The sequence below is a fragment of the Rosa chinensis genome, chromosome 4, assembly GCF_002994745.2.
Source record: "Rosa chinensis cultivar Old Blush chromosome 4, RchiOBHm-V2, whole genome shotgun sequence".
Classification (NCBI taxonomy): domain Eukaryota; kingdom Viridiplantae; phylum Streptophyta; class Magnoliopsida; order Rosales; family Rosaceae; genus Rosa; species Rosa chinensis.
In genome coordinates this window covers 30392302-30464390 of record NC_037091.1, presented here as the reverse complement: position 1 = coordinate 30464390, position 72089 = coordinate 30392302, and the positions used below count along the sequence as shown (strand labels likewise).

At 43.4% G+C, this 72089-nt stretch overlaps 1 long non-coding RNA gene and 1 pseudogene across 1 annotated transcript; one reads left to right on the top strand and one right to left on the bottom strand.

Annotated features, from left to right (window-relative positions):
• Window positions 1-31678: 31678 nt before the first annotated feature.
• LOC112200966 lies at window positions 31679-33615 on the top strand. Its single transcript, XR_002936534.2, has 3 exons — window positions 31679-31849; window positions 32144-32213; window positions 33414-33615. It is a non-coding gene; the product is annotated as an uncharacterized LOC112200966 (long non-coding RNA).
• A 3462-nt stretch (window positions 33616-37077) lies between these two features.
• Window positions 37078-69696, bottom strand: LOC112199098 (annotated as a pseudogene).
• Between the last annotated feature and the right edge of the window lie 2393 nt (window positions 69697-72089).

The window sequence follows — 72089 nt, the reverse complement described above, 5'->3', positions numbered from 1 at the left end:
TTGATCCCGAACCGCACAGACAATCCGAAATTGAAGTGTAGAGAATTCTCGATTTTTAGAACGTAGTAAACTCTATGCCTGATGCATTTTCTGATATCGCTAAAGTGATAAGAACACATATACCTGCTGCAGACGTGCCTGCAAGGATTGATGTCCCTAAAAATCATGGACATGGCGCCACCCCTAGGGGTATTGGGCATGGCGCTGCCACCACTAATAGTGATGGCAATGTGGCTCAGGCCGGGCTCCCAGCAAGAAAACGTGGGAGGCCCAAAGGTTCGATGGATTCTCGCCCGAGAAAGAAAGCGAGTTTGGCACAGAAAGATCCATTAATCATCGACATAAATAACCCGTCTCATGAAGATATTCCGGATTATGGTTAGGTCCAAGAGACATCATTGGGGGACGCTCAAATGTTAGAACAAATTCCAGGAAATAAGGAGATCTCCATGAATTACACTAGTGTACATGAGATGTTGAATCGAGATTCTATTACCCTTGATGATGTGTTTGCATATTCTATTGCACAAGGAATTAAAGAACACGATGATATCGAACCTCGCTCCGTTGAAGAGCAGACTGGCCTAAATGGAAAGATACGATCTAGGTTGAATTGGATTCACTAATAAAGAGACAGGTATTTGGGCCTATAATGCTGACACCCCCAAGTATAAAGTCTGCTGGCCATCAATGGATCTTTGTTAGAAAGCATAATGAGAAAAATGAGGTTGTTAGATACAAAGCCCGCCTTGTGGCGCAAGCTTTCTCACGACGCCTTGGAATCGACTACGAGGAGACATATTCTCCAGTAATGGACATTATAATGTTCCGCTACATTGTCAGTTTGGTAGTTTCCTAAAAACTTAACATGCAGCTTATGGATGTGGTCACAGCATATCTCTATGGGGATCTAAATTCATATATATATATATATATATATATATATATATATGAAGGTTCCAGATGGACTCCAATTACCCAAGTCAAGTGGCTCTAAACCACGGAGCACGTTTTCAATAAGATTGAGATGCTCACTATATGGATTGAAACAATCTGGACGGATGTGGTATAACCGTCTAAGTAACTACTTGATTGGGAAAGTATATGAGAACAATGAAATATGCCCATGCGTGTTTATAAAAAGGAGAAGTTTTGGATTTGCAATTGTAGCAATTTATGTCGATGACATGAACCTAATTGGAATTCTAGATGAGTTAAAGGAAACTGCTAAGTACTTGAAATCCGAATTTGAGATGAAAGATCTTGGGAAAACACGGTTTTGCCTCAGACTAGAACTCGAGCACCGTAGTGATGGCATTATGATCCATCAATCAGCATATACTCAAAAATATTAAGGCGCTTTAATGAAGATAAAGCAAAGCCTGTGAGTACTCCCATGATTGGATGTAGTCTTGAGCCTGAAAAAGATCCGTTTCGTCCAAGGGATGAGGACGAAGACTTATTAGAGGCTGAATTGCCCTATCTAAGTGCAATAGACGCATTATTGTACTTAGCTCAATGCACAAGACTGGAATCTCATTCGCAGTGAACTTGTTAGAGCAAAAAATGTTTTGTATTTGGCATGTCCTAGCTCATTATCTAAGACTCTCTTATATCTAGTTTTAGCCTCTGTCTCTTTGATCTTGAGAAGAATGTTGTACTTCAAGTTCTATGGATCTTCCCTCCTCAACATCATCAGGTATAAATTACATTCATGTTGCTTGCTGTTTTTATGATTGAAGTTTCGTATCTATCCTAGATTAAGATGAGACTTGCATTTCAATCCTATGTGTCTAAGTTGAGCTGGCAGTTTGGTTTAAGCTTGCTTTATTTAATGTGTCTGATCTTAATCAAGTGAGTTATCTCTATTACACATATCCAGTCAACCCTAGCTCGAGTCTTCCCATATAAATAGGTTCTCACACTCAGCTAGCCAAAGACCTGCATCTAGAGAGCACTGTTCCTTATCGGTTTATCTCATCCTCAGGTCTTTCTAGAAATCCACTGAGCCAAAATCTTCTCTGATAATGTCTTGGTAAGCTGTTCCATGTATAGCTTCCAAAGGATTGTCAAACCCAGAAAACCATACCTTTAAAACACCATATTGTGTATGTCTTCATGTGTGTTGCATACATGCCTTTGTGCCTTGAGATGATTGACGACGTTGTGGGAGTTGTGCCATCTGAAGATTGACAAAGGAATTACAAGTTCAGCTCGTGAAATCAGTAGGAAAGCAGAGACAGAGCTGCCTTTTAGATTGGGTCTAGGAAGATAGAGTGTCTGTAAGTTCTTTATGTACTGATTTCTTATAGTGGATTTGTTATCGGGATAGTGCCCGCAGTTGTTTCCCTTTTCTAAGGGTTTTACTGTGTCAACAGATTTGGTGTTTGTGTGTGATGTTTTTAGCTTCTGTTAAAGGTATGGCAAATTGAGAAAGTCATAACTTTGTTCCGATTTGATTAGTGGTTTTGATTAGGATCGAAGTTATACTGCAATCCTAATTTAGGACTGAAACCACTCTGGAATCCTAAACCATAAGTAGAAGTTGTTGGCCAGATTTCTGATCACTTTAAATAGTGGAACAAGTACCCATTCTGTAATTACAATTGGTATCAGAGCGGGTCACTGGAAGTTTCAGTGAGCTCCATTGGGACTATCAGAATGGGTAGCATAACTGATCGTGCAGCTGGTTCAACAAGTCATCCTCCTTATCTTGATGAAAAAGTCAACTATGCAGCATGGAAGGCCAAGATGAAGGCATTCTTGTGGGCAGTGGATGTTAGTGTGTGGCCTATTGTTGAGAGTGGTTGTTGAGAGTGGTTGGGAATATCCAACAAAAGCAGACAAAGTAACGATATCTAGTGAGGGTGGCTCAGCTACTGGTGGTAGAGTGCAGAAGCCTATGGGTGAATGGACTTCAGATGAAAACATTAAGAGTACAAATAATCAGAGGGCTATAAACGCATTTTACATTGCTTTGTCCCCTGAAAAATTTCAGTTGATATCTCATTGTACCTCAACTAAGCAAATTTGGGAGGTTCTTGAAGTCACTCATGAAGGAACCTCAACAGTTAGAGAGTCCAACCTTGGTGAGAAGTTTGACGATTTTTACAATCGGTTGAACATTGTTGTAAATAGATGTTTCAACCTTGGTGATCCTATTCCTCAACATAGGATAGTCAAGAAGATTCTAAGGTCTCTTCCCATGAGATTCCACTCCAAGAAGATCTAAATACGTATAAGCTTCAAGAGTTGATTGGTAATTTGAACACATACAAAATGGAGATTCCTGGTGAGAAGAAAATAAAGAGCATGGCCTAAAAGCTGTGAAAAACGTTGAAGATGATGTCTTGAATGATGAGGATGATGCAGATGAAACAACCATTTTGACAAGACAATTCAGAAAATTCCTTAGGAGCAAGAAAGCTAGAGGAAATGACTACAAGAGTGATTCTAGTTCCAGGTTCACAAAAAATCAAGAATTTTCAGGTGATAAATAGACAAAGTTTCAAAGATCAATTGAGAAAAGGATGAAAAATGGTCTGAAGTGCTTTGCTTGTGATGGAAATGGTCACATAGCTTCTGAGTGTGCAAATACTCTTAAAAAGGTGAAGACAAGTCAAAACAAGGCCATGAATGCTTCCTGGAGTGATAGTGATTCAGAAGACGACGTTGCAGCTAACAACGAAACTGAAGCTATTGCACTTATTGGCTTGGTGAATACAATAGATGAGTCGGATGATGAACCAGATATAGAAGAAGTATTGCATCAATATATTGTACTATCTGAGGCCTCAAAAGAATTGAAGAAAAGGAATCATTTTCTGGCAAAGCAATTAGAAGGGTTGAAGCTGGAAATGAGTAAGACTGAAACTGATTTTCAATCCCACCTTGAGGCTGGTGACAAAATCCGAAAATCTCTTGTTGAATAGGTTCAATCTCTCCAACTAAGCTATCAAGAAAAATCTGATAAAATTGTTGAACTCCAAGATCTAACTCTCTTACTTGAGCAAGCTGAAGCTAAGTTACTGAATGTTAACAGAAGTGAAGAAAAACTCAATGACATTTTGTCTATGGGTAAGAAATTTGGTGACAAATCTGGGATACAGTGTGGCAAGTTCATCTAAGGCTGACCACACAACTAGGTTTGTAAAAGCTACTGCTCGTTATAGCATTGAAGTTCCTCAACCTGTGCTTGTCAATTCCAAACCAAGATTGAAGAAGTTTGTTCCTGTTTGCCATTTTTGTGGAACTTTTGGCCACATTAAACCAAGATGTAACAAGCTTCAACAAGCTATTGTGAACTCAAAAAGAAGGTCTGCGAAGCAGAGATTTGAAAAGCACAATAAAGAAACAAGTCAAATTTCAAAGCTTGTGCCCAGCTTGAAATGTAAAGTGAAGAAACTTTGGAGAAGGAAAGAACCACATTGTGGGAGGAATAGACATATGGAACCAAGGTACATTCAGTTGAGAGTGAATTCTAGGAACTTCAAGGAGGCATTCATGATCAAAGAAAAAGAGTTGCTTGAAGAAAATCTGAAAATTCATTTGAAAGAAATAGAGAGGATATCAAAGCTCATTTCACTCCCATTGTCACCTGTCTCCAAAATGAAACAAGTTTGGAGAAGAATACAACCTCAAGAGCCTAAGCTTCCGCATACAGGTATCTGAATTCTTCTCTCTTTATGTGCTTGTGTAAATGTGATCATTGTTTTACTTGCATATATCAGTTTTTTTTTATCGTCATCATAAGCACATTTTTAAGGGAAGTTGTCTTTTGTAGCTTGTATATATATTTTTTGTTTTGATTAGCATTTTTGAATCTTTAGGATTGAAACTATTTTCAAATCCTACATTTTCAGCAACATCTATGGTGGCAGTATTGCATCTGGCTTGGTTTCTAAGTGTCTAATGTCCACTTGTTGAGAAGTTGTTTATTCGAATTTCAGTTAGATCATGTTTGAGCTTGGGACTCACAATCATGTGGTTTATTAGATTCGCTATTTCCTTGTTTTTTCACAATTTCTTGATTCTCCATGTGGTTCATTAGTTTAATAAGTGTTGATATCTGAAAGTCCAGCGGTAGCTGGACCCTAGCTAACGCTGATCCGGTGGGCGGATTGGTACTTGTGTTGTTCTCGAAGCTCCCGTTACCTGTCAAGTGAAATACAACGGACGTCAGAGGGAGACCGCGCCGGGCGGTCTTCTGCTCTCCGATGCCTAAGTTAGTCAATGTATTTGTGTTGACAAAGTAACAGTAGATAAGTATTGAATGCGTCCCCAATGAGGAGAGAGGAGAGAACCTTTTATAGGTGAGGAAGAGGTTGATCTTCTCTTTGTTTTCGATGTGGGACTGATATGCTTCAGTTCCCAGTTTCAGAAGCTTCTGATGCCATCTTGGCGTGGCGCGTGGCGGCGCGTCGACGGTGATCTGGAGATGGTCCGACGCTGAGGCTGTAGCCTGCCTGGCGGTGTGTCTGCGTGTCATTCCTTTAGTTGGAATTAGTACCTTCGGCGGTACAATGAGCGTGGCCCATTATAGCTAATTATGTTTGCAAATGTACATGTATGTACAAGTCCCCCAAGTCCCCAGTCAAGGAGGGCAATCTTGGTTGGGGAGTTGTTCGGCGGTTTGAAGCGTTTTCTTCCGCTAGACTTGCAAGAGCATAATTAGCGTCAGTGCATTGTCAACCGTTGGTTTTACTGAGCAAACTCTTTATACCCTTTTGGGTGGGCCCCTGCTGGGCCCTCCAGGGAGTCCCCCACTCCCCGGCGAAGATAGACCTCCGGATGGTCGGCAAGTTGTTTGTTGAGGGGGAGCTACACGGAGCAGAGGGTGTTGGGTAGCGAGCCCAACGTTTAGCACCCAGATGACGGGGGTCAACGTGCCTGATCAGGGCCGTCGTAGACTGTTAACTAGTCCCCGTGTCCCGTAGGGAAGGTCTGACGGTAACGCCGCGTGGCGGTCGTTGTCAGAGAGGCGTGGCCTCGGGATACGCGTTTTGGCGGATATCCCCCGCTAAATGTAGCAGGAAGCAGTGTCCGGCTGACGTGCCTGGCGGTATTTTGTTTGAACGACACTGCGTCTAAACAAAGCACGCAGTTTGCAAGATGAAAGTGGGTTCCGCCAGAGGTGTACAACGGAAGATACCAAGCTTGCAGGACGGTATAGCGTGAAGTTCCGCTGGCGAGGCTTCGCTCAGCGGAGACTTCGTGTCTTGGAAGATAACGAGTGAGAAGTTCCGCTGGCGGGGTTTCGCTGAGCAGAGACTTCATCACTCCGAAGGTAACCAGTGAGAAGTTGCGCTGGCGGGGTTTCGCTCAGCGGATACTTCATCACTCGGAAGATGACCAGTGAGAAGTTCCCCTAGCGGGGTTTCACTCAGCGGAGACTTCATCCTCAGAAGATGACTAGTGAGAAGTTCCGCTGGCGGGGTTTCGCTCAGCGGAGACTTCATCACTTGGAAGATGATCAGTGAGAAGTTCCGCTGGCGGGGTTTCGCTCAGCGGAGACTTCATCCTCGGAAGATGATCAGTGAGAAGTTCCGCTGGCGGGGTTTCGCTCAGCGGAGACTTCATCCTCGGAAGATGACCAGTGAGAAGTTCCGCTGGCGGGGTTTCGCTCAGGGGAGACTTCATCACTTGGAAGATAACCAGTGAGAAGTTCCTCTGGCGGGGTTTCGCTCAGCGGAGACTTCATCACTTGGAAGATGATCAGTGAGAAGTTCCGCTGGCGGGGTTTCGCTCAGCGGAGACTTCATCAGTCGGAAGATGATCAGTGAGAAGTTCCGCTGGCGGGGTTTCGCTCAGCGGAGACTTCATCAGTCGGAAGATGATCAGTGAGAAGTTCCGCTGGCGGGGTTTCGCTCAGCGGAGACTTCATCAGTCGGAAGATAACCAGTGAGAAGTTCCGCTGGCGGGGTTTCGCTCAGCGGAGACTTCGGGCGGTATTGTGAAGTCGTCCCCGTGGTGGTTAACACGCGTCGAACCCATAGAGGGTTAGCGTGCTTAGGCTTGTCTCCTAAGCCTGTCCGTCTTCTTGCATTTAATGACAGTAAATGTGGGTTTCGTAACCGAGGTGACGCCTCGGGTACTCCGGAGAGTGAGTAGAGGGTTACGACACGTGTACGGCTGGTATGTGATGTCGTTATGGAGCGGACGGCTTAGGACGCGTTGATGTTGACATAAAAAGGGGGGGGAACCCTGGGAGATTTCATCAATCTGTGAAAATTTGAAAACCTAGTCATCGTCTTCAAGCTCTGTTTGTCCGAGACCGAAGAAGGAGTTTGCCGAAGCTTGGGGATACCGTTCCAGGAGAGACGACGATCGCAGCCCCCTAAGATTACCGTGCGCCATCGTGTCGTAGACTTCATCACCGAGGTTGGTACCTGGATTCCCCCTCTTTTATTTTTGTTTCAGTGGGTTTGCTATTTTATGGGTCTTGTTTTTGTCTTTCTGGGATGATTGCTGGTTTTGTTGGGCGTGTTCTGAGGTGTAAAATGAGATTTTTTTTTTGGAGGGGGGGGGGGGGGTTGAATTGTGGTTGGCAGAGCATTAGTGCTTAGGGATTTAGATGGTCGAATCTGGGTTGAGTGCATTTGTTCGTATTTTGGCATTTTCTGGGTTTTGTTCTTGATGTCCTTGGCTATAACTGATGTGAGAATAGGCTAGATCTGTGTTTGTGCTAACTGATGTGGGTTTTAGGGTTTGGGATGGCTAAAGTCATAGAGATTTCGAGTAGTGAGGATTCCGGGTCTGACGTGTCGTTCAGCGCGGCGGATAGGATTTTTATTGATTCGTTGCGTCCGTCTGCCCATGCAGGAACCTCACTGCCAGAACCGCTAGAAGTTGAGCCACTCCAAACCATCCCCTGGGAAGTAGCCATGGGTCGTGGTTCGCGTCCAGAGAGCTCAATGGCGGTTGAGGCCGCTGCTGCCAAAGCTAGGCGCGATGAGCGTTTGGCGAGCAACAGTGCTGCTAGCGGCTCCGCTGGAGAAGGAGAAGTAACGGGGTAGAACGCTGAGTCGGCGTGGTTTCTGTCGGATGGCACCGCCGTCGACGAGGCAAGAGGGCGGATGGACGCCGCCGCTGTTAACCGAATGAAGCAGACGTTTCGGTTGCCGGGCTCCGTGAAGCTGCGCCCGCCGACAGCGGATGAGAAGGCCTCGATTCTCCCGGCGGGATTTGCTGCCGTTCACGAGGCGATATTTCGCCAAGGAGTGACATTCCCGCTGGTGCCAAATCTCCAAATCTTGGTGTGCGAATTTGGCCTTGCTTTTGGTCAGATTTGCCCCAACATGTGGCGGTTGATGTTGGCCATGAACTCACTTTGGCGGTTGTCCGGGTGTGAGGGGCCTACTGTGGCGGAAGTGCTTCACTTCTACAAGCTGGTGTACGTGAAGCGCCGAGGTTGCAAAGGGCAATTGAACTTGAGCCGCCGGCAGGGAGCGCCCAAGCTGATCGAGAATCTAAGGGACTCAATGTCCTACTGGCGGGGGACCTTCTGCGTCGCCACAGAGGGTTGGGAGTATCATGCCAGGTCGAACGAGGAAGGGCCGACATTTAGGATTAAGTCGGAGTTCCAACCCATTCGAGGTTGGTAACCGGTTTCTGCTGAACGTAGTTGGCGGGTTTACGTACTTGCACTTGTATTATCACTAACGATTACCGTTTTTGTGCAGCGGGACTGCGGTACACGCTAACGCGCGAAGAAGAGTGTCGCGTAGCGAGGATCAGAGGTTACTGGCGGAACCGCAACTTGCTAGATTTTCGACTTCTGACCGGTTGGGAGTTGCTGGTCGACCAGCGGTTAACGCGTTCCATTGGTGAGAAATCTCCGCCAGGCCTTTTTTTTTTTTTTTTTTTTTTTTTGTAAGTGTGATCCGGACTGACTGGTAAAAAATTATTATTATTTTTTTTTTTAGAAACCCCGCCGGGTAATAAATCAAGTCGCGACGCTTTTGAAAAAGCCATGGACCGCGCCGAGATAGACAACTTTCTGGAGGCCATGTACGCCGAGGGTCTGGCGGCCCAACAGACACTGGTGAACCCCGAAACACTGGCGCTGAGTCAGTCCGAGGTTCCTGTGGTGCTGCCTATGCCGCACCACTCCCATCTTGGTGAGGATGGTCTGCCGGAAGTGCAGGCGGGGACCGAAGCGGTTGGCGGGGTGAGGGGAGCGTTGCAGCTGGGCAACAGAAGGAGCGGATGCCTGCCCAAAGGCGTGGCCTCCAAAAGGGAAAGGTGGTGCAAGCGGCGGATAGTGTCACTGTGACAAGGGAGGAGCCGCTAGTGAGAGTGACGAGGACCGCCGCCGGGAACCAAAAGGCGCTGGAAAGAAAACGCTGGCAGGTTGATTCTCCTGACGAGGAAGAGGGAGAGGAGGTGGAGGTGATTGGGGCCCGCCGACAGAAGAAGGCTCGACAAGTTCCGTCGAAAACTGTTGCGGTGGATGGAGAGGCGCCCGCCGTTAGTGACCTGGACTCGTTTGCCGAGTATGCTGCGTTCATGACAGATGGTGAGCGGGAGTTCCTCTTCCATCTATGCGAACGGCTAGGGTTCGGCGGCCTAGCGGGTATCTCGCGCCCCACGGCAATTGACCAATCGCCCTTCAGCTCGGCGTTTGGTCAGATATCGGCGGGACTGCACGACATGTTCGTGGCGGCGTCGAAGCGGCCCCTGATTGAGGGGGAGCTCAGGGATGAAATCCAAGGTCTCCAAGGGGAGTTGGCGGATGCGAAGGAGAGGCTGGTGGAGGCAGAGCGGGGGCTTGCCAAGGCTGAATATGACTATGCCGACGTCCGCGGTAAGCTCAACGTAGCCATTGAGCGGGACTTGGAGAGGAATGAATATGTCTCCAAGTTGGAGCAAGACATCGTCCTGCTGCAGGAGCGGATAGCCGCCAAGGATAAAAAACTCATTATTGTGCAGCGGGAGTCCGCCGAAAGGATGACAGAAGTGAAGCGGCTGGGGGTGAGGTTACCCGGCTGAGGGCTGAAGGGAGTACCGCTGCGGCCGCCGCCATTGAGGCGTTCAAGCAGTCGGCGGAGTTTAAGAAGGCGATGACCGAGTCGGCGAAGGCTGGGGCCCGAGCAAACATAGATATGCTGAAGCGAAAGGGCGCCATTGACTTCGCCAAAGCGTCACAGCCTGACGCGCCGCCGGCTGAGAGTATCCCGCCGGAGACAGACGTTGTGCCTGCCCCAGCTGGAGGTGCTTGCTCGGGCAGCGGAGAAAGTGGCGCTCATCCGGCGAAAGGGTCCCCACCCCGTCGAAGGTGTCACGTGCTGGATTCCTGGAGGCGCACACCCGGGCGGATGGTACCATGGAGACCCCCAGTCCGACAGTGCGAGGGTCCGACCAAGCGAGTCGATCGATCGTGCTGCCGCCCGCTGAAGCAGAAAATGTCGAAGGCAACCCCTGAAGCCGGCCGAGGCCGCTGGAGACTTTCCTACCTTTGTGTTTTTTTTTGTGGCCGCTGAGGCACGACAGTTTGTAAAGAATGTTGGGAAGTGAAATAAATTTCTGAATTGGTTTGCCATGATGTGTTTGCAGTGCTAGTGTTTTGAGTTATATATATTTCTTCTGTCGATCAATGAAACATTAAAGGAATTAAGATTGGTCCAAGTGCACCACGTAGCGGACGAGGTCCGCCGACGATTGCTGGCGTTACCAGTTGCCCTCAGTGCTAGACTTGGTAACAATGGTTTGAATAATTCCTCGTTTCATTGATAGCTGACGGATCAGTGTACAAAAGCGGGGTAGTACCCATTGGGTAGCTTCCCTTAGCTAAATATTTGAACAAAAATTTAGCTAAGTCAAGATGCTCTTGGGTAGTTGTTTGACTATTTGTAGTAATACCGAAGGTGTTCAGTATTCCAAGGGTGGGTCGATGTGACGCCGTCTTTGTCCATTAAGTAGAAGGTGCCTGGGCTAACGACTTCCACAATTCTGTACGGGCCTTCCCATGTTGGGCGGAGTTTTGTTGGTGGCGGGATGACTTCCTTCATGACCGAGTCCCCCAGTTGGAGGTTCCGGGCCTTGACTCTGGCGTTGTAGAAACGCGATACCCGTTGTTTGTTTTGTAAATTGTGTAAATGGGCCTTGTGTCTTTTTTCTTCTAGGAGGTCCCTGTCCAAGTTGACGCCATCGCTGTTGGTCTCTGGGCTGTAGCTGTTGACCCTAGCGGTAGGCTGAGTTACCTCAATAGGAAGGACAGCTTCTGTGTCGAACATCATACAAAAAAGGGTTTCGCCGGTGGCGGTAGTTGGAGTGGTCCGGATGGCCCATAGGACCTCTGGAAGTTTTTCCGCCGACAAACCCTTGGCGTCGTCGAGCTTCTTTTTTAGCAGCTTCTTAATTATCTTGTTTGCTGCTTCGACCTGGCCGTTGGTTTGGGGATGGGCGACAGATGCAAAACTTAACTTGGTGCCCAGGTTGGCGGCAAATGAGATGAGTTCCTTATTGTTGAACTGTGTGCCGTTGTCTGTAATGATTGTATGCGGGACGCCATAGCGGCAGTAGATATTCTTCCAAAGGAAGCGAATTACCTTTGCGGTAGTTATTGCTGTCAGTGGCTCCGCTTCTACCCACTTACTGTTGTAGTCGATGGCGACAATGATGTACTTGAACTGGCCCTTGGCGGTTTGGAACTTTCCCATCAAATCAAGGCCCCACGTGGAATGAATCCATGGGCCGATGATGACTGATAGTGGTTCCGCCGGTGCATGTGGGAGATCTGCAAACTGTTGGCATTTGTGGTAAGACCTCGAAATCCGCCGGGCGTCATCACCAAGCGTGGGCTAGAAGTAACCTTGTCGTATTGTGCGGTTGGCCAAGGATCTGGCGCCCGAGTGGTTTCCGCATTCCCCGCCATGGATTTCCGATAGGACGACCTTTCCCTCCTCTGGGGTTAGACAGCAGAGGTTGGGATGGGTGAATCCCTGGCGGTAAAGCTTGCCGTCCTGGATGTTGTAGCGGGTTGCCCTGCGCTTGAGCTGTCTTGCGTGTACTTTATCTTCTGGCAATGTGCCGCTGCGCTTATATGCAATGATCTCATCCATCCAGCTGGGATTGACCTGAATGTTGAAAATCTCCGCCAGGGTCTTTGTGATACTCGGCTTGTCAAGGTATTCCACCCTTGTGTCCGCTGGACTCTGATGTGGTTGGGCGGTTGCCAGTCTCGCCAGTGAATCAGCCTTAGTGTTCTTTTCCCTGGGGATTTGTGTGATGGAGTGAAATTTGAACTTTTTTAGCAAGGTTTTGACGTACCCCAAATATGTCGCTAACTGCTGGTCCTTGGCCTAGAAGCTGTCGTTGACCTGGTTAACGACTAGTTGCGAGTCGCTGAATATGTTGACGCTGTCAGCTCCTGAGTCAATGGCGAGGAGTAGAACGGCGACAAGTGTCTCGTATTCCGCCATATTGTTTGAAGCTTTAAAGTTGAATTTCAACGCGTACTCCGCGTTCAGTCCCTCGGGTCCTGTTAAGATGACTCCGGTGCCGCTGGCCTTGGCGCAAGCGGAGCCGTCCACATGCAGGTTCCAATCTGACTGTAGGGGAGTTGTCTCCTCACCGTTTACTATTTCTGTTCCGGGCTCTATTTGAGTACCGGGTTCCGGCTGACGCTCAGTAAGTTCTGCGATGAAGTCCGCCACTGCCTGGCCCTTCATGGCGGTTCTTGGCCTGTATTCTATGTCGAATTCGCTGAGCTCAATGGCCCACTTACTGAGGCGGCCTGAGTGTTCAGGGTTCTGCATCACCTGCCTCAGCGGTTGATTGGTTAACACATGGATCGTGTGAGCCTGGAAGTATTGCCGGAGGCGTCTCGCGGCAATGATAAGTGCGAGGGCCAGTTGCTCCAACGGTGAATATCTTGTTTCTGCTCCGTTCATGCCTCTGCCGGCGTAGAACACTAGGAGCTCATCCTGGCCTTCCCGCCGGACAATGGCGCAACTTATCGCCGTTGCCGAGACCGCTAGATAGATGAACAATGTTTCTCCTTGCACAGGGACAGAAAGGAGAGGAACTGCCGCCAGGTATTCCTTTAGGCCCTGGAACGCCACCTGACACTCCGGGTTCCAGTCAATGACCTTCTTGTGAGTTGTTTTGAGTAGTTTGAAGAATGGGGCACACTTATCAGTGAGTCGAGAGATGAATCGAGAAAGGGCGGTTAACTTGCCCTGGAGGCACTGGACGTCCACCTTATACTCGGGGTTCACCAGGTTAAGGATGGCCTGTACCTTATCCGGGTTAGCCTCGATACCTCGCTCGCTGACGATGTAACCGAGAAATTTGCTAGCGGTGACTGCAAAGAAACATTTTTCTGGGTTGAGGCGCATATCATAGGCCAGGAGGATGGTTACTATGATCCTGAGGTTTGCCACATGCCCACTGGCCTTTATGCTCTTAACTAGCATGTCGTCCACGTAGACCTCGATGATTTTGCCCAGATGCTCAGCGAACATGGCGTTCATCAACCGCTGGTAAGTTGCACCGGCGTTCTTCAGACCGAAAGGCATGACATTGTAGCAGTAGAGGCCTTTGTCGGTGGTGAAGGTGGTGCATTCCTGGTCGCTGGGGTGCATCCTGATCTGATTGTATCCGGAGAAAGCGTCCATCATGCTGAGGAGCTCGTGTCTAGCAGTTGAATCGACTAACTGATCGATACGAGGTAGCGGGAAACTATCCTTTGGGCATGCCTTGTTGAGATTTTTGAAGTCGACGCACATCCGCCACTTGCCGCTGGGCTTTTTTACCATTACCAAATTTGAGATCCACTGGGGATAGATGACTTGGCGGATGAACCCAATGTCCCGTAGTTTGGCGACCTCCTCTCCGATTGCCCGGTATTTTTCCTCATCAAAGGCCCTCTGCTTCTGCTTGATAGGGTAAAAGGAGGGTTTGATGGTCAGCTTATGGGTGATAATTTCAGGGGAGATACCTGGCATGTCCGCGTAGGACCATGCAAAGACGGCGGCGTTGTCACGCAGGAATTGGGTGAGTTCTGCCTCCACCTCTGGATCTAGTTGGGCGCCTATGCGGATTGTCCGCTCAGGGTGTTCGTCTGAGATGCAGACAACCTTTAACGACGTGCCCGGGTTGACCGGCTCCTTCCTTACATATTTCTCCTCCTTATCCCTAGGATCCTCAAAGATGTTTGGTGGCAGTGCCTCATTACCCACTGTCAGAATTTCATGGCGGCGCGTTGACCGCGTTATAGTCGTTGAATAACATTCTCGTGCCAGCTGCTGGCTTCCCCTCACACAGCCCGTGCCGTTGGGTGTGGGGAACTTCATGAGAAGCATGTACCCGGCAATGATGCACTTGAGCTTGTTAAACGCTGGTCGACCAACGATGGCGTTGTATGAACTGACACAGTCGACGATAATGAACTCCGTATGCACCTCCGCCATGCACAGACTAGTGCCAATAACCAAGCGCATGTAATCCGACCCTAGCGGTTGTGTGACGTCACCGGAAAAGCTGAGCAGTGGCTCGTGATCCTGGAGTAGTTTTTTGTTTCGCTTGAGATGGTCGTAGCAACCGCTGAAGATAACGTTGACAGCGGATCCGCTATCCACTAAGATTCTCCCCACTGAGAATTTGCCAAGAATGGCATCGACCAAGAATGGGTCATCATGGGGTAAATGCACTCCGCGTTCCTCCTCCTCTGAGAAGGTAATAGGTTCCCAACCTGATCTTGGGAGTTTGGCGGATCTTACGTAGCGGATGTTGCAGACTTCCTTCGGATGATTAGCGCGTGCATAGCGCTTTCTTGCCCTGTGGGACATGTTGGTGATTGGAGCACCGCCATCGATGGTGTTGATGCGGCCCAAGGTCTCGACGTTGGCAATTACTGGTGGTGGTTGGCGCACCCTAAACTGTTCCATCTTGCCGTCACGGTACAAGGTCTCAACGGCTGTTTTGAGAGCATTGCAGCTATTGGTATTGTGGCCGCTGTCCTCGTGGTATTTGCACCACTTGCCGGTTTTCCTAGGTTTACCCGTTTTTGGGTCCTTTGGAGGAGGTGGCGGCGGAATCTGATCCTTGCACTGATTATAGATATCTTCATACGAGGCCGTTAAGACCGTGAAAACTGCATACCGCTGCGAGGACTCCGCCTGCTTGTTGCGGTTATCTCCATGGGTTGGGCGGTTTCCCCTGTTGTAATGCTGGTCCTTCTGCCGCTTGTTCTGGTGGTGGCCCTGCTGCCACTCCCTTTCTTGTCAGTTGGCGGTGCTGGGGGGGTTTTGTTAGAGGTTTCCTGGTGACTGGAGGATGGTTGTGTTGACTTTGTTGGCGTTGCTGGTGGTGGTGGGGTTTCTCCATATGTGATGAATTCCGCCTGGGCGTGAATGACCGCCTCACTCATGACGTGGTCATACGTCGCATTGGGATGACTGTAGTTGAGGTGATAGAGGAACGGTCCCTTGAGAAGTCCCTTCCTGAAGGCCGCTGATGCCATAGTTTTGTCTAGGTCGCGGCACTGAGACGCTGCCGCCTGCCACCTTGTGACGAAGGCCTTCAGTGATTCGTCCTCCCCCTGCTTAACGTTGAACAGCTGACTTGTGTTGTGATGCCCGACGGACAATAAGATGAAACGGGAGAGGAAAGCGTGTGATAGTGCATGGAATGAGCCGACAGAACCTGGCGGACATTCAAAGAACCAGTTCATTGCCTCGCCATCCAACGTTTCGCTGAACAAATGGCACAAGGTGGCGTCGTCGAAACCCTTGTTGTTGGTGACCTTCTTGAAGGTGTCCATGTGGACGAAGGGATCGGACATTCCGCCGTAGTGCGGCATCTTTGGGGTTTTTGCATATGCTGGTCTGACAGCCTGCAGAATTGCAGCGGAAAAGGGCCCGGGTCTGGAAGTGAAGAGCGGATTCCGAGTTGGCGCTGGGACGCCCGACTCCGCCCGGATCAATCTCTGCTCCAGTTGGTGCATCCTTTCCAATAGCTGGGCGGTTGCCTCGTTGGCGGAATCGGTCTGAATGATCCGCTGGGTTGGCCTGCACCTCGGCACAGGCGGACTACCTTCTGTCCTCGCCCTGGTTTCTGAGCGGTTGGTGTGCGGGAGTGATTCCGCCACTTACTCTAACATTAGCTGAGGTATGGGCGGCGGTCCCATTCCCAACAACTCAGGTGGGTTCAGCGGTACCTGCATCTGTACGACCGGCCCTGGTACCAATGTTCCGGTGCTGGGTCGACTACGCCTGGTGCTACGTGACTGCTCGCTCTGTGCTGGGCGGTCAGTGGCCGCCAGCGTTTTCTTTAGTTCCTCAAAACGTGTCATTAGTGTAGCCACCTGTCTTTGGGCTTCAGCCTTTTCCCTGCGCTCCTCCTCACGTTCTCTGTTTGCCTTGTGAAGATCCGCCAGTGCTAGCTCGTACATGGTGACGAGATCTTGGCCTGATGGGCGGCTGCCGCCTGGATTTGCCTTACCGCCGGGGTTGGCCGGGGTTGTGAATAGTGCGCGGTTAACGCCGATCGCGGGGTCGGAGGGTTGGGGGATGGCGGGGTGTTCTGCCTGCTCCTCAGCGTTTCCCCCGCTACCGTTAGTCATGGTGATTGTAGCGGGATGACCTTCTGTTCAAGGGTTCCCACAGACGGCGCCAATGTTGATATCTGAAAGTCCAGCGGTAGCTGGACCCTAGCTAACGCTGATCCGGTGGGCGGATTGGTACTTGTGTTGTTCTCGAAGCTCCCGTTACCTGTCAAGTGAAATACAACGGACGTCAGAGGGAGACCGCGCCGGGCGGTCTTCTGCTCTCCGATGCCTAAGTTAGTCAATGTATTTGTGTTGACAAAGTAACAGTAGATAAGTATTGAATGCGTCCCCAATGAGGAGAGAGGAGAGAACCTTTTATAGGTGAGGAAGAGGTTGATCTTCTCTTTGTTTTCGATGTGGGACTGATATGCTTCAGTTCCCAGTTTCAGAAGCTTCTGATGCCATCTTGGCGTGGCGCGTGGCGGCGCGTCGACGGTGATCTGGAGATGGTCCGACGCTGAGGCTGTAGCCTGCCTGGCGGTGTGTCTGCGTGTCATTCCTTTAGTTGGAATTAGTACCTTCGGCGGTACAATGAGCGTGGCCCATTATAGCTAATTATGTTTGCAAATGTACATGTATGTACAATAAGTGTTCAATTACAAGGTCCAAGGGGAGTAGGGCTTATGTTAGTTTCTTCATATCTATGCTTTGTATTCACTTGATTTCCCTTGATAACAGATGAAGAATTTGATTGAATGCATCCCTTGACTTGTTTTGCTAAGATCATTCTTATGCTTTGGCTTTCTCATATCATACCATGCGTCACGGGTGTTTTTGTTTGTAACTATTGAGATTGCAGGCTATTTGGACACTGACTGGGCAGGTAATGTTGATGATAGAAAAAGCACATCTGGTGGGTGTTTTTATATTGGAAATAATTTGATTGCTTGGCATAGCAAGAAACAGAATAGTGTTTCCTTGTCTGCTGCTAAAGCTGAATATATTGCAGCTGGTAGTTGTTGCACACAGTTACTCTGGATGAAACAGATGGTAAGTGACTATGGTCTCAAACAGGGAATATTAACAGTGTTTTGTGACAACATGAGTGCCATCAATATTTCTAAAAATCCTGTTCAACACTCACGCACAAAGCACATTGACATTCGTCATCACTTTATTCATGATCTAGTTGAGGATAAAATTCTTGCACTTGAATTTATTCCCACTGAACACCAGCTTGCAGATTTATTCACTAAGCCTCTAGATCAAGTACGTTTTGAACATCTCAAAAGATCCATTGGATTCTATGATTTGAGTTAGGCATTCACCCTGATCTCGTAGCATCTCATGTGTGATCATGCATAATAGGTTGTTGTTTACTCTCTCGCATAGGTCTGTTTACTTGCATTAGTGTTATCTTTTTTAGGACCCATTTTGTCTTTCTATCCTATTCTAGGATCATGTCATGTTCAGTCCTGATATGTGCATTGGTTCTTCTTCATCATCACAAGGAGTAATTCATGATCTGAGATTTAGATATTATCCCTTGGGCTTCTCTTTGAGTGATCTGTTCTAGCATTTTGCGTGTTTAAAGGTCCGGAATTCAACCCTATTCTTTTCACTCCTTTATTGTGTTTATAGATACTAAATATTTGCTTTGCCTCCTGCACTTGCACACTAAGATGTTGAGTGAGGTATGCAGTCAGAGTTTTTCATTCCTGTAATGGCATCATTAGTACTTAAGGAGACATCCAGTCTACCACCAAATGTAGGTGGGACACCTGCCTTGTAAAGCTAGTGTGTTCCAGGTCGAAATGGTGGTGGTCTAGGCAAGTCAGGCTATTTCCAAATGTAGGTGGGACACCTGCCTTATAAAGCTAGTGTGTTCCAGGTTGAAAACGGGGATGGTTTGACTTATGATCTTTCCAAAAAAAAAAAAAAGGAAGAAAGGGCAACAAAAAAAAAATGTATATCAGTTGCCATGAGCTCAAAGAGCCTTCAAAGATCTTGTCTCCATTTATTTATTTTTCATTAAAAATTTATATGTTTTTCGTGCCCTCTAAACTTTATGGGTGATACTCTGTCTAAAGCCTCTAATGATCTTGGTTCACTTCTCAGCATAACACATTTTGTTCCCTGTCTCAATTTGGTTTTGAAATAAATAGTGTTGAATTACTGTGACTTGCTCATTTCAAAACTGCTGGTGGATGCTCTTGAGGTAGTACTCCCATTGATGTTATCTTGGGAAAGCTCTGCCTGATTTTCTCCTTGAGTTGGTGTTGGTCCGTCTCATATATTCATGATGTGTGCTTCACTGCAAGTTGTCATGGTGATTCGCTTCAGACTTGATCTCTTCTTTATGGTTTCTTTTTCATTGTTCAAAAGGTATTTGGTTTTAGGAGTGCATTGTCTATTGACTCCCACTTTAGGATTGCTTTCGTCCTTCAGTCCTAGTTGTTTTAGGTTTTAGTTTTCTCATAAATGAAAAAAAAAAAAAAGGAAAAACTACGTTAAACAAACAAAAGGGGGGGTTTTATACTTATATCAGTCGCGTCTTTTCTTTTTTGTTTCCTTTAGAGTTTAGACTGTTTCTTTTCTTCGCGTCTCTTTGTCTTCGAGAAATATCATGCCTCCCTCTAAGCCTGCTCTGCGCTCTCGAAAGAATCAAGGTGGTTCTAATGCTTCCTCTCAAGACGCTAATTTGGCTGTACCATCTTCTTCAAGAGCTGCGGCCTCTAGTAAGAACCCCTCTAAGAAATCCAAAAGAGTTCAAGAGTCTTCTCCAAGCGCCTCATCTTCCACTTTGGACTTCTTTCGATTTGCATCTGCTGACTCTCAATTCAGGTTTTATTCCTTCTCTTCTCATAGACCCGTTCTTTTTGAGAAGAAACTTGATCTTACTACTCTTGGTCGTGCATTCTCCAGATTTTGGCTTATTATGGTTGGTTGGAATTGATTTCTGGGTTATCTGATGCAAACCTTTCTGTTGTCCGAGAATTTTATGCTAATTTTCCATCCAATATTGATTCTGTTGCTACTTCTTTGGAATCGGATTTCAATGCTCATCCATATCAAGTCTTTGTTCGTGGCAAGTGGGTTGATTTCAATCCATCTCACATTCATTCCGCTCTTCATCTCTCTGAGCTCAACTCTGATGTCTCGATTGACTCTGTTAAAAGCTATATTGATGGATTCAACAAAAAACGACTCATGGATGAGTTGTATTGGAATAAGGTGGCAATCAATCCATCCGACACCTATGCCACTCTTGGTCATTTGTCTCTGCTCACCAAGCTTGTATATCATTTTGTGACCAGTTACTTGTGGCCGTCATGTCAGTCTTCTCAACTCTCCATAGGCCCAGGTGCCTTAGTTGTTGCTATTAAGACTAAAAAGTTTTCCTCCATTCCTCTTTATCAGTATGTCTTTGACAGAGTGAAGGAAGCTACTTTAACCAAGGGAACTAGTACCTCAGCCTTCCTTATTTTTCCATGCATGATCACTAAAATCTGCAATGCAAGCAATGTTCCCACCTATCGCTATGATGCTTGGGCTGAGGCCCCTTGTACAATCTGCATTCCCTGTCTCGCAGTGATGGGCAAAGCTCTCTTCCATGCCCATCCATCAATGACGAAGCTTGGTACATGATATTGGATCAGCGTTTCTCTAAACTTGAAGGGTCTTTTGCTGCGCTTCAGTTATACATCAAAGAGACCGTGGCTCCTTTTTCTCGTCTCATTGATGCTCATGAGCAGGCCATTCTCAATGCCCTCGCTACTGCTGCTCCTTCGGCCAATGTTGCTTCAGATAGTGAAGCAACTGCATCTGCCTCAGCTTCAGACAGTGTCCACAGCGAGCGTCGCTCCAAGCGCTTTGCTGACCGTCCTGCTGCCAGTCACCCGCTGCGAAGCCTCTTCACCCTCATTTTTTGTTTATTTCTCTTGCAAGTGTTTAGGGGGATAGAAATTATTTTGCTTACCCTTTGTCCTTTCCAGGCAAAAAGGGGGAGAAAATTAATTGTTAGTTTCTTGAAGTAGGATCTGTTGAAAATTGCTAGCATGGTTTATTAGTTATCGGCCTTATCTTATTATTATGCCTCTTGTTTCTTCACTGGTGTTCTGTTTTCATTGTGTGCAGTTTCACAGAACTTGATGTTTTCGGCTGTGTTTATGAAAGAATAGTTTTATGTTCTCTTGATCATAGTTTTTGCCTAGGAAATGCCAAAGGGGGAGACAGTTAGAACAAAAAATGTCTTGTAAATGGCATTTCCTAGCTCATTATCTAAGACTCTCTTATATCTAGTTTTAGCCTCTGTCTCTTTGATCTTTAAAAGAATGTTGTGCTTCAAGTTCTATGGATCTTCCCTCCTCAACATCATCAGGTATAAATTACATTCATGTTGCTTTCTGTTTTTAGGATTGAAGTTTCGTATCTATCCTAGATTAGGATGAGACTTGCATTTCAATCCTACGTGTCTAAGCTGAGCTGGCAGTTTGGTTTAAGCTTGCTTTATTTAATGTGTCTAATCTTAATCAAGTGAGTTATCTCTATTACACATATCCAGTCAGCCCTAGCTCTAGTCTTCCCATATAAATAGGTTCTCACACTCAGCTAGCCAAAGACCTGCATCTAGAGAGCACTGTTCCTTATCGGTTTCTCTCATCCTCAGGTCTTTCTAGAAATGCACTGAGCCAAAATCTTCTCTAATAATGTCTTGGTAAGCTGTTCCATGTCTATCTTCCAAAGGATTGTCAAACCCAGAAAACCATACCTTTAAAACACCATATTGTGTATGTCTTCATGTGTGTTGCATACATGCCTTTATGCCTTGAGATGATTGACGACGTTGTGGGAGTTGTGCCATCTGAAGATTGACAAAGGAATTACAAGTTCAGCTCGTGAAATCAGTAGGAAAGCAGAGACAGAGCTGCCTTCTAGATTGGGTCTAGGAAGATAGAGTGTCTGTAAGTTCTTTATGTACTGATTTCTTATAGTGGATTTGTTACCGGGATAGTGCCCGCAGTTGTTTCCCTTTTCTAAGGGTTTTACTATGTCAACAGATTTGGTGTTTGTGTGTGATGTTTTTAGCTTCTGTTGAAGGTATGGCAAATTGAGAAAGTCATAACTTTGTTCCGATTTGATTAGTGGTTTTGATTAGGATCGAAGTTATACTGCAATCCTAATTTAGGACTGAAACCACTCTGGAATCCTAAACCATAAGTAGAAGTTGTTGGCCAGATTTCTGATCACTTTAAATAGTGGAACAAGTACCCATTCTGTAATTACAATTGGTATCAGAGCGGGTCACTGGAAGATAGAGTGTCTGTAAGTTCTTTATATACTGATTTCTTATAGTGGATTTGTTACCGGCATAGTGCCCGCAGTTGTTTCCCTTTTCTAAGGGTTTTACTGCATCAACAGATCTGGTGTTTGTGTGTGATGTTTTTAGCTTCTGTTGATGGTATGGCAAATTGAGAAAGTCATAACCTTATTCCGATTTGATTAGTGGTTTTGATTAGGATTAAAGTTATACTGCAATCCTAATTTAGGACTGAAACCACTATGGAATCCTAAACCATAAGTAGAAGTTGTTGGCCAGATTTCTTATCACTTTAAATAGTGGAACAAGTACCCATTCTGTAATTACAGAACTTGTTAGCTTGACACTGTTCTGCGCCAACAAGCCGCCATTGGATTGACATAAAGACAATCTTTCGATACTTGAGAGGTACGATTGATATGGGCTTGTTCTATCCCTACAGAGAGAAAAGAAATAACGAAAGTATGGGATCAGACTCCACAAGGAAAAACGCCACCTTCCGTGCTCCTCCTCCCCTCCATCAAAATGACAACGATGTCTTGATGGGTTTTTCTAATGCAAGGTATCTCTCTGACCGTCACAAAGGTCGCTCCCAAACGGATTATGTCTTTACTATGGGAAGCACTGCAATATCTTGGAGGTCTACAAAGCAGACCCTTGTTGCTACTTCCTCAAATCATGCAGAGATTATCGCTCTACATGAAGCCGTTAGAGAATGCATATGGCTATGGTCTGTAGTTAACACATTCAAGGAACTTGTGGTTTGAAGTCTACCACAAATGAACCTACATGCATTTATGAAGATAATGCAGCTTGTATTGAGCAAATGAAGTTAGGTTTCATCAAGGGCGACAACGCCAATCATATATCGCCTAAGTTCTTTTACAATCAGCAACAACAAACACTTCTAAATATTGAAGTGAATCAAATCCATTCAGAGGATAATGTAGCAGACTTGTTTACCAAGTCGTTACTTAAATCCACCTTCGAGAAACATGTGAAGAGCATCGGATTAAGAAAGTTATCCGAACTCCCATAATTGTAGAAATCAAGGGGAGACCTTGATATCAGGGGGAGGTATGATGTCTACATGTTCAATCTCGAAAAGTGAAGGATGTGTTGTGCTCTTTTTGCCCTTCGACCAGGGTTATTTTTGTCCCACAGGGTTTTTGTTACCTGACAAGGTTTTTAGTGAGGCAACGATCAAAGCGTCATCACCGAGTTTGAGCGGTACAAGGGGGAGTGTGGAAGGATGTCGACTACTCCACATTGATGTGCGTTGTGCTCTTTTTCTCCTTCGACCAAGGTTGTTTTTTTCCCACAGGGTTTTTATTACTTGGCAAGGTTTTTGACGAGACAACTTAGAAGCGCATAGCAGAGGCAACACTATTGACATGGAATATCCAAGGAGGAGTGTTGTAAATGATAATGACTATTCATGCAATAGGTATTGCTTAATATATAAGATTGACAGACTCATAATGTATGCGATTGACATACTTGTAATGTGCGATTGATTAGTATAGCTATTATGTATTGTCTATTGAATACATGATGTAACCCTATATAAACCTCATGGTGAGATGAATACAATACAATACAATTTTCCATTTCTCTACAACAAATAAAAAATTATTAGATGAGGGCAGAGGCAGAGGAAGATAGTGGGAAAATAGGTCTAAGACAAAATGGATTGGTGTCACCTATTGAGACTTGCTTTTTCTTTTTTCTTTTTTCTTTTTGGTGACGAGCTTCTTCATTTTTTGAGTGAGAAAGAATCCATCAAAATCTCTTAGGAAATGGTTGGATTGTTTTTGAGTTTTGATATGTATAAAAAACACTATAAAATCCTCCAAAATCCAGCATTTAATGAAATCCTTAAAAATCTGTATACTTTTGAATATCAGCATATTTGAATGGATAATTTTAAATCTTAATTGAATACATCAAGATTTTAAAGGACTGTTTAAATTAATGTCAGTTGAATACCCATAGACTTCTGAAATACAAAAAAATCTTGTAGAATCTTAAATGAATACATCCCCTTGAATTTGTGTTATATGAAGCTCACTTTCCTCCCTTCCTCCCTTGATAATTAAATTGATCATGAGCTGCATCTCATCCACAAGTTTCCAGATTTGCTTCAATGGAAAACTTGCTGAATCTTTCAATGCGGAAAGAGGTATTAGACAAGGCGACCCTCTCTCACCATATATTTTCGTCTTATGTATGGAAAAGTTGTCACACTTAATTCATTCTACTGTTGAGATTGGTGAGTGGAAAGCTGTAAAAGCGTCTCAATCTGGGCCTAGAATCTGCCATCTTTTCTTTGTGGATGACTTGATGTTATTCTCTGAAGCTTCCCAGCACCAAGCTAATGTTCTCAAGCAATGCTTAGATATTTTTTGCTCCCTTTCTGGCCAGGCGGTAAGTTATGATAAATCTCTTATTTTTTGTTCTCTGAATACTGATCATGAATTGGCTTTTGACATTAGCAATACTTGTGGCTCTCCTCTCACCAATGATCTAGGAAAACACTTGGGTATGCCTCTTATTCATTGTAGAGTGAACAGGTACACATGCTAATCTGTTAGATAAAGTTCAAAGCAGGCTTTCCAACTGGAAATGCAAAAACCTAAGCTTAGCTGGAAGATTAACCTTGATTCATTCTGCCACTGCTGCCATACCTACCTATTCTATGCAAAATGCTAAGCTCCCCATTAGTATCTGTGATGACCTTGATCGACTCAATAAGAATTTTTTATGGGGTGATACTACTGAGGGAAAAAAAAGTCCATCTTGTGAATTGGGAGACCGTGTGTCTTCCTAAAGCCCTTGGAGGTCTGGGGATAAAAAAAACATGTGATATGAATCAAGCCATGTTGGCTAAAGCTGGTTGGAGACTCTACCATAACGATCCTGGTCTTTGGGCTGCAATTTATAGGGAGAAGTATCTACGACATGAAAATTTAATTAATTTGGAGTATCAAACCCTAAAGATTGTTCGAGTACCTGAAGAATTGTTGTTCATGGAGCGAATCTGCTAAAACAAGGTCTGATATGGAGAGTTGGTAATGGGAGAACAATCAAATTTTGGACTGAAGTGTGGCTGCCTCCTGTTCCCCTTATTACGCATGTTACTTATGATGTTGTTGTTGACACTAATGCTTTGGTATGTGATTTCTGGGATACTCATGGTTGGAATGTTGATCTATTACTTACTTGGTTGCCCAAAAATATTATTGATCAAATTCTGAATGTTCCCCCTGGCTTTGATGGTTGTGATAATGATATTCAAATTTGGAGGCACACTTCTAATGGATTGTTCACTGTTAAATCTGCTTATAGCATCTTTTTTAACTCTTATTGTACAAATAATTCTCCCTGGAGGCATATTTAGAAGCTTCAAATCCCTCCTTAATTGAAAACTTTGCTTTGGGTGCTCATGTTAAACAGCGACAAGCGTAGCCCGTGGCCCACCATTGTACCGATACTGTCCCAACTTAACCACCCGTTAGGTGTTGGGTTTTAATCACAAAAGGCCTCGGTACAATTGAGTGAGATCCACCCACTTATAAGTTATATTTTATTTGTCACTTTGCCAATGTGGGATCTTTCCTCTCCAACACGCCCCCTCACGTGCAACCTAACTCTAGGTTTGCACGTGAAATTAATTAATCCAATTTCCACATTGGAAATTGGGACATAAGTCTCATATCGGAGACTTGGTCAATATAATCCAAGGCCCACATCGGACACTTGGTAACAATCCAATCGGAATTTTCCGATGGCAATATAAGGAACCCAAATTTGGACCCATGACAATTAGAGACGCAATTGGAGAGAGACCCGCTCTGATACCATGTTAAACAGCGACAAGCGTGACCCGTGACTCACCATTGTACCGATACTGTCCCAACTTAACCACCCATTAGGTGTTGGGTTTTAATCACAAAAGGCCTCGGTATAATTGGGTGAGATCCACCCACTTATAAATTATATTTTATTTGTCACTTTTCCAATATGGGATCTTTCCTCTCCAACAGCTCAGTCATGGAAAACTGCTAACTAATGTTCACCGGTTGTGTAGGGGCATCACACAAGATGATTCATGTCCAATTTGCCAGAGAGGTAGGGAATTTTTAACTCATCTCTCTCAAGATTGTCCTGGTGTGAAATATATTTGGAATGCTTTCTCTATTCCTGTTTCAGTTGCTAATACCTTTGCTATGAACTGGAAGGAGTGGCTTTTTGCTCACCTCCATTGTTCTAGTTATGCGGAATCCAGTACTCAGTGGGCTACTCTTTTTACTTTTCTTTACTGGTTCATCTGGAAATGGAGAAACAAACACATCTTTGAACCAAATTTCAATTATCCTAGTATGCCTCAGGTGATTATTTGGTCTGCTATGAAGGAGTGGGGTAGAGTCCAGATAAATAATTTGAAGAACAGAGATTACTGTCTTAACATGCTCAATTGGAGTAAACCTCTTCATGGTGTTTACAAGTTAAATGTTGATGGCACAAGAAGTGGTATTTCTGGGAAGATTTGTGGTGGCGGTATTATAAGAAATTTTACAGGTGATTGGATCAAAGGATTCCAAATTAATCTTGGCATTGGAGGCATCTTAAATGCAGAAGCCCGTGGATTGTTCTATGGTCTCAAACTTGCTGCTGATTGTCAGATAAATACTGTGAAAATTGAAACTGATTCTGCCATTCTGATAAAGCTGATGCATGATTACAATCTTGATTGTCATCCTCTTGGCTCTTTACTTAATTGCTGCAAAGTCCTAATGGAAAAATTCCAATCTCTTACTTTGAAGCATATCTACAGGGAATCTAATATGGTAGCTGACTCTTTGGCCAAAAATAGCATTAATCATGAATATGGTTTGGTAGTTTTCGCCCTTCCTCCTATTCATGCTGTTAGTACTTTTCTTGAAGACCTTGAGGAAACTTTTAGAATTAGAAGATGGTTTGCTAGGCCTAATGGTAGGCTAATAGATTACTTTCATGAATATGGTTTGCTAGGCCTAATGGTAGGCTAATAGATTACTTTCATGAATATGGTTTGCTAGGCCTAATGGTAGGCTAATAGATTAGTTTGTATTGCTTTGCTCTTTTTCCGGACCTTTTTAGGCTCCCTTGTAACCAAAAAAAAAAAAGGAAAACTGATGGCTGGCTCCAGAAGTTGAAATGACTCTTTCCAAATGATGTATCCGTTGCGTACCTAAACCTTTCTGCTGCAATACAAACACTGTGTAAGGAATAATCCAAGAAGTTCTAGCGATTGAGAAGGCTTAAAATTTGTCAACCGGCGTCAGAGATGACATTATAGATTGTAAAAAAAGGGAAAAAGTATAGGTCATAGAAGCTCAGAGAAGCTTAATTTGTAGGAACACTTGAAATGTAAAGCTGCAACTAATTGATTTGCATAGTTGAATGAATCATGATGTTAAAGAAATAGAGCTTTTAAGTCAAGAGATTGAACCAATCACTACTAGCAAAATAGCAACACACATGGATTTACTGTAATTAAAAGCCACAAATATCCGTGTGAAATAGAAATACTGACAGAAATCCATGTGAAATGAGCATAATAGGGCCCACAATAATTTATACAATAAAAATATCAACGGAAATCCGTGTGAATAAACAACAGTCACAAATATCTGTGTAAAAACTAAAACATTTTCACACGGATATCTGTGTGAAAAACAATTCACACGGATTTCTGTATGTATTATAAATTAGTTTATTTCGAAATCATTAATTTTTTATGTTATGTGAATTATGGAGGCACGGATTTCCGTTACAATAAGTATTTGATACAGATTTCTGTGTGAAATGAGTAATACACATGGATTTCCGTGTGAAAATGTTGACACAGTAATCCGTGTGAAAAAGCCAAAAAGGAGACTACACACAGAAATCCGTGTGAATAAACAACAGTAACTGATGTCTGTGTAAAAACTAAAACCTTTTCACACGGATATCTGTGTGAAAATAACAATTAGCTACAAAATTCTGTGTGAAAAAGTATAGATGTATATAAGGTTGACCATTTATTTGATATCGAAATAACGGCGGATTGAGTTAATTTTTTTTACACAATATCTATTAATACACTATAAATAGATGGGTAATGTCAAATTTATTGATTTTCAATTTTGATATATTGGTTCGCACCAAATTCTTATATGTCTACTAATGTGGTATAATTAGTTTATTAGTTGTCAAGAAAAGTATACATTTCATGAGCAACAATGTGGAGCAAATAGACTTTATCAAAATCGACCGTTGGATGTTATCATGATAAGAATAAATGGTTGTGTTAAAAATTTCAGCTATTTTCGTCATCATTTGGGTTTCGATCTAGTAGGTCAACCCTAAACCTTAAATACTACATAAAACTAATATGCTCGTAACCGCTCACTCGTAACTTATTTTTTTGATCTGTAAACTCTCATGCTCTCATGGGTAGAAGCTATATTAACTAATGTAAAAATTTATGAAATTTTATCTCCTCAAGGGTTGGCTCCCCTTAGGGAAGTAGAAGCGTTTAAAGGGTTGACCGGTTTATGTAATGTCAAAATAACGGTGGATCGGGTTAATTTTTTTACACAATATCTATTAATACACTATAAATAGATGGGTAATGCTAAATTTATTGAGAAATCGTTCAGTTTTTATGTTATGTGAATTATGGAGGGACAGATTTCCGTTACAATAAGTATTTGATACAGATATCTGTGTGAAAAGAACATAATTGAGCCCCACAGTAATTTATACAATAACAATATCGATGGAAATCCGTGTGAATAAACAGTAGTAACCGATGTCTGTGTAAATGCTAAAATATTTTTACACGGATATCTGTGTGAAGATCAATTCACACTGATTTATGTACGTATTAGAAATTAGTTTATTTCGGAATCATTAATTTTTTTTTGTTATGTGAATTACGGAGGGACAGATTTCCGTTACAATAAGTATTTGATACAGATTTCTGTGTGAAATGATTAATACACACGGATTTCCGTGTGCAAATGTTGACACAGATATCCGTGTGAAAAGAACAATTAGCTACAGAATTCCGTGTGAAAAAAGAGACTACACACAGAAATCCGTGTGAATAAACAATAGTAACAGATGTCTGTGTAAAAACTAAAACTTTTTCACACGGATATCCGTGTGAAAAGAACAATTAGCTACAAAATTCCGTGTGAAAAAGTATAGGTGTATATAAGGTTGACCACTTATTTGATTTCGAAATAATGGCGGATTGAGTTAATTTTTTTATGCAATACCTATTAATCCACTATAAATAGATGGGTAATGTCAAATTTATTGATTTTCAATTTTGATTTTTTGGTTCGCACAAAAATTCTTATATGTCTACTAATGTGGTAGAACTAGTTGTAATGAAAAGTATACCTTCTATGAGCAACAATGTGGAGGAAATAGACTTTATCAAAATCGACCGTTGGATGTTGTCATGATTAGAATAAATAGTTATGGACAAAATTTCAGCTATTTTTGTTATCGTTTAGGTCTCGATCTACTGGATCAACCCTGAACCTTAAATACCACATAAAATTAATATGCTCATAACCGCTCATTCGCAACTTATTTTTTCGATATGTCAGCTCTCATACTCTCACGAATCTAAGGTGTACCAAATAATGTAAAAATTTTGAAAAGTTTATCTCCTCGTGGTTTAACTCCCCTTAGGGAAGTATATGTGTATATAAAGTTAACCACTTCATTTGATATTGAAAGAACGGCGGATTGAGTTTATTTTTTTACACCATACCTATTAATACGCTATAAATAGATGGGTAATGTCAAATTTATCAATTTTCAATTTTTATTTTTTGGATTGCAAAAATTCTTATATGTCTACTAATGTGGTATAACTAGTTTATTAGTTATAATGAAAAGTATACATTCCATAAGCAACAATGCGTAGGAAATAGACTTTATCAAAATCGACCGTAGGATGTTATCATGATAAGAATAAATGGTTGTGTTCAAAATTTCAGCTATTTTCGTCGTCGTTTGGGTTTCGATCTAGTAGGGCAACCCTAAACTTTAAATACTACATAAAACTAATATGCTCATAACCGCTCACTCGTAACTTATTTTTTTGATCTGTAAACTCTCATGGTCTCATGGGTAGAAGCTATATCAACTAATGTAAAAATTTCTGAAATTTTATCTCCTCAAGGGTCGGCTCCCCTTAGGGAAGTAGAAGCGTTTAAAGGGTTGACCGGTTTATTTAATGTCAAAATAACGGTGGATCGGGTTAATTTTTTTACACAATACCTATTAATACGCTATAAATAGATGGGTAATGCCAAATTTATTGAGAAATCGTTAAGTTTTTATGTTATGTTATGGAGGGACAGATTTCCGTTATAATAAGTTTTTGGTAATTGATTGCCTTGTGAAATGAGTAACACACGAATATCAGTGTGAAATGTTAACACGGATATCCGTGTGAAAAAGAACAATTAGCTACAGAATTTCGTGTGAAAAAGTCTATTAGAGACAGAATTTCGTGCAAACAATTGAATGACAATTGCATGTGTTACTCAGATAAATATACACGGATATCAGTTACAAATGTGTAAGTATTTCATACGGATTTATGTGGAAAAATAACTTGAAAGAAAATTATTATCAATAAAAATATAAATTAATGACTAATTATTTAGTTTAAAAAAATAAGGGCGGGCTAATCAATTTATTCCCGCTCAATATTTGAATATTCCCACGGATGACTGTAGATATTGTGTGACATGTTAACACGGAAATCCGTGTGAATAAATGACAGTAACAGATGTCTATGTAAAAACTAAAACCTTTTTCACATGGATATCCGTCTGAAAAGAACAATTAGCTACAGAATTCCGTGAGAAAATATCTATTAGAAACAGAATTCCGTGTGAAAATATCTATTAGAGATAGAATTCCGTGTAAACAATTGACATGATAGTTATTAGTTACTGAGTTAAATACACACGGATATCAGTTGCAATTGTGTGAGTATTTCACACGGATTTCCGTGTGAATTCTACGTATAATTACCATATTGATCAAACACTATAGGAAAAAGGTAAATCTCTCTCTCTCTCTCTCTCTCTCTCTCTCTCTCTCTCTCTCTCTCTCTCTCTCTCTCTCTCTCTCTCTCATTTCAAAGAGTAAACCCCGCTCTCTCTCTCGACCTCCCCTGCACCGCCGCGATGATGTCGTACGACATTGATTGCGGGCTTTGCGGCTTCTGGGTAAGTGAGCAAGTGAATATTAACTCAGTTGGGATACCAATTTTATTTCAAGAGTATTTCAAATGTTCAATTTCAATGACTTTTGTGTGCTAGTTTTGCATAGATGTTCCGATCTGTAGTGTTTTGGGCTGCCAAATATACTATCCCCATCTTTCTCTGATCTTGTAGATCTACATCTCTCCCTATATATGCATTAGGCTTTCTTACTTAATTTTTTGTCTATTTCTGTTCATCTAGGTTCGTTAGTCTTAATTTTTCTTCTATTTGTGTTCATCTAGGTTCATTAGTTTATTTTTTATTTATTTAATGGTCTAGGTTGAGATTTATGATTTGTAAATGGTCAATGCAATCTGTCATCATTTTCTGTATTGATTTGTTATTGATGTTTAATGCAGAATTCAAAGGCTTGTTGTTGATACAATCACAAGGATTTGAATCAAATTTTCGTGACTTGAGTGAAGAAGGGCCTCTATATTAGCTTATCCCCATTTGATGAATTGAAGTGATGTTCATTTAGATCAATTTGCGTTTGAGTATTCAGCAGTTATCATATTGTTGGTTGTTTTCATATTGTTGGTTCCTATGCTTAATCATTCTGCATTTTTATGTTACATGGCAATTGATTGCCTTATTCGAACCAACTAAATCTAAGGAAGAGCTTGAATATTTTGACATAGGTGTTTATTCTCACTGAATTGTGCAGTGGGTTCCAAGTTATCAAAAGAAGAGGCAGAGAATAGAAAGGTATAATATTTACATTGAACTGCTCATATATTATGTATATTCGTTATGGCCTTACAAATGTTGGCGAGAAGGAACAAAAGAGATGTTGAATTACTTACAAAATAGTAAAATTGAAATATAACGACATCTCTTTTATGACATAGTTGCATCTAACAAGCAAGGAATACATCTATACTATTCCTTGGTATATTTGAAATGCCACTGCATCTGATTATAAGATTTGTTAGTGGCATTGGTATATTTCCATGCGGTTCGAAGATTATATTGACAATCCACTTGTATGCATTACTGCAGTTGATGCCACAGTGTCAAATACCCAAGTTGGTTCCGGGTAGTGAATAATGTGATTGTCTTCAGAAGAAAGGTATAAATGCTTTTTCTTATTCATAAATTCAGTAGCTTTGTTGATGCTTGATTGATGTGTTGTTGAGGCCTTTATATATGTTGGTGTATTGATATGAAATAGCCTTGTTGAGGTCTTTATATATGTTGCTGGATTGATTGGAATAGCCTTATTGAGGTCTTTATATATGTTGCAGGACTGATTGAAATACCCTTGTAATTGGCCTCATTGATATGTTTATTGACCTTGGATTTTATGCATTTTTATATGCTTGATACATATGTTTAGGCTGCTGCGTGATTGTTTAGAAAACCTTGAAATCCCTCAACATTTGAGAAGCTTAAAAATATATCACACAACTCCATTGCAGTATCATAAGCTCCAGGCCTTTTGTAAAGTGACTCCGTGAGTACATCCTGTAGTTTTCACCAAACCTTTCATGCCGAACAACAAAGCCACGACCAGTTGCTCTGTACTTAGCCCCAACATGCAGGATTGTTCTCCCATAGTAATGAACCTTTGTACCCAGTGAGAAAGTAAAGAAAACTGATGCTAGCTGCAGCTGCATTATTATCGTGTCCCCTAATGCAGTTCTGAACCCTCTTTCAAGTCCTATTTCCATGATCATGGGCAAGGACGCCAACAAACCTTATTGGACAACAGATTGTGAAGCCATAGTTGTTTGTAGAGCATTATTTCCCCTTCTGGCAGCATAGGTCATAATTGTCTTCTCCATTCCACTCAATGACAAGTAGAGTCTACCATACAGGAAAGAGTAGATTGTCATCACAACCAACTGCATAAGAAAAATGATCATGCTAGTGACAAAATTTAATTCTAAACTGTCAAGATGTTCATTTAGATTATTTTTAAACATATGGCAGAATGATTTCACTAAGAATAGAAAAATATAATTTACACAGCAATTTTTGTTTCTAAATTTTGTGTATTTTGTATTTGTTGGCACTGACTTTGACAAAGTTCTTTTCCAGATGCAGAGATTTATTTGTTGGTAATTTTTTTTGTTTTTCCTTCTTTTGCCATGGTAATTAATTCAAATGTAAACACTAGGACATATTTAATGGGTTGATCTTTGTACCATTTTCTTTTCCTTCTATTGTTTTTTTGGTTGCCGAAAAGGTTGAAGTCAGATATTACGTCAAAAGAAAATTTATCAATTTTCAAGAAAGTACTAATATCCTAACTTGGTTCTTTGGACAGCTCTGAGAGGACTGGATTTGCAGACTGGCTTTTTTCACCTTGAGGCAAATTATCTAGTTTGATGGTTATGTTTTTGCCTACTTTGAGTTAGTTCTCAAATAACAATGTAAATATCGAAAACTCCCTTGTTTTTGTAATCCAAGAATTTTGCTAGAAATGAAAAGAACATCTTGCTATGAATTAAAAGTTTTAATATTTTCGATTCGGTTGTGGATTTGTTCATTTTATTGTAAATATTTGAAATATATTTATTGTAGAAATTATTTGTTCAGATTGCAGATTAATTAGTAATTATTTTTTTTAAATGCTGTCACTTTTACACACTGAAATCAGTGAGTTAGATTATATAAATTTTATACAAAAATCTGTGTCAATAATGTTATAGGTTTTGACACAGAAATCCGTGTGAAATATAGTCTCACACAGAAATCCGTGTGAAATACAATTTATACATTTTGCACAGAAATCGGTGTGAAATATAACCTCACACAGAAATCCGTGTGAAATAGAGTTGTTCACACGGATTGCGTTCCATTCCGGTAATTTAGATTTATGGAATTATAGTGGGGCCCACGTTAGTATTTCAGGGTATTTCACACGGACAACATAATCCGTGTGAGATGAGCATTACCCCCCCTCCAAACCGCACGGTAACACCAATCTGTGCATGTACTGTGTGTAAAGGCTATCACACACTGATATCTATGTGTAAAAGTCTTATTACCCACAGATTAAAATCCGTGGGTAATTTGTTGTTTTGCTAGTAGTGAATTGACCATTTCTAAACTGGTATGCAACTATTTTTCTCTCTCTCCCAATACTTCTAAATTCTTATTTGTAGTCTAGAAAAACAAAAACAACGAATTGTTGAGAGATAGAGAGAGTACCTTGTGCCTTCGCAAAGCCAAGGTTGTGATGCAGTAGAGCAAATGAAAAACTGGTAGCACAAAGACTAATACATAGAAGTAGTGAATCCCATATGCAGATTAAAGACAACTTTACATATAAATTCAGAGTTGGAGCTTTGAAAATGTCCCATAAGAAGGTCCATAGAAAATTAACTTTTGATCTACACAATGAGTCAGAAAGGTCGCATCTCTATCTTGAAATAGTTGCCTAATGTCAGATAATGTACTCTGGTAAACCAAAAAATCTAGCTACAGCATGCATCAGTGGTGCAATAGCTTCCTTACATTCCTCAGGGCATTCCCTACAGTGACAATAATGGAGCAAACCAACTATTATAAATTTATAATGAGTTAATAACTCCTCTGATAAGACGCTTTGGAATGTCTCAACCATGTCGTAATTGAAAGGTATAAATCATATTTCGTTTACTGTCATCTTAGCAGCAGTTACTTTTGTGGATCAAAAGATTGGATCCTTCAAAGCTAAAATAGTACTAAGGGGCTGCAGGTATGGGCCTTTCTGCTGCAAATACTATATTTGAAACAAAAACTATATATAGACGTCGCAATGATCATACAAAATTTGTAGTAAAAAATGGTGTACATATTGGAAATAATTTTGTGTACCTTATAATTCAAATTTATTATTAAGACATAATGCTCATATCAATGTTGAATCATGTTCTCAGTCTATGCTCATTTCAAGCTAGACCTTAAAAGGAAATGCATACATACGCTATTTTTACTAAAAAGTGAAAACTTGATGGAAAGTGATACTTTAGTTTCAATCTATTTTGTATTTATTTTCTGATTTGAGTGCAATCTCTTTTGATCTCAATCTGGGAATTAATTGTAAAACCACCTTGATTAAGTTCAATACAGAGTTTCAACAACTCAAAGCAAAAGCCAAAAAAATTTAATATACACTATCAATGTTTGAATTCTTTATCATCAAGTACTCAATTTTGAGGAAGCTAAGTATGACATGTTTATGGGATTAGAATATGAATGAAAAAGATATTGGACCTGGAAGTATCAAGTTTCAGCAATAATGGAGTTTGACTCGCTACATACTTGATATTATCCGAACTTACGTAATTGGCTTTGAATTTGAAGGTCCCCTATAGCTCTCAATCTCTCATATATCAAAATTCAGCTAGCTGCACAATAAAATTCAGCTATCTACAACTCAACTCACCTATAGCTCTCATATATCAAAATCGCCACACAGACGCTCTCTCACAGCATTACCGATCAAGATTCCCACTATTCAAATAAGTTAATTTTCTAACTTGGTTCAATATCTATATGGGGTCCAAAACAAACAGATCCATTGTAATATCGTTTTCACAGATTACTTTCCAACGAATAACATTTTTCCTGACAAAATAAAAACAAAAGGTGAAAAAAAAAATAAAAAAATTACTTTTTAAAAGTTTAGATTACGCAATATGACATAGTGACTCGACACACCTAATAGCAATTGGCAACTGAAAGCACTGAACGACAATCACAAAGCATGAAGCGTGATCATCCCTCATCCAAGGAAAGACGACCAAGCTCCTAACTCCTTTCCTTATTCTTTATTCCTAATAACTCAATCCAATAAAACCCAGATGCCAAATAGAACTCAGAAAGTCAAGAACACAAATCTAATAAAATTGAAACTAAAACACTGATAAAATGCAAATCCTAATCAAATTAAAAGGTAATCCTAACCAACTAAACCCTTTTTGGTTTTGATTGTTTACTAATGTAGCCTAACATTGTTTACTGTGTAGAGGGACTTTGTTCTCTGTCACTTGAAGAAAAAGATGAGAGTACTAATACTGGAGCCTGCGATGAAGGTGAACCCAGCACTAACAACGCATCCGATTTTCAGAATGTCATGGCAGTTTTTGGTAGGCAAAGTATTTTAGAGGTGAAAAGTGTTGAGCATGAGTCTTAATTCAGAAATGTGTTGTTACTTCAAACATAATTAACAGAATAAAGAATGATTAAGAAATAGAAATAAGATGTATTATAGCCTGGAGAATTGAATAGAGTCACATGACAGAAGCAAGTTAGAATTTTTTTTAAACCTGATGAAGAAAGGAAAAATAGCCCAAAATATGAAGAGTCAAATCAATACCAATCAATACATCAATAAATCAACCAAATTCAATAAATCAATACCAACTAATTTGATTGAACATGACAAAGTATATCTATGAAATCAAGCGAGCCACCATCCAATGAAAAATTTCAAGTTACCAAACATCAGAAACAAACCTGCGATCCTCACTGTCGCCAAACCCACCAGATTTCAAGGAAATAGAGATGACTTTGTTTGGGTCAATGATCTCTGTCTAGTCTTCTCCACGTCAGAGTAGGGATATTGAAAGGCTATGGGCCCTCATTTGTGGAAATGCCATGTTTTACAAACTAAGTATACCACCGTCTGCTTAGTGTATCTGGCTCGAAGTAAGTTGCATGATTTTAGCTTTAGAGTTTGAATGTGGGGGAGGCTGAGGGCTTCACAATTTGAAGGTTCTAGCATAGAACCGAGCACAAGAAGAGCAAAATGAATCGTACAAGCATTCACCTATGTACACATCACTGCTCAATCGAGACAGCAGAAGACTGCAGAGGTTAGCAGTCGACTTTTTCAGACAATTAAAGATTAAGCAACAACAGATGACATTGAGGTAGCATATATGTAACTGCTAAAACTCTTCAAAGATGCACAAGTTCAAAGCACAAAATTCTATGATTTGTATTACAAGTACTTGTCCAGCATAATTGGATGACATTGGTGATTTCAAGATAAAGATGTTGGCAGAATTGGTCCTGCAATCTTCTATATATCATTGTGTCCCGCAATCCCCAAGAAGGGTGCATCAAATGAACATGCCACCCGCACTGAACTGAAATAGTACATTGAATTCTTGGCCATTTACCAAATCGAACTGATTGCAGGCTAGTCCCTGAAAGACATGCAATAATATCACAGTTAGGACTCACAATCATATATTAACAGGAAAACACAAAAGATGAAATGTGGTGACCAAAGAATGTATGCAGCTACAACAAATCTCAACAATATATGAAAAACAGGAGGACTTTGTTTCATGAACTATCCTATTATGTAGTAATAATTAATGTCCATGGCACAATGGCATTAATCATTGTCATTATGAATTTGCAAAGCATTTCAAATTTCAATGATATTACTACTCTTGATGGTCTGTAGTTACTGAGCTTGTTGATCGCATCTACTTGCAAGTCTAAAGGCTAGAGGTGGGAAATCCATGTTAGCCTAACGAAGGGTTAAGTCTTGAATTGCAGAAGAAAGAACAGATGCAAAATGGTAGATTTTTTATCTACTCATTACCATATGCTATTTCTAATAAGATCATCTGTCTCCTAATTCCTAAAGTTCTTGAACCTTCAAAAATTCAAAGTGTGACGACTGACAAGTATAACAGATGCAAAATTGTAGACTTTTTTATCTATTCAGTACCATATGCTATTTCTAACAAGATCATCTGGCTCCTAATTCCTAAAGTTCTTGAACCTTCAAAAATTCAAAGTGTGACAACTGACGAGTATACGTAATAACTGATAAAGTAATCTGGGGTTCACATCCAAAACCAATTGGCAATGGATGGAGTGGCCCAAATCCTTATAAACCCATAGGCAAGGTCCCATTTTTCCCATGTGGGATGTATATATTCTCAACACGCCCCCGCACGTGTGGCGAATTTTCAAGCCATACACGTGGACAACTTTTTGGGTGACGTGGAGCCCGTGTGGCCGTTTGACATGCACACGTGGGTAACCCGCTCTGATACCATGATAAAGTAATCTGGGGTTCACATCCAAAACCAATTGGCAATGGATGGAGTGGCCCAAATCCTTATAAACCCATAGGCAAGGTCCCATTTTTCCCATGTGGGATGTATATATTCTCAACACGACAACATATCTACTAACCCAAGAGTCCAATATTTCCAGCATAACTGAAAAGTTCCTTGAAAAATAATCAGAATCAAAAGAACAGAAAGAGTACCACGAAATACTAGAACCTGTCTTCTACTGACATGCTTCTGAAACCATCTAGAAGTTAAGAAGGTGACGTAAATGAAACAGACAATAACTATTAATGAACAGAAAAACTCTACATAAAGAAGAAGAGTGCATGTTTCTCTCTACCAGCAATCTGAACTATAATTTAGGAGAAACATGCTACCAGACAAGAAAGCACAGTATCAAAATAAGTACCAAAAGCAGAATGGTGGTGTACGTGTAAAAATAAATAAATATTAGTATGATTAAAAGTAAAGTGAGATGACTTGACATATGTTACCAACATAACATCTAGTTAAAATCTCACGGCTTAACCAAATCAAATATCTCAAACCACCACAAACAACTGAAAGGCACAAGAGACCGTAACTATAAAGGTTATAGAGACATGACATCATCAGAGCACCACAGTACAAGATCAAGGCAGGAGGAAGAAATTCCTACCATCAATCTCCTCATTACACTAGCATTGTATCCTAAGAGGGCAAATTATTGATTCCAATACCCCACATATATAAGAATTCAATTTCTACCCCATCCTACGTATATTTGTAAAGTAGATGGAGGAAAGGATGTTAGTTCTGGGAGGAAACAACATAGATATATGTGCAAGTCTGGAATCCTAAGGTCACCTCTAACCTAAATGGCAAAATATCCAGAGCTAGCTACTACCTAATCAACCGCGCCTGACACTATTGAAACTATCAGATACTACGCATGAGTATAGCAGACATGAACTACTTCAGCCAAATAAATCAGAAAACCAAATATTGTGCATATGACATAGGTGTAAAGTGATCTAAAGTGTCATGAAATGAAAGATTACTCACCAATATTTAATCAAGCCATCCCAGCCACAAGTTGCGACTTTACTTTGCTCCAAGGGATGCCAAGCTGCCCCAGTGCATACCCCATCATGACATCTGAGAGTTTTGAAGACGTTGCAAGTCTTCCAATCCCAAAACCAGCATCAACCTTCACCATCACCCCAGAAAGCAAACCGTCCATCAGGCGAGAAATTCACTTGGCACGCATACCCCGCAACAACATGTCCTACAAACCTCTATTTCTTATTGAGCTGAAACTTCTCCCTGGTACTGTAAATAAGAATCTGGTTGTCCATACTCTGTGCTCCAAGCCAATTCGAATTGGGGTGCAACGAAATCGATGGCATAGAATGCATGTGAGGCTCACTAATATACTTCATAACCACAGGAATCCCAAACTCCCATACACGAAGAGACTTGTCATCACTGGAAGTCACAAACAATAAGGCTACTGTGCAAATCCAAACTAACAAAAGTAAACACAGCACCTCAAGATCTCAACATGGCACGAGCTCCCTCCTTTGTGCACCGAAAGCAAAATTTAATTCCCACAATTTTGTAAAGGAATAATTTGTAATAATGTACATAACCACTTACAAGGGGAAGAAAAATGAAGGGGGAGTTATGGGGCCTTTGGATGAACCCCATACTCTTAAGAAAAATCACTCCCATTTGCTAAGAACATGCCACCCCAAATTGAACAATCGGAAGGAAAAGATTGCACTGACACGACGTATAGTGAGAGGATGGAAACTTGTGCTTCACCATCTTTACCATCTAGAAAACTGCTCCACTTCATAAACCCTGGGGAAAGTTGTTGATTTGTCCTTCCTCCAAGACATCTTTGTTGTTCATCTTGTAAGCTATCCTTATGCGCATGATGAGACTTTTCTGAAAGGGAAAAAAATGTACATTTCTGTAAGTATCCACTACATCCACCCAAAAATGAGGGAAAAAAAGCTACAGATAGGATTCATCTAAACCCTCAGCCTTCAAGACCGTATAAAGGATCTGAGTCCCAATCCCATGTCATAGGACTTTTGTCATTTGTGTTTTTTTTTTTTTTTTTTGTGAGAACCCCATGTCATAAGTTGAAGGTTACTAGAATTCAAAAATGAGATGTGCGTGTGTGTGTGTAGATGCGTACATTTTATAACGGCGGAGTACCAATTTTGATGGAAGTTGAGGATTTATGTATCAACTTGCTTAATCTTAAAGGTCAAAATGATTAGAAGCCAAATAAGCAAAAAAAGTGCTTTCTCAGACAAGTTCAGAACCTAAACGCAACACATAGACAGAGATTCAGATACCTTTCCATGTTGGCTATCGGTAACTCTCAAAGTTTGTGTGATGGACTCATTACCACTTGCCGGAAGAGTATTGCCGCTGGCTGGCTCTAAGTGCAGTTGCAGGAACTGTAACTCAAAATAAAAAAGTAGTCAGAAGCGCAAGTTCAAAATAAGAACAAATAAACTTAGTGCGTGCGCACTTGCATTTCAACTATAAAACGAAACAAACTTTAAATTGGTCACCAATCATTTTAGAAATACAAGAACACAGCAGTAAAGAAATGTGGGAATCTGTATACGACCACTCAGGTCCTTCCTCACTTTAAATCTCCCATCGCAAGGCATATGTTGCATAAAGTTGACAAAAGACAACTAACTACTTAACTCGCACATTAAGTATACACGACAATGAAATCCCACTGACAGACAAATATAAAAGAAAGAACAGTAAAAAACAGAGATGTTCGTAACCACTTTACCTTTGGAACAGCTGCCTGAAAAATAAAATCTGTATAGATACTAGGTGACAAATTAGTGAATGCAGCCTTGATTATTGTCGTTTGTGGATTTCCAGGCAGCTTGGAGAAGTTAAATTACCCTATCCTTAAATTGCTGCTCTCAAATGCCACTACAGACGGGTAAAGCAGGGCCATTGTTTTCTGGATCACAGAAAAGAGGGCTGTCACTAAATCAACCCTGATCATATATGAATTTTAACTTCTGAGTGTTACTAAAAATTTACCTTGTATTGGTGAGTTGGTGGCAAAGCTGTCCAGCAAATCAATAGCTCCAGCAGAAGTGGGTTGTATGGAGTTCGAAGATGGAGATGACAGTACCTCTAATGGTGAAACAGGTGTTTTGTTATCTTGACCAGAGTTTAACAGATCAGAGATAGCTGAGCTGCTTTGTGTAGGGGTAGCAGTAGACAAGAGATCCATTACAGCATCGGTGCCGTTGTTTGGAGAATGATTTACACCTATAAGAGTTTCACAATTAATATTGGTGGGTTGACTAGAGAAATAATGCAATTACTTTCTTTTCCTTTCCATTCAGGCATATATGCAGTGAAACACACCAAACGAAAGAACAGAGTGCAGTCCATACATTACATTCTACAATAAGTAGATTTCTCTAAGAAATGTCTCTTGTAGCATCTGTAGGTTTGAATTAAATTTAAATAACAAGCATGAACTAGTTACTCCAGCAGTCCAGCCCTAAAGATCTCGGCAACATTATTATATCAACCAAAACTTTCCCAGACAAGAAAATCAAAATTTTGACAAAACTTTAATATGGATCATTTACATGACAAATCAACAAAAACATAATGTTTCATGTGGTAGGTGCTGGTGAAACTAACCCGATTGTTTAGGAGCTCCTGACAAATCAATATCAAGAAGACCATGAAAAGAATCACCACCAGAGGAGATAGGTGCTGGCACATCATCTGAATTTAGATCAAGTAAATCCACACGAGGAGCTGAAGAAGGCTTGGCAACTCCATTTGGTATGTTGATTGAAGCATGAGCAGGAGTTGAACCAGTAAGTAGTTGGTATAGAACCACTCTGCTTTTCCTCCCACTAACAAATCCAAAATTGGCATCCTCTCAACCAGTGTAGATCTTCAAAACCTCATCCAATGTAACAATTTGCTTTCGAATTTGTAGTACAATGCACACACGCACGCATATATATACACATATACATAGTAAGTCAATGAGAGAGAGAGAGAGAGAGAGAGAGAGGGAGAGAGAGAGCATATATATGGATGAACTATATTATTCCAAAGTACACATGCAGTGTAACATCCCGTATTTTCACTTACCCGTTTACTAGTCATTTGGACGGTAAACGACAACTGCTCTTACTTTTTACCCTAATTCGGTATTTTAGTGGCCCTAAAAGTTGACTTTTTGTTCGGGTCAAAATTTGAGAAAATGTTCTTCATGAAAGTTGTAGGGGACGTTAAACCGAGCGCGTGCATATGTGGTACGTAAAAATTGGACTTAGTATGTGAGAGTTATGGCTAAAAATGTAGAATTTACTGTTCATGGTAAGTTATATATATATGGAAATTACTGTTGGTAAATTTCTATTTTTTTTTGGAAACCTACCCAACCGGGTAACTCTCCTTTCTCTCTCTCCCCGACTCTTTCTCCCCTCTCGGCCCGATCTCTTTCCCCTCCGGTTTCTTCCTCCTCCGGCCGACCCAGGACGTAATCCGGCCACCCTCAAGCTCGGTTTCTTCCCCTTGTCACGTCTGTGGAGGTATATTACGGTGATTTGGCCGGAGAAGCTCGATTTGGAGCGGAGGAAGCTACGGTGGCAGTTAGCCATTTTTGCCAATTTCCGGCGATTCAGGCCACCTCCGGTCACCATTTTGCCGTCGAAGGCTCGGTTTTCCACAGAGATCATTTCGCCCCTAGCCTCGAATCAAGATTTGAAGTGTGGAGGCAGAATTGAAAATCTAGGGTTCTTGATTTTCTGGGTTAATTTCGCCGGTTGAATTCGACCATTTACAGGTATAATTTGGGAATGTTGTAGTTGAGAAGTTTAATCAGTGTGTTGAGTAGTTGCTGTATATGAAATTTGGTAGCCGGTGGTGGAGGTTGGTGCCGGCGCGTGGCACCCACGCGCCGCCACTGTAGGTGGCGCGTGAGACTGTGTTTTGGCCAGAATTTGACTTCTGTTGTTGATATAATTAGTCAATTATACTTTTAGTTCCATGATTGCAGTTTTAGGATAAAATTGGAGAAGTGTGATTATGGATTTTGATGTTGATCAATGATGAAATTGTTAATTGAATTACGAGAAATCCATCTGTCGGATTTCCTTGATTCGGCCCTAAAGCCCATACCTTAAGAGAATAATATTAGTGAAGAAGATTGGGAGATTTTGGGCAAATAAAGATGATGTTAGGGTTTGGTTTTAATTAACGTAATTTAGTTTTCCATCCAGTAATTACGGTTTACGGACGTTATATTGTACAGGACGTGAGGAGGATTCCCTCAAGGAGGGTTCGGATCGACGGCAGGCTTAGCCGTACACTGTGAGTGGACTTTTGTTTTAAATAGCGATGCATGCATTTATTTTCTTAAATAATGCTCTAGTGATTATTCATATGACTTTTTGAGGAAATGAATTAATTTTCGGAAATTGATTTCGAATTATATCATGGATTTGCTTTCAATAATGAGTTTCAAAGGTTGGTTTTGATTTATTATATTATTTGATGAATTCCTTATTTCCGAGGTAAATTTCTGGAATTTAGCATATCCCTAATCACCGAGTTAAGCTCCTGGAAGATTTTTAAGATGAGTTTCAATGGAGTTGGATATTCTCAATTGTTTATTGACTTTCAATTTTGGCATCGGGAATGCCTAATTAAGGATTTTGGATTTGGTTGGCTTCTTGGAGATTTTGAGAGATTTTTGGAAATGGGATTTACCTAAACTAAATTCCGGTTTTGGTTACGGATTTGAGAATATCTGGGCGTGTCGCGTGTCGATTTATTCCTATTTCTCACTTATCCATTTTGAGATTGAGAGTAATCTTGGCGTGCGGGGTCACGTCGTTGAATACATGGTTTCTATCTCGTGAGAAATATGGGGAAGCTACATGGATTTACTGGTTTTCGATGATTTTTCCTCACCATACGCGGGTTATGTTATTAGGTCTCCTCCTCACTGACTTTGTGTTGGTGAGTGGCAGTTGAGGTAGCTTGTTCTCCTCCTCACCTACTTTGTGTTGGTGAGTGGCAGTAGAGGTGATTTATTCTCCTCCTCACGTGGGTGGCAGTCGAGGTCATTTGGTCTCCTCCTCGCACAATCTATGTGTGAGTGGAAGTTGAGGTTATTAGTTCTCCTCCTCGCACAATCTATGTGCGAGTGGCAGTTGAGGGTAGGTAGAGCCTGAGAGGCTCCATTTCCCGTATGGTGATATCTCTTCCTTATATCTTACCATTTCTCGACTAGCGGGGCCTAGTCTGATTTCTGTGTAACCAGCGGGGCTGGTTTTATCCTGTTGAGTATCGGAGTTTCGATCTTTCCTCTCGGTTGTTTGTGACTAGCGGGGCTAGTCGGTTTTTCTTGAGCAGGGCTTCTCGTGAATTGTTTTCTGAATCGTTACATGCATAGAGAGTTTTTAAGGAAATATATATAGATGGGAAAGTATAAAATCCACTTGGTTTAAAAATTGTTTATTTTTGTCCACTCACGCTAACGTATTTTATGTACTTTCCCCTGGGCCCTTCTGACAGGACCCGCCCCGGATTTCACGTTGAAATCCGGAGTGACCCTGCGGGGCCCACCTTAGAAGAAATTCTACCCAAAAATTTGGCGGAACTTTCCCTAAAATGGGCTACCCAAACCTGTAGAAAACATTTACACTCCTCAATCAATTCATCCTTATGCTCCTGGAGCCACCCTGCTCCCCAAATCAACATCAGTCTCCAATTCACAAAACACGCATCCCAACTCAAATATCATAAATCTCATAAGTAATCAGAGCAATTCTAACAGAAAGGTATAAGAGGAAAACCTAGTTCAACGACAGATGCGGAAGCCATGCTGTTGACTATGCCTCAACTCCGTGTACGCCCGACCTCAACCAATTCGCCTGCAAACTGGGCATTTGAAACCGAAGGGCCCAGGGGAAAGTACATAAAATACGTTCGCGTGAGTGGACAAAAATAAACAATTTTTAAACCAAGTGGATTTTATACTTTCCCATATATATATTTCCTTAAAAACTCTCGATGCATGAAACGATTCAGAAAACAATTCACGAGAAGCCCTGCTCAAGAAAAACCGATTAGCCCCGCTAGTCACAAACAACCGAGAGGAAAGATCGAAACTCCGATACTCGACAGGATAAAACCAGCCCCGCTGGTTACACGGAAATCAGACTAGGCCCCACTAGTCGAGAAATGCTAAGATATAAGGAAGAGATATCACCATACGGGAAATGGAGCCTCTCAGGCTCTACCTACCCTCAACTTTCACTCACACATAGATTGTGCGAGGAGGAGACCAAATGACCTCGACTGCCACCCACGTGAGGAGGAGAATAAATCACCTCTACTGCCACTCACCAACACAAAGTAGGTGAGGAGGAGAACAAGCTACCTCAACTGCCACTCACCAACACAAAGTCAGTGAGGAGGAGACCTAATAACATAACCCGCGTATGGTGAGGAAAAATCATCGAAAACCAATAAATCCATGTAGCTTCCCCATATTTCTCACGAGATAGAAACCATGTATCCAACGACGTGACCCCGCACGCCAAGATTACTCTAAATCTCAAAATGGATAAGTGAGAAATAGGAATAAATCGACGGCGTGTCCCACACGCCCAGATATTCTCAAATCCGTAACCTAAACCGGAAATTAGAATAGGTAAATCCCATTTCCAAAAATCTCACAAAGTCTCCAAGAAGCCAACCAAATCCAAAATCCTTAATTAGGCATTCCCGATGCCAAAACCGAAAGTCAATAAACAATTGAGAATATCCAATTCCATTGAAACTCATCTTAAAAATCTTCCAGGAGCTTAACTCGGTGATTAGAAATATACTTAATTCCGGAAAATTACCTCGAAAATAAGCAATTTGTCAAATAATATTATAAATCATAATCAACCTTTGAAACTCATTATCGACAGCCAATCCACGAGATAAACCGAGATCGAATTTCCGAAAATCAAATCATTTGCTCAATAAGTAATATGATTAAAACTAGAGCATTATTTAAGAAAATAAATGCATGCATCAATATTTAAAAATAAAAGTCCACTCACAGTACTATTGGGCAACCACGCAAACGAGTTCCTTCATCTAACCGTAGCTCGTGACATTGCCCTGTACACAATTATATTTCCGTAAACGGTAATCCGATAAAATAATTACGAACTTAAACGAAATCCGAAAATCCCTATCTCCAATACTTCTCAAATTCAACCCAAATCTCATCCACAATTCTAATTCCTCAATTTACATATTCCATAATGAAAACGAGGGAAATCCGACGGCGGATTTCCCATAATTCCACCACAAAACTCCAAACTTCGAAAATTCACAAACAATTCCAAACTCCTCCAAAATTCACCAAACTTCATATATAAGCTCTATGATAATTATAGAATTTAACTGGCTAAAAATTGAAATTTATAAACTACCCTAGCCGCCGCTACCGCCGCCCACAGTGGCGGCGCCGCCGCCACCATCTCCGATGGCCACCAAAATTTGACAGTAGCACCTTCTCAACACACTGATTCAACTTCTCAACTACAACATTCCCAAATAAGAATTAAAAATGGCCGAAATCGATCAATGAACATAAACCCAGAAATCCTCAAGAACCCTAGAATTTCAATTCGTCGATTCGGCGTCTACACAACAAATCGTGATACAAGGCCATAGGGGAAATGATCAGTGATGAAAACCGAACCTTCGACGCCGGAATGAGGACCGGAGGTGGCCGGAATCGCCGGAAATCGGCAAAAGCTTCAAACTGCAGCCGGAGGAGTTTTTCCTTCGATCCGTGGTTTTCCGGCCAAATCGTGGAAAACCAAGGTTGCTAGGGTGCTCGGAGGGAGGAGGCGCTCCTCTGGTGACCGGTGGCACGCCGGTTGGTGGCCGGAATCGCCGGAAATCGGAGGGAGAGGGAAAATGGTCGAACCGGAGAAGAGAGAGGTCGGGGGAGAGGAGAGAGAAAGAGCTGGGGTGGGTTTCCGGAAATGGAAACCTACCCGGGGTAAATTTCTATTTTAATCAAAAATTACCATAAACAGTAACTTCACATTTTTGACCATAACTCTCGCATACAAAGTCCGATTTTTACGTACCACATATGCACGCGCTCGGTTTAACGTCCTCTACAACTTCCATGAAGAACATTTTCTCAAATTTTGATCCGAACAAAAAGTCAACTTTTAGGGCCACTAAAAGTACTAAACCGAAAGTAAAAGTGAAAGTAAAGGTCGTTTACCGTCCAAATGACTAGTAAACACGTGGACTTAGGTTCGGGACGTTACAATCTCCCCTCCTTATAACAATTTCGTCCTCGAAATTTCATACTGTTAAAGTAGAGGTAGCACACATGTACTAATCTGCAATGCAACATCCTCAACGAAGGTAGTACTCAGATCATAACAAAGTGGGGATGATATCGCACGATCGATATGCAAGTCTGCTCAACTCATGCAGAAACTAACTTTAGATCTAGTCCAAGAGGTGGCCAAATAAAATAAGGGAATCAACATATAAAAAGGAACAGTCCTCAAGCAGAAATATGACCAGTCACTGTAATCTTGAATACTGCATAAGGAATAATCGTCTCACCCGTCAAGAAAACCAAGATGTGGAAATAACGATATAACCCACAACCAGAATGAACTTCTTTTCATAGTCTCCGAAAAGACTAATCAAAACAATATCTCATCCAATGTTTCCAAAACCTTGAAAATCACATGCATTCCAAAGAGTCTACCAATTACCAATGTCTAAAATCGAAACTGCTCACATTATGTACTACATCTTCCGAAACCTGATGCAAAGCAAAATCCATAAATATTCGCTCGATTCCAGCCCAAATATTCAAATCTAAGAGGAGATACATCACACCAAAGTTGTTCTTAGCTGAGGCTACACTTCTTAGTCATAGGTCAAAAATTTAGTTGAATTCATGTCATTCACGCTGGCCTCTACGCCACAAATGATAATTCTACTTCGTATGCCAATATAATTCTCACCACCGAAAACCATACTTGATTGGAATTCCGATCAAACTCAAATAAAATAGCATCCTTAGATAACTAGAAAAACTCTCTCATAACTGCTCCACCTGTTCCAAGTAGAACATTTCCAACCATCTGTCTGACATCACCTCATAACAATTCGACTACAGGTATGACATTATAGAAAAGTTCTAAATTCAGTATGTGTCAAATCCTCTAATGGACACATACCTCCAATGGACTATGATGCATCCATCAACACAAGAAATTGCTCCTAATCTGATCCAAATCTTGACCAACAGGAAAAGAAATTCAACATTTAAAAAGGAAAAATCCTTGTACATACATGTGCATTTGCAAGCATAATTAGCTATAATGAGCCACGCTCATTGTACCGCCAGGGGTACCAACGCCCACCATATAAGTGACTGGCGTAAAGACAGCTAGCCAGGTTACCGCCTGAGCTCCGGAGCAACCCCAAAGCACCGCCGACGCGCCGCCACGCGCCGTGTCAAGTTAGCATCAGAAGCTACTGAAACTGGGAACTGAAGCACATCAGTCCCACATCGAAAACAAGGAGAAGATCATCCTCTTCCTCACCTATAAAAGGTCCTCTCCTCTCTCCTCATTTATTACGCATTCAATACTTGCTTACTGTTACTTTGTCAACATAAATACATCGACTAACTTAGGCATCGGAGAGCTGAAGACCGCCCAGCGCGGTCTCCCTCTAACGCCCCTTTGTATTTCACTTGACAGGTAACGGGAACTACAACAACACAAGTATCGATCCGCCCATCGGATCAGCGTTAGCTAAAGTCCAGCTACCGCTAGACTTTTAGACATTAACATTGGCGCCGTCTGTGGGAATCCTTGAACAGAAGGTCATCCCATCACAATTACCATGACTAACGGTAGCGGGGGAAATGTCGAAGAGCAGGCAGACCAGTCCGCCGTTCCCCAACCCGCCCACCCAGCGGTATGCATCAACCGCGCACTATTCAACACCCCGGTCAACCCAGGCGGTGAAACAAATCCAAGCAGCAGCCGTCCCCCAGGTCAGGACCTCACCGCCTTGTATGAGCTGGCGCTCGCGGACCTCCACAAAGCAAACAGGGAACGCGAGCAGGAACGCAAGGAGAAGGCGGAAGCCCAACACCAGGTGGCCACACTGATGACACGTTTCGACGAGCTAAGGCGGACGCTGGACGCAAACGCCAACCCCGCACGAAGTGAGCATTCACACAGCACCAGACACAGCCGGCCTACCGCTGGTATAGGACCCATCGTGCAAATGCAGGTACCGCCAAACCCACCTGAGCTGGCGGGAATGGGACCACCCCCTGTCCCACAACTGTTGGAGCAGGAGGCGGAGTCATCGCTGCGCACCCACCGCTCGAGGACTAGAGCAAGGACTGAGGGCAATCTACCCATTCCCGAGCGGGGGTTAGTTCCGCGGAGCGCCCGAACGGGCCCCGCCGGCGACGCAACCACCCAAATTTTGGAGAGGATGCAGCAATTAGAACGGAGACTAATCCTGGCAGAGGCAGGCACCCCGGCGCCAGCCCCAAACCCACTCTTCGCGTCCAGGCCAGGCCCATTCACCGCTACAATTTTGCAAGCCGTCAGACCAGCGTTTGCAAAGACCCCAAAAATGTCACATTATAGCGGTAAGACCGATCCCTTCGTCCACATGGACACGTTCAAGAAAGTCACCAACAACAAGGGATTCGATGACGCCACCATGTGCCACTTGTTCAGCGAAACGCTGGATAGTGAGGCAATGAGTTGGTTTTTCGAGTGTCCGCCAGGGTCCATCGACTCATTCCACGCATTATCTCATGCTTTCCTCTCTCGATTCATCTTATTGTCCGCCGGTCATCACAACACGAGCCAGTTTTTTGGCGTCAGGCAGGGAGGGGACGAATCGTTGAAGGCATTCGTCACAAGATGGCGAGCGGCAGCATCTCAGTGCCGCGATCTCGACAAAACGATGGCTTCGGCGGCTTTCAAGCAGGGACTCCTCAAGGGACCATTCCTCTATCACCTCAACTACAATCATCCCAATGCGGCGTATGATCACCTTATGAGTGAGGCGGTCATTCATGCCCAGGCGGAATTTATCACATATGGAGAAACCCCACCGCCACCAGCAACACCAACAAAGTCATCTCAACCCTCCTCCAGCCATCAGGAGACCGCCAGCAAAGCCCCCACTACACCGCCAGCTGACAAGAAGAGGGAATGGCAGCAGGGCAGTTATCAAAGCAAGAGGCAGAAAGACAACCACTACAAGGGCAACCGCCCATCCCATGGGGACAATCGCAACAGGCAGACGGAATCCTCTCAGCGGTATGCAGTATTCACCGTCCTCACAGCCTCGTACGAGGAAATTTACAATCAATGTAAGGATCAGATACCACCGCCACCCTCACCGAAATTCCCCAAAAAGGGTAAGCCAAAAAACACCGGCATGTGGTGCAAATACCACGAGGACAGCGGTCACAATACCAACAGTTGCAACGCTCTCAAAACGGCCATTGAGACCGTGTACCGTGACGGCAAGATGGATCAGTTTAAGGTGCGCCAACCGCCACCTGTGATTGCCAACATTGAGCCACTGGGCCGCATCAACACCATCGATGGCGGGGCTCCAATCACCAACATGTCTCACAGGGCAAGAAAGCGGTATGCACGCGCAAGTCACCCAAAGGAAGTCTGCAACATCCACTACGAGAGATCTGCCAAACTCCCAAAGTCTGGTTGGGAGCCCATCACCTTCTCAGAGGAGGAGGAGCGCGGAGTACATCTACCCCATGACGACCCATTTCTGATCGATGCCATTCTCGACAGATGGTCAGTGGGAAGAATCCTGGTGGACAGCGGATCTGCTGTCAATGTCATATTCAGCGGTTGTTACAACAACCTTAAGCGGAACAAGAAACTACTACAAGACCATGAGCCATTGCTTAGCTTCTCCGGCGATATCACTCAACCGCTAGGTTCTGATTACATGCGGTTAACCGTTGGTTCCAGTCCATGTATGGCACAGGTGCATACTGAATTTATAGTTGTGGATTGTTTCAGTTCGTATAATGCCATCATAGGACGGCCGGCACTCAACAAGCTCAAATGCATCATCGCCGGATACATGCTTCTCATGAAGTTCCCCACACCCAACAGCACGGGCTGTGTCAAGGGAAGTCAGCAATTAGCACGAGAGTGCTACTCAACCACCATTGCGCGGTCAACCCGCCGCCACGAAATCCTAACGGTAGGAAATCAGGCACCGCCACCAGATATCTTCGAGGATCCTAGGGATGAGGAGGAGAAATATGTAAGGAAGGAACCGGTCAATCCGGAAACATCGTTGAAGGTCATCAGCATCTCTGACGAGCACCCAGAGCGGACAGTCCGCATAGGAGCTCAGCTAGACCCAGAGGTGGCCGCAGAACTCACTCAATTCCTGCGGGACAACGCCGCCGTTTTCGCATGGTCATATGCGGACATGCCAGGTATCTCTCCTGAAATCATCACACACAAACTAACCATCAAGCCATCCTTCCATCCCATCAAGCAGAGGCGAAGGGCCTTCGACGAGGAGAAATACCGCGCCATAGGAGAAGAGGTCGCCAAACTCCAGGGCATTGGATTCATCCGCCAGGTAGTCTATCCCCAGTGGATCTCCAACCTGGTCATGGTCAAGAAGCCTAGCGGCAAGTGGCGGATGTGTGTCGACTTCAAAAATCTCAACAATGCATGTCCAAAGGACAGTTTCCCTCTGCCACGCATTGACCAGCTGGTCGACGCGACCGCCGGGCATGAACTCCTCAGCATGATGGACGCCTTCTCCGGCTACAATCAGATCAAGATGCATCCCAGCGATCAGGAGTGTACCACCTTCACCACCGACAAAGGGCTGTACTGCTACAATGTCATGCCTTTCGGTCTGAAGAACGCCGGTGCAACTTATCAGCGGCTGATGAATGCTATGTTCGCTGAACATTTGGGCAAGATAATCGAGGTCTACGTGGACGACATGTTAGTCAAAAGTATAAAAGCCAGCGGACATGTGGCAAATCTCAAGATCATAGTTACCATCCTCCTGGCCTATGGCATGCGCCTCAACCCAGAAAAATGCTTCTTTGGCGTCACCGCCAGCAAATTTCTGGGTTATATTGTCAGTGAACGAGGAATCGAGGCTAACCCGGACAAGGTACATGCCATACTCGACCTGGCGGACCCTGAGTATAAGATACACGTCCAGTGCCTCCAGGGCAAGTTAACCGCCCTTTCTCGATTCATCTCCAGGCTCTCTGACAGGTGTGCCCCATTTTTCAAGCTCCTCAAAACGACTCACAAGAAAGTCATCAACTGGAACCCAGAGTGTCAGACGGCGTTTCAGGGCTTGAAGGATTACCTAGCGGCAGTCCCACTACTCTCTATCCCTGTGCAAGGAGAGACACTGTTCATATACCTAGCGGTATCGGTATCAGCGGTGAGTTGCGCCATTGTCCGGCGGGAGGGACAGGACGAGCTCCCAGTTTTCTACGCCGGCAGAGGCATGAACGGGGCAGAAACAAGGTATCCACCCTTAGAACAGCTAGCTCTTGCACTCATCGTTGCCGCCAGACGCCTCCGCCAGTATTTTCAAGCGCACACAATCCACGTGCTGACCAATCAACCACTAAGACAGGTGATGCAGAACCCTGAACATTCAGGGCGCCTCAGCAAGTGGGCCATCGAGCTCAGCGAATTTGACATAGATTACAAGCCAAGAACCGCCATGAAGGGCCAGGCGGTAGCGGACTTCATCGCCGAGCTCACTGAGCGTCAGCCCAACCCCAGCACGGAGAATGAGCCCGGGACGGAAATGGTCACCGCTAAGGAGCCAGCTCCCCTACAATCAGATTGGAACCTGCATGTGGACGGCTCCGCCAGCGCCAAGGCCAGCGGCGCCGGAGTCATCCTCACAGGACCTGGGGGGCTGAATGTGGAATACGCGCTAAAATTCAACTTCAAAGCCTCCAACAATATGGCGGAGTACGAAGCACTCATTGCCGGCTTACTCCTCGCCATCGATTCAGGGGCTGACAGTGTCAACATCTTCAGTGATTCCCAGTTGGTCGTTAACCAGGTCAATGACAGCTTCCAGGCCAAGGACCAACAGTTAGCGGCATACTTGGGGTACGTTAAGACACTCCTCAAGAAATTCAAATTTCATAACATCACACAAATCCCCAGGGAAAAGAACGCCAAGGCTGATTCACTGGCAAGACTGGCAACCGCCCAGCCACATCAGAGTCCAGCGGACACAAGAGTGGAGTGTCTTGACAAGCCAAGTATCACAAAAACCCTGGCGGAGATCTTCAACATTGAGGTCAATACCAGCTGGATGGACGAAGTCATTGAGTACAAGCGCAACGGCACATTGCCAGAAGACAAAGTTAAGGCGCGACAACTCCAGCGGAGGGCAACCCGCTACAACATCCAGAACGGCAAGCTGTACCGCCAGGGATTCACCCATCCCAACCTCCGCTGCCTAACCCCAGAGGAGGGAAAGGTCGTTCTGGCAGCAATTCATAGCGGAGAATGCGGAAACCACTCAGGCGCCAGATCCTTAGCCAATCGCACAATGCGACAAGGCTATTTTTGGCCTACTCTCGGCGACGATGCCCGCCAGGTATCAAGATCATGCCACAAGTGCCAACAATTTGCTAACATCCCGCATGCACCGGTGGAACCACTATCGGTCATCGTCGCTCCATGGATCCACTCAACTTGGGGCCTGGATCTGATGGGAAAATTTCAAACCGCCAAGGGCCAGTTCAAGTACATCATAGTGGCTATCGACTACGACAGCAAGTGGATAGAGGCGGAACCACTAACAGCAATAACTACCGCCAAGGTAATTCACTTCCTCTGGAAGAACATCTACTGCCGTTACGGTGTCCCACACACGATAATCACCGACAATGGCACACAATTCAACAACAAGGAGCTCATCTCTTTCACCGCCAACTTGGGTACTAAGATGAGTTTTGCATCTGTCGCCCACCCCCAGACCAACGGTCAGGTCGAAGCAGCAAACAAGATAATCAAAAAGCTGCTGAAGAAAAAACTCGACAAAGCAAAGGGTCTATGGGCGGAGAAACTCCCGGAAGTTCTATGGGCCATCAGAACAACCCCAACTTCCGCAACTGGTGAAACTCCTTTTTGCATGATGTTCGGAACGGAGGCTGTCCTGCCTATTGAGGTCTCTCAACCTACCGCCAGAGTCGAGGGCTACCGCCCAGAGACCAACACTGACGGCATCAACCTGGACAAGGACCTCCTGGAGGAAAAGCGACACAAGGCCCACCTATGCAACCTGCAAAACAAGCAGCGGGTATCGCGTTTCTACAACGCCAGAGTCAAGGCCCGGAACCTCCAACTGGGGGACTGGGTAATGAAGGAAGTCATTCCACCGCCAACAAAGCTTCGCCCAACTTGGGAAGGTCCATACAAAATTGTGGAAGTCGTTAGCCCAGGCACCTTCTACTTAATGGACAAGGATGGCGTCACAACGACCCACCCTTGGAATACCGAACACCTTCGGTATTATTACAAATAGTCATGCCGCTACCCAAGAGCATCTTGACTTAGCTAAATTTTTGTTCAATATTTAGCTAAGGGAAGCTACCCAACGGGTACTACCCCTCTTTTGTAAACGCTGATCAGTCAGCTATCAATGAAACGAGGAATTATTCAAACCATTGTTACCAAGTCTAGCACTGAGGGCAACTGGCAACGCCAGGAATCGTCAGCGGACCACGTCCGCTACGTGGTGCACTTGGACCAATTTTAATTCCTTTAATGTTTCATTGCTTGGCAAAAGAAAAATCTCTACGTCAAAACTCTAGCGGTACAAACACATCATGACAAACGTCAAACTCTGAAATTTCATTTCAGGGCTGGGACTCCGCACCCAAAGTAGTTCATTATTACAAAGTGTCAAAAAAAAAAAAATATGGAAGTCTCAGCTAGCTTCAGCGGTTGTCTTCAGCTTCTACGGCTTCAACAGGCGGCGGCACGACCGATCGGCTCGCCTGATCGGACCCTCGAGCTGTCGGACTGGGAGTCTCTATAGTACCATCCGCCCGGGTGTGTGCCTCCAGAAATCCGGCACGTGACACCTCCGACGGGGTCTGCTGGGGAGTCTGCCGGGACCTTTCCGGCGGATGGGAGCCACTTTCCCCGCTGCCCGAATGAGTACCCGCCGCAGGGTCAGGCATGACTTCTGTCTCCGGCGGGACACTCTCGACCACCGGCACGTCGGGCTGTGACGCCTTTGCAAAGTCAATGGCGCCCTTCCGCATCAACATGTCTATATTGGCCCGGGCCCCAGACTTCGCCGCTTCGGTCAATGTCTTTTTATACTCCGCCGACAGCTTGAACGCTTCAACGGCGGCGGCCGCAGAGGAACTCTGTTCATTTTTCAGGCGGTTAACCTCCCCGTCCAGCCGCTGCACCTCATCCAGTCTGGCGGCAGACTCCCACTGCACAATAATGAGCTTCTTATCTTTAGCGGCTATCCGCTCCTGCAGTAGCGCGATCTCCTGCTCCAACTTGGAGACGCGCTCATTCCTCTCCAGATCCCGCCGGATGGCCGCATTAAGCTTGCCACGAGCGTCCGCATAATCACACTCCGCCTTGACCAGTCCCCGCTCGACCTCCGCCAGTCTCTCCTTGGCCTCCGCCAACTCCCTCTAGAGACCTCCGATTTCTCCCCTGAGCTCTTCCTCAATCCGGGGCTGCTTAGACGCCGCCTCGAACATACCATGTAATCCCGCAGATATTTGACCAAACGCCGAGCTGAAGGGCGATTGGTCAATTGTCGTCGGGCGCGATAGGCCCGCCAGACCCCCGAACCCCAGCCGCTCGCACAAATGGAAAAGGAACGCCCGCTCCCCTTCTGTCATGAATGGCGCATACTCGGCGAAGGAGTCCAGATCACTGACGGCTGCCGCCTCTCCCTCCGCCACTGCAACCTTCGACGCAGCTTGCCGGGCCTTCTTTTGTTGGCGGACTCCGATCACCACCCCTTCTTCCTCTTCCTCGACGGGGGAGTCAGGCTGCCGGCGTTTTTTCTCCAGCGCCCTTTGTGTCCCAGCAGCGGTCCTCGTCACCCGCACCGGCGGCTCACCCCTGGACTCGGTGGCAGTCTCCGTCGGCTGCACCGTCTTCTTTGAGGACCGCGTCGGGTGGTAGGCATCCGCTCCCGCGGCCCGGTAGCAACAATCCCCCTATCCCCGCCGCCCGCTTGAGTATCCGCCTGTACTACCGGCAGACCATCCTCACCCAGATGGGAGTGGTGCGGCATCGGCAGCTCCACCGCAACCTCGGACTGGCTCAGCACCAGCGTCTCCGGGTTCACCACCGTCTGCTGGGCCGCCAGCCCCTCGGCATACATAGCCTCCAGAAAATTTTCTATCTCGGCACGATCCATTGCTTTTTCGAAAGCGTCGCGACTAGATTTGTTACCGGGCGGGGTTTCTGCAAAGAAAAACACAAACACCCGTCAGTCCGGATCACTTACAAAAAAAAGAGAGGTGTGGCGGAAATGTTCTCACCAATAGAACGAGTTAGCCGCAGGTCGACCAGCAATTCCCAACCGGTCAGAAGACGGAAGTCAAGCAAGTTGCGGTTCCGCCAGCAGCCACGGATCCTCGCCACGCGACACTCCTCTTCGCGCGTCAAAATGTACCTCAGTCCCGCTGCACAAACACAATAATCATTAACAAAAGGCGCAGGTTTGTAAAAGTTTGAACCCGCCAGTTATTTTTAGCGGAAACCAGTTGCCAACCTCGGATGGGCTGGAATTCCGACTTAGTCTTAAACGTCGGCCCCTCCACATTCGACCTGGTGTGGTATTCCCAGCCATCTGTGGCGACGCAGAAGGTCCCCCGCCAGTAGGACATTGAGTCCCTTAGATTCTCAATCAACTTGGGCGCTCCCTGGCGGCGGCTCAGGTTCACACACCCTCTGCAACCTCGGCGCTTCACATACACTAGCTCGTAGAAATGAAGCACTTCCGCCACGGTAGACCCCTCGCACCCCGACAAGCGCCACAAGGAGTTCATCGCAACATCAACCGCCACATGTTGGGACAGATCTGACCAAAGGCAAGGCCAAACTCGCACACAAGAATTTGGAGATTGGGCACCAGCGGGAATGTCACTCCTTGGCGGAATATGGCCTCGTGCACGGCAGCACATCCCGCTGAGAGCATCGAGGCCTTCTCATCCGCTGTCGGCGGGCGCAGCTTCACCGAGCCCGGCAACCGGAACGTCCGCTTCATCCGGTTAACAGCGGCGGCATCCATCCGCCCACCTGCCTCGTCGACGGCGGTGCCGTCTGAGAGGTACCACGCCGACTCGACATTTTGGCCCGGCACTTCCCCTTCGCCAGCGGAGCCGCTAGCAGCACTATTGCTCGCCAAGCGCTCGTCGCGCCTAGCAACCTCACCCGCCCTAGAGCTCTCTGGACGCGAACCACGACCCATAGCTACTTCCCAGGGGATGGTCTGAAGTGGCTCAACTTCAAGCGGTTCTGGCAGTGAGGTTCCTGCATGGGCAGACGGACGCAACGAGTCAATAAAAGTCATATCCGCCACGCTGAACGACACGTCAGACCCGGAATCCTCACTGCTCGAAATCTCTATGACGTTGGCCATCCCAAACCCTAAAACCCACATCAGTTAGCACAAATACAGATCTAACCTACTCTCACATCAGATATAGCCAAAGATATCAAGAACAATTACCCACAAAAATACTAAAACAAAAACAACCACACACTCAACCCAGATTGGACCGTCTAGCAAAACCCAAAACCCCAACTTTCTGTCAAACACCGTAACCTCCCTCAAATCTCTCCCTACACCCTCCGAGAATAACACAGAAGCAATATCATACCATTAACAGAAATACCAAAACCCAGAAACCACCATTGCAGATTCAATGAAACAGGAAAAGGATCCGAAATACCAACCTCACGTCGAAGACTTTGGAGTGCAGCTCGTCTTCACTGACAGATTTCGTCCTCTCCAGTCCGACTACTCCACGCAAACCCGGGGATCTCCTTCGCAATTCGCAGACGAACAAGGCTCGAAGGAGGCAACTCAGATTTGAAGATTTTCCAGAAGTGTCGAAACTCGCTCAGTTCCCCCCTTTTTATGTCAACATCAAGTAATCCTGAGCCGTCCGCTACAAAACGACATCACGTAGCAACCGTACACGTGTCCCACGTCTTCACTAACTCCCTGGATTAGCCGAGGCGTCGCCTCGGTTACGAAATCCATCATTACTCACATTAATGACGAGAAGACGGCTAGGCTTAGCAGACAAACCTCCACACGCTAACCCTCTAGGAGTTGGCCACGTGTCAACCGTCGTCTTCTTCAGCTTCCAAGGGAAGTCACCACTTGAGAAGAAACCCCAAGTGACGGAGTCTCCGCTGAGCGGAACCCCGCCAGCGGATCTTCACTTGTCATTCAAGTAACGGATTCTCCGCTGAGCGGAACCCCGCCAGCGGACCTTCACTTGCCATTCTCCAAGTGACGGAGTCTCCGCTGAGCGAAACCCCGCCAGCGGACCTTCACTTGCCATTCTCCAAGTGACGGAGTCTCCGCTGAGCGAAACCCCGCCAGCGGACCTTCACTTGCCATTCTCCAAGTGACGGAGTCTCCGCTGAGCGAAACCCCGCCAGCGGACCTTCACCTGCCATTCTCCAAGTGACGGAGTCTCCGCTGAGCGAAACCCCGCCAGAGGATTTTCTCACTTGTCATCTCAGGTGACACTCCACTGAGCGACACCCCGCCAGCGGAACTTTTCTTGTCACCATCGAAGTCTCCACCGGAACTTCCCTCGTCATTCGGTAAACGGGGCGTCCTCCGCTACACAGCACACCGCTAACGGACCCCCTTTCTCATCTGACAAGCTGCGTACTTTATTCAGCGCAATACCGCTCAATAAAATACCACCAAGCACGTCTACTTGACGCTGCTTCCTGCTACATCTAGCAGGGGGACTTCCGCCAGCGGCGGATCCCGAGGCCACGCCTCTCTGACAACGCCGCCACGCGGAGTTACGGTCAGAATGTCCCTACGGGACACGGGGACTAGTCAACAGTCTACGACAGCCCTGATCAGGTACGTTGACCCCCGTCACTTGGGTGCTAAGATTGGGCTCGCAACCCAACACCCTCTGCTCCGTGCAGCGCTGCTCCATGCAGCTCCCCCTCAACAAACAATAATAACGACCATCCGGAGGTCCATCTTAGCCGGGGAGTGGGGACTCCCTGGGGGGCCTAGAAGGGGCCCACCCGAAAGGGCACAAAGCGTTTGCTCAGTAAATCCATGGTTGACGACGCACTGACGCTAATTATGCTTCTGCAAAGTCTAGCGGGAGAAACGATTCAAACCGCCGATCAACTCCCCAACCAAGATTGCCCTCCTTGACTGGGGATTTGGGGGACTTGTACATACATGTGCATTTGCAAGCATAATTAGCTATAATGAGCCACGCTCATTGTACCGCCAGGGGTACCAACGCCCACCATATAAGTGACTGGCGTAAAGACAGCTAGCCAGGTTACCGCCTGAGCTCCGGAGCAACCCCAAAGCACCGCCGACGCGCCGCCACGCGCCGTGTCAAGTTAGCATCAGAAGCTACTGAAACTGGGAACTGAAGCACATCAGTCCCACATCGAAAACAAGGAGAAGATCATCCTCTTCCTCACCTATAAAAGGTCCTCTCCTCTCTCCTCATTTATTACGCATTCAATACTTGCTTACTGTTACTTTGTCAACATAAATACATCGACTAACTTAGGCATCGGAGAGCTGAAGACCGCCCAGCGCGGTCTCCCTCTAACGCCCCTTTGTATTTCACTTGACAGGTAACGGGAACTACAACAACACAAGTATCGATCCGCCCATCGGATCAGCGTTAGCTAAAGTCCAGCTACCGCTAGACTTTTAGACATTAACAATCCTCAAGCTGGAATCTAGTCAGAGGTAACAATCCCAACAAAATTCACAGCATCCCTTGTTAACTCAACAGTTTTAAAGTATAGATATGCCCTCAAGCATTACCAAAAACTCTTAGCCATTGCTAAACAAAAATTCGTAAAAACTCTTTTGCTCAAAACAACCTAGAGAGAAAGTCGAATAAGAGCCCAAATAGAAAAACTCAAAGTCACTTAATTAAACAAATAACACTTTGTGTACCACAGAAACGGAGTCTACTTCCCAAGATAGGAAAATATGATATCGAAGAGGTTCATTATCTGATGTTACAAGAATCAATGGAAATCAGTTATGTCAAACCGCGTTGAACTTGCAAGTACAAGAATATAGCCAACTCCTTTTATTTAACTTAAGGCCAAAACTGATAAACCACAATTGTCCTTACCGAAAAGAGGATAAGATCACCACAAATCCACTCCTCAATCGACGCTTAACTTATAAAATTTCAGCTACAACAAGAATTCCTATGACTTCCCTGTGCTAACCAAAATTGCACCAAAAGCTTTTCAAATCTTCTCACCAAGAATTATTCCAATAACATAACTCAATCATAGTAGCTCAACAATTAGTACTTAAATATCTATTGAACCCTTGATAGAACATAAGCCCAATCAATTTATTTCAACTCAACTCCTACTTCCTGTTCAAGTCGTCTTAACTTTAGATAAGTGGTGACCGGATTTCACTCATACCAACAACTTCCTATACATTTCCAATTAAAGGTCACCAGGGTGACAAAGTTCGCTCAATTCCTCCAAAGAAATCCATTACACATAATCGATTCAAGCAATAATCAATCTCCCAAGGTAGCTAACACAATTCACAAGATCTTTCCTTTATATAAGTCATAGGACACCCGTCCAACATTTTGTAGCACACCAAGCGATATCCGGATCCGAACGTGGTCCCACCATAATAATGATCCAATTTGCTCAAAGTAATCATCACTGAAGTACATCACTTAAAAGCATGCTACAATACCTTCCACCCAAGATAACAAGCGTCTTGGTCAAGCCATAACTTAAAACATTTCCAGAGCCAACTGAAAACTTATTTCCTTAAAGTTATTCCTTCCACCATCCACTAATATAATATCACAACCCATTCGTCCGGCAAACTTCCACTAAGAGTCTATCACAATTCAACCTTCAAGGCTCCGTGATTCAAAACTCAAATCAGATTCTGTATCACAAAGTAATTCCGTTTGAACTTCTAAGAACACCGAACTATGTCACTATCACTATTCCCCACAACCGTTTCACTCAAAAATGGATAAACAAAGGAATCCATTTGCATAATACCACATACGAAGAGTTGATTCCAACTCTCCCAATTATTTACCGACCAAAGTCGTAACTCTATTATAAAACCTTAAACATTCTTCCGATTCTCGAACTTCAAGCACATAACTGCAAAAGCCCATTCTTGTTAATCTCCCTGCTCGTTATCATCCAATACTCGGGAAGACAAAACTATAAGTTGTGGTATTTGAAATCAATTTCTTTTATTCCGAGCAAAACTATACCCATACACCCTGGTTAGGGTACGACTCAAAATGACAATTTCTAAAAATCTCATCCTACTTATATCTCTCAATTACTGTCATCACTTCTCACTTGCCATCATCAGTGACCAAAGTCACTTGAAAACAAAGACTCTAGCCATAACAACCCAGAATAATTATTCAATTTTCTCTGTAAATGGTTTCCAACACTGAGGTTCCCAAAGAACCACCAAAAACTTCCAATAATATTTCAAATGCTACTTAACAACCAATCACATCACAAAACATCTTTCCCGAAACTTGGCTCAAAGTCAAAACCATCATTATTACCAAGTCCATTTCCACCCACAATCCTGATTTCCGAAGCAATCATATCATCCAGAGACAGCCCAAAGCTATTGTCGCTCGTCTCAGACACTCAAACACAAACTAGCACACCAGTTTCCGCACCTTAATCCCTGCCCCAACAAACTTGTTGGCATCAAGGAAAAGACAACCACAACATTTTCCTCGAATCACATTTCGTAGCACAACTCGAAACTGTAGAGTAGTTTTACTCTACCATCACCAGGGATAGGCGCAAGACAGTTAACCAATTGAATACCCAAAGAAAGTCCTAGGAGGTCGGCATACAAGAGGCATAGCACCAGAAGAAAACCAACTGACTTTGTACCTTACACACTTGATGAATACCACAGCACCGAAGAGTACATGATGGGGAACCGCTGCAGTCGGGCCATCACTCGAGAGGTATTGGGCAACACCAAGCATATAAGGTAACAGAATAGAAACGAGTCTACAGAACCTAACAACCTAATGCTCTGATACCAACTGACAGGACCCGCCCCGGATTTCACCTTGAAATCCGGAGTGACCCTGCGGGGCCCACCTTAGAAGAAATTCTACCCAAAAATTTGGCGGAACTTCCCCTAAAATGGGCTACCCAAACCTGTAGAAAACATTTACACTCCTCAATCAATTCATCCTTATGCTCCTGGAGCCACCCTGCTCCCCAAATCAACATCAGTCTCCAATTCACAAAACACGCATCCCAACTCAAATATCATAAATCCCATAAGTAATCAGAGCAATTCTAACAGAAAGGTATAAGAGGAAAACCTAGTTCAACGACAGATGCGGAAGCCATGCTGTTGACTATGCCTCAACTCCGTGTACGCCCGACCTCAACCAATTCACCTGCAAACTGGGCATTTGAAACCGAAGGGCCCAGGGGAAAGTACATAAAATACGTTAGCGTGAGTGGACAAAAATAAACAATTTTTAAACCAAGTGGATTTTATACTTTCCCATATATATATTTCCTTAAAAACTCTCGATGCATGAAACGATTCAGAAAACAATTCACGAGAAGCCCTGCTCAAGAAAAACCGATTAGCCCCGCTAGTCACAAACAACCGAGAGGAAAGATCGAAACTCCGATACTCGACAGGATAAAACCAGCCCCGCTGGTTACACGGAAATCAGACTAGGCCCCACTAGTCGAGAAATGCTAAGATATAAGGAAGAGATATCACCATACGGGAAATGGAGCCTCTCAGGCTCTACCTACCCTCAACTGCCACTCACACATAGATTGTGCGAGGAGGAGACCAAATGACCTCGACTGCCACCCACGTGAGGAGGAGAATAAATCACCTCTACTGCCACTCACCAACACAAAGTAGGTGAGGAGGAGAACAAGCTACCTCAACTGCCACTCACCAACACAAAGTCAGTGAGGAGGAGACCTAATAACATAACCCGCGTATGGTGAGGAAAAATCATCGAAAACCAGTAAATCCATGTAGCTTCCCCATATTTCTCACGAGATAGAAACCATGTATCCAACGACGTGACCCCGCACGCCAAGATTACTCTAAATCTCAAAATGGATAAGTGAGAAATAGGAATAAATCGACGGCGTGTCCCACACGCCCAGATATTCTCAAATCCGTAACCTAAACCGGAAATTAGAATAGGTAAATCCCATTTCCAAAAATCTCACAAAGTCTCCAAGAAGCCAACCAAATCCAAAATCCTTAATTAGGCATTCCCGATGCCAAAACCGAAAGTCAATAAACAATTGAGAATATCCAATTCCATTGAAACTCATCTTAAAAATCTTCCAGGAGCTTAACTCGGTGATTAGAAATATACTTAATTCCGGAAAATTACCTCGAAAATAAGCAATTTGTCAAATAATATTATAAATCATAATCAACCTTTGAAACTCATTATCGACAGCTAATCCACGAGATAAACCGAGATCGAATTTCCGAAAATCAAATCATTTGCTCAATAAGTAATATGATTAAAACTAGAGCATTATTTAAGAAAATAAATGCATGCATCAATATTTAAAAATAAAAGTCCACTCACAGTACTATTGGGCAACCACGCAAACGAGTTCCTTCATCTAACCGTAGCTCGTGACATTGCCCTGTACACAATTATATTTCCATAAACGGCAATCCGATAAAATAATTACGAACTTAAACGAAATCCGAAAATCCCTATCTCCAATACTTCTCAAATTCAACCCAAATCTCTTCCACAATTCTAATTCCTCAATTTACATATTCCATAATGAAAACGAGGGAAATCCGACGGCCGGATTTCCCATAATTCCACCACAAAACTCCAAACTTCGAAAATTCACAAACAATTCCAAACTCCTCCAAAATTCACCAAACTTCATATATAAGCTCTATGATAATTATAGAATTTAACTGGCTAAAAATTGAAATTTATAAACTACCCTAGCCGCCGCTACCGCAGCCCACAGTGGCGGCGCCGCCGCCACCATCTCCGATGGCCACCAAAATTTGACAGTAGCACCTTCTCAACACACTGATTCAACTTCTCAACTACAACATTCCCAAATAACAATTAAAAATGGCCGAAATCGATCAATGAACATATAACCCAGAAATCCTCAAGAACCCTAGAATTTCAATTCATCGATTCGGCGTCTACACAACAAATCGTGATACAAGGCCATAGGGGAAATGATCAGTGATGAAAACCGAACCTTCGACGCCCGAATGAGGACCGGAGGTGGCCGGAATCGCCGGAAATCGGCAAAAGCTTCAAACTGCAGTCGGAGGAGTTTTTCCTTCGATCCGTGGTTTTCCGGCCAAATCGTGGAAAACCAAGGTTGCTAGGGTGCTCGGAGGGAGGAGGCGCTCCTCTGGTGACCGGTGGCACGCCGGTTGGTGGCCGGAATCGCCGGAAATCGGAGGGAGAGGGAAAATGGTCGAACCGGAGAAGAGAGAGGTCGGGGGAGAGGAGAGAGAAAGAGCTGGGGTGGGTTTCCGGAAATGGAAACCTACCCGGGGTAAATTTCTATTTTCATCAAAAATTACCATAAACAGTAACTTCACATTTTTGGCCATAACTCTCGCATACGAAGTCCGATTTTTACGTACCACATATGTACGCGCTCGGTTTAACGTCCTCTACAACTTCCATGAAGAACATTTTCTCAAATTTTGACCCGAACAAAAAGTCAACTTTTAGGGCCTCTAAAAGTACTAAACCGAAAGTAAAAGTGAAAGTAAAGGTCGTTTACCGTCCAAATGACTAGTAAACACGTGGACTTAGGTTCGGGACGTTACACCTTCGGTTTCAAATGCCCAATTTGCAGGCGAATTGGTTGAGGTCTGGCGTACACGGAGTTGAGGCATAGTCAACAGCATGGCTTCCGCATCTGTCGTTGAATTAGGTTTTCCTCTTATACCTTTCTGTTAGAATTGCTCTGATTACCTATGGGATTTATGATATTTGAGTTGGGATGCGTGTTTTGTGAATTGGAGACTGATGTTGATTTGGGGAGCAGGGTGGCTCCAGGAGCATAAGGATGAATTGATTGAGGAGTGTAAATGTTTTCTACAGGTTTGGGTAGCCCATTTTAGGAGAAGTTCCGCCAAATTTTTGGTAGAATTTCTTCTAAGGTGGGTCCCGCAGGGTCACTTCGGATTTCAAGGTGAAATCCGAGGCGGGTCCTGTCATGCAGCACCTGCTCACACACACACACATATATAAAAACCTTCTCAGAGCAAGGGGAGAACCAATGTATCAATTGCAACTTATGCCTAATGTTCTGATGCTTCGCAATAATAGAATTCAATTCAATGGATCTTTGCTGCAATTCAAGCACAAGGCTTCCTTTGTACTGAACTACAATTTCTTTGATCCTCCTACATAGGCCATTCAATGAACAATCAGGAGTAAATTGAAATGAGATAATAACAAAACAAGCAAATTAACATAGAAACATACTCTGAACAAGATGGGAAACGTGAAAATAGCTTTAAGAGAACAATCAAAGCCATATCTTGGTAGTAAGATCCGAGGTATGGTGCTTAAGGGCAATTTCTATCATATCCACAGCATCAGACTCTGTTATCTTTTTTTTTCTAAAAAAAAAGAAAGAAAAAACTCGATCGTCGGGAAACTTTGACAGAAACATAAAAGGATACAAACTCATGGTCCAAAACACAAGCAGTGTTACCAACTTGAAATGAGATGGATCTTAAATGAATATTAGATGTTTCATTATGCCATGACACTAAGTCAGAAAATAGCTTACTTTGTTTGAACTATTTGTCCTCTAGGTTTCAAGAGAATAAGAAAACCTTGTAGAAAAGGTCTTCATTATATCATTTGCTTCATATTGATTACTATTGCAACATACTGTATTAAATACCGCATGCATAGAATTTTATGACTTTTATAAATGCAGAGATGACCAGAAGTTTTAAATAAATGAAATACGGCAACAAGAAAGCTAAGAATCATGCATACTATTAAACTACTACATTTCTCCATTAAGTATCATGGCAGATGACAAGAGAAATTTATATGACTGCAAGATGAATACAGAAACTTCAGATGACTGGAACGCATGAAAATATAAACTCACCGTTATGGGATCCTCTACATCAAGCATGCCAATATTATTTACCAACATGTCACCATATTCTCCAATGCACCAAACTGCTACACGAACCAAAGTTTCCTGGATAAATACATACCACAACAGATCAATGACATGAAAATGTTGATACTCAAGATATTAATCACCTGATCAGCTGATGTTTGGAGTGCTCTGTATAAAGCCCTAACTGTATACCCTTGAAGATCAGGTGAATTAGTTATCACAACAATAACCGCGTGCCATACTTCATCTTTTACAAAATTTCCAGCCTAGCCTGCTAAGCATAGCAGAAAGATGAGTACTTTGAAACTGTTAATGCTCAAAGTCCGGCGGTAGCCGATCTTTCGTTTAACGCGGGTCCGGTGGGCGGACCGCTACTCTGAGGACTTGATGGCCTTCGCTAGCTGTCACACGAGAGACAGGGCGTCAGAGGGAGACCGCGTTGGGCGGTCTTTACTTCTCCGATGCCTAAGTCAGTCAATGCATATAGGCAGCATAACAATAAATGAGTAGTAAATGCGTAATTAATGAGGAGAGAGGAGATAACATTTTATAGGTGAGGAGAAGGTTGATCTTCTTCTTGTTTTCGATGTGGGACTGATGTGCTTCGATTCCCAGCGTCTGTAGCTTCTGATGCTATCTTGGCGCGACGCGTCAGCGGTGATCTGGGGGCGATCTGGGGCTCAGGCGGTAGCCCGCCTGGCAGTGTTTCCTTAGGTCACTCCTTTGGTGGGAGTTGGTACCTCTGGCGGTACAATGAGCGTGGCTCATTATAGCTAATTATGCTTGCAAATGCACATGTAGGTACAGAAACAAAGTATACCTGTAAGTCTGTAACTAGCTAGCAGTAGAGGTAGCTGAAATGACACAAAAAATACAGTAAGCAGAATTTTCAAGAACTGAAAGTAGAAAATATATAAGTAAACAGAAATTGTAACAAGTGAACAATATCTATAGCTATTCCATACAACTTAATAAAAGCATATAGCATTTCATTAAGATTTATACCTCAGTGAGAACCTCAAGCATGTGATCATTGTACCAAATCTACTCAGGGGAAAACCTACGACACCGCATGGTGCATGTTCATCAAGACATCAAGTGACAGTTGTGAAATAAAATTTAATACATGTCGCATAATTCTACAATACCGAATATCAGCAGCACCAAGCCCGTCCCCAAAATAAAGTAAAATAATTGTCCTCAGCAAAAAAGTCAAAGAACAAAGAAACATATATGGCAATAAAGACAGTACTGAACTGCCTTAGAAAGAAGCAGCAACTCCTGTATCCCTCAACTACAGGAATGATTATGATGGTAAAAGAAACTAGAATCAAAAGCAATGTTCACAGTTGGACAAGTTATCCAAATGCAGCAGCTAGCTCATTTTTATTATTTATTACAGAATGTACAAGTAATGTCCACTCTGGATTCCTTGCAGAAAATAAGAAATCTAATTCAATTTCATAAACCCCATAAACTTCTTTTTCTAAAATAAAAATATACAATCAGGGGCGGAACTAAGTTGAGGGCTGTATGGGCTCAAGCCTAGACAGTTTTTTGGGCAAAAAACTACTATGTACATGTGTGTGTATATACATACACACACACACACATATATATATATATATATACACATACATATACATATATATATACATACATACATATATATATATATACACATATATACACACACACACACCTCCAGCCCATATCCAAAGGAAAAAAAAAATTAAATTGGGAGGAAAAAGTCGCGACTCCCCCAGTCACAGCAGCTCACTTCTCTCCTCTGTGGTCGAGACATCGAGTGCTTCTCTCCTCTCTTCGCTTCCTCGCCTATGTTTCACTCAACGGAAATATCAGACCCTCCTCTGCCTTTTCTTCTCCACCTCTCCCTTCCATTGCCCGATCCAGTGCCCAACTGCCCAAAGTTTCTCTCACTCTCCTTTACGCCAATTTCTTGTCTTGTTCGATTTTCTTAATATGGGTTGCTCCACTTTTTTATTAATCATTTGCATCTCTATGCTATCTCACTGATTTAAGAACCAAATTTAACCTCAGAGCCACTTGACCACTTATGTTTTGATTATGGGTATTAGGGTATTACATTGAGTTGCCCTCTGGTTGATTCCATTTCACTTGACCTTCCCATTTCAGCTGACATTGTAGATTTGTAGTGATTGCGGAGTTTGAAATGAGTGGGCCTTTACGATTTAGTTAGCTTCTTGTTGTTTTACAACAAATGTATGCTTGTAGTTTTTAATTTACGAGGTTTGGTTTTATATCCCCTCCGTTGTATGTTTTGATTGAAAATAATAAAGGCGTGAGGATGAGCCTCCCACTAGGTTCCAAACCTCAAAAAAAATAAATAAATAAATAAATAAATAAATTGTGCACTTATAATTAGCCTAGACAAGAATTGGATCCTGGATCCGCCACTGTATACAATCATGAACTGCAAAACTTACTTCTTGACAAGGGAGCAAATTTTCGCTGTAAGATCTCCCTTGATATCTTGATCACTTACTTCCAAATAATCAATGAGCTCTTTTGTTAGAGGTTTCACGTTACATTCATTCACAAGAACATAAACAATTTCAAGGGCCCTTTTACGAATTGAAGTATCTAAACCCGGGAAGGAGAAAAGTCAAGCTATAAGCTTTTCACACAAGTATATTTAGTTCTTGCCCTAAATCATGAAGCACAATTGAGAACAGGGCATTGATAGAATACCTGATGGGAATGGAAAAAAAAAAAGCTTTCAGTTCTCATATCAAAAATAAATCAGCAACTGTTTCACTCTTCTTAATTGTATTAACAGTAGAAATCAATATACCTTTACACATTCCAAGATAGTTGCCCAATGCCTCTGTACAGCTTGAGCATCAACTGTAATGGCCCTCATCAGCATGTTTAACACAACTAGGCCTGGCAACATGAGGGTATAGTGCGGGTACGGTGCGGGTTCTTAATGGGTCGACCCGGTAAGAACCCTTTAGCTTAACGGGTTTTCGCTGGCCAAACCGGGCGGGTTTGCGGGTTTTCCGTTGGAACCCATTAAAACTTGTAAACATTTTTTTATTTTTTTTTTTTAACTTTTTATCAAAGCAACTAAAACCAATTAAGACTTATGTATATAACCCCTCATTTGCCATTTTCTCTATATGAACTCTTTTGGTTTTCTATTTTGAAATTTTTTATTTTCTATCTTTTTAGATTTTTTTTCCTTTCCTTTTTTGACAAAAAATAATTCACAAATCACAATTATACGTCAATCCAACAGTCGGACCCTCACAGATCACCTAGAGGATCATCTTTACCGATTTTTACGATGATCCAACGGTCGGATCCTCACGGATAGCCCTTAGGTTCATCCTCTCAAAATTATACGAAGATCCAACAGTCGGATCACCTAGAGGACCATCTTTACCGATTTATACGATGATCGAACGGTCAGATCCTCACGGATCGCCCTTAGTTTCATCCTCTCAAAATAATACGACGATCCAACGGTCAAATCCTCACGGATCGCCCTTAGTTTCATCCTCTCAAAATTATACAACGATCCAACCGTCAGCCGTCAGATCCTCACGGATCACCTAGATGATCATCTTTACCGATTTATACGATGATCCAACGGTAAGATCCTCACAAATCGCCCTTAGGTTCATCCTCTCAAAATTATACGAAGATCCAACGGTTGGATCGTCCCGGATCGCCCTTAGAATCATCCTCACAAAATTATATGACTATCCAACGGTCAGATCCTTATGGATTGCCTTTGGAATCATCTTTGCACAATTATACGAAGATCCAACGGTTGGATCGTCCCACATCGCCTTTAGAATCATCCTCACAAAATTATACGACGATCCAATGGTCGAATCCTCACGGATCTCCTTTTGAATCGTCTTTTCACAATTATACAAAGATCCAACTGTCGGATCCTCATGAGGAATAAGAAAAATTATAAAAATGCCCTGGTCGGAAAAAAAAGAAAAAAAAAAAAGGGGAACCCTTATGGGTAATGGGTAATGGGAAATGGGTTTTTGGAAAGGGTTTTTAGTTAACGGGTTCTAACGGGTTTAGCCCGCAAAACTCGTTTTTTGAGTGTGGGTATAGTGCGGGTTTGCGGATTACGGGTTTAAATGTCAGGCCTAAACACAACATATCTGCAAGGGGTGAGACAAAAGTATTGATAAGAAACAACAGATGCCCAAGGGATGACAAAGCATAAATATGACACAAACCAAGCTTTTAAAAATAATAATAATAATAAATAATAAATATATAAATAAATTAAAATCCCTAAAATGAAAGACATCTAGGTCCTGCCAGAAACAGTAAGCCTTTCGAAGCAGTTTGATTGAGCATTTCATTCATGAAATCCCCTTAAAGTACCACTCTATATATATATATATATATATATATATATATATATATATATATCCTCAGATTTACGAAATCACAGGGGATCTCAGCCAGAGGGGAGCTTGCTTTCAGTGACATACTCGTATCAGTAGCATGGATGGATGTAGCCCAATGGCCAAGGCAAACTCTCAGCACTGATGTGGTGGCAGACTATTGACAGGCCCACACTAGTAGTGCAATTATCCTCCCATGCTAACTGCATAAGCATGCCTGCAGTCAATAGGAAGTTATCACGGTTTGGACACCTGTACAGGGGCTCTCTCTCTCTTTTCTGTAGTATTCGAGATCCCTTGCAATAGTACGACAGACACCACCCATTGAAAATCAGACATGACATGCATCTGAACTCTCAAGGTCAACACACCAATATGTTGGAATAAATAAAATCCACCATCGCGACCTCATCAGCAAAAAAGCATTCATCTTCTACTCCTCTGGCCGAATGTACAACTCTGGTGCAGCTTCATCGGTCCATCCGCTGCGACCCAACGCCGCCACGAACCAGCCTCACACGCTGTACCTCGTGCCCTCTGATCCAGGATCCTTTATCCCCGCCCAGCACCTCGCCGGATCTGAAAGACGAGCCATCCTTGTACACACAACCACCGCACGGAAGATGGCGTCCGGGACTCATCGCCAAATACCCATCCAACCCAAACCCTCTTCAAGGAGCTCCTAGGCATATAGTATTCAAATTCCCGTCCGGCAGCAGCCCCTGATCGGCGAGGTGAACCGACGCCGACATTGAGTGCCACCGGACAAGAAGAATGTTGCAAACCCTAGACGCAGATCGGTTTGAGTTTCGCGGATCACAGTTCCAGTCACTTAAATAATATTCAGAAATATCCTATTGTTTATGATTCATGATATTCAGACTTATGCGTAAGACAATAAGATTTT